Raw genomic sequence first — 70,352 nt, 5'->3', positions numbered from 1 at the left:
GCTCAATAGTTGTGACAAATGTACTATACTTTTTTTTTTTAATATTTATTTATTCATTTGGCTTGCACTGGGTCTTAGTTGCGGCATGTGGGATCTTTTTAGTTGCAGCATGTAGGATCTAGTTCTCTGACCAGGGATCAAACCTGGGCCCCCTGCACTGGGAGCATGGAGCCTTAGCCACTGGACCACTAGAAAAGTCCCACAAATGTACTATACTGATGTAAGATGTTAATAATAGAAGAAACCAGGTGGGGAATATATGGTAACTCTCAGTATTATCATTGCAACTTTTCTGTAAATCGAAAACTGTTCTAAAACAAAACATTTATCCCAGATTTCAGTACCACATTTTAAAATTAAAAATAATACAATAAAATGTTTAAAAATATGAGAGGAAAGGAATTTTAAGACATATTACTGTAGGTAATGAATTCTGTCATCTTTAATGCTCTTTGAAAAATGCAAATAAGGATCAGAATTAATTTTTTTTTTTTTAATGACATTTATTTATTTACGGCGGTGTTGGGTCTTCATTTCTGTGCGAGGGCTTTTTCCAGTTGCGGCAAGTGGGGGCCACTCTTCATCGCAGTGCGCGGGCCTCTCACTATCGCGGCCTCTCTTGTTGCGGAGCACAGGCTCCAGACGCGCAGGCTCAGTAATTGTGGCTCACGGGCCCAGTTGCTCCGCGGCATGTGGGATCTTCCCAGACCAGGGCTCGAACCCGTGTCCCCTGCATCGGCAGGCAGACTCTCAACCACTGCGCCACCAGGGAAGCCCCAGGATCAGAATTAATTTTAATTGCATTTTCCTTACTGAAATGTTTCTTTTAATGCAACACAGCTCCGAAGCTGGGCTTCCTGGGGCCTAGGATCTACTCAGGTTCCAATATTAACATCCTGAAATGTTGGAGAACACAAGAAGGATGACTTCCTCTTGGGAATGTTCTGGAAGTCTCGAATAGCCTGGAAGCCAGTTAACCATCAAGACAGAGTGTCAGGGCAGTTGACTGAATCCCCTTCCAGAAGTGACTTTCCAGTCCCCTGGCAGGCCCGGAACCCCTTAAAAGAGCTGCCACCCCAAAGAAGCTCTTGGCTGACTACATGCCTAATCTCTGATTAAATCCAGTTATGGAAACAGATGAAAAGAAGAGCCACACTTGGCTCACAGGAGCCTGGGCATTGGAATATCTGTGGAAAATATTGGGTCCCTTATCCACATACCCAGAGAGTTTGGGCATTTTCCAAATCCACATCAGTGCCAACAACTTCTTTATCTTTTCCTGGGGAGCAAGGAGCAGGCTGTACAAACCAGACGTAGCGGGCCAGAGACTGTCACCCTTAGAAAAGCCTGCCAGGAAGGTAGGCCCTTGGCTGGTGTCGGGAACTTGGATTTCGGGATCACTCCCACCATTCCCAGAATTGATAAGAGTGACCAACTATGCCTAAACTATTCGTACACACAGTGGGGGTCATGCTGAACACCTGTTTCCTTGTGAGAGGCTGGAATTTTGGTACGTGCTGGGCAGAAGTTGCCTACGTGACCAGCACCTTCAATAAAAACTTTGAGTCTCTAATGAGCTTCCCTGGTCAACAATATTTCACATGTGCTGTCACGACTTGTCGCTGGAGGAATCAAGTGCATCCTGTGTGACTCCACTAGGAGAGGACTCTTGGAAGCTTGGGCCTACTTTGCTCTGAACATCAGCCCCTGTGCCTTTCCCCTTTGTTATTTGGCTTTGTATCCTCCAGCTGTAATAAATTATAGCCATGAATACAGCTATATGCTGAATCCTGTGAATCCCCTGAACAAATCATTGAATCTGGGGGTGGTCTTGGGGACACCCTACACAAGCTATTCTTCTTTTGGGGGGATATCATTAGTTTATTATAAAAGAGAGACATGGAAATTATTTACATGATGAAATATCTCAGTGGAATGGGCAGCTTCACGTGATGCCATTTCAGTAGTGGTTTATTTCAGTCTACATACTTTCCAAGAACGTCACCATCTCTAAGTAAGAAATAATCCTTGTCTAGAACTGCTTTGGTGCCTTAGAGCCCAGTCCGGTAACTACTACTGTTGTTTGCAATACTTTTCCTTGAGATTTTTCTAGAAGCATAATGCCTCTTTTGGTTACAGTTTCCACTGCACTCTTTTCAACTAATACTTGGTCAAAGAGGGGGAAAAACTTTCTAAATGCCTGTCCTGCCGTGACTCTGGCCACCGCCACCGTAGTTTAGTTCATACTCTCCACAAGGCTACTCTTATCTATAACATTAGCATAAAGATTTTTCTTGGTCCAACCCTTATTAGGACAGGCACAGAGGAAGATATGGTTAGCTGCATTTGATCACTGAGAAAACAAGCCCAGAGAAGACTGGTTTAACAGCTAGGAGGGGCAGAGCTGGAATTAGAGCTCAAGTTTGTCTGTTCCACACCCAGCAGTCAATCTTATTGCCAAAGGTTGGGGTGCCACCCCTCTCTCCACCCTCTATTTCTCCCCCTTAACGCTGGAGAACCTGTCTGGCAGGTCTGACAGCGCTTGGGGGTGAAAGGGGAGGGAGGAAGGCGTCAGTTCCAGTCATCCCCCCACCTTCCCAGAGATAACCTCTCCACCCCTACCCTCTGTCCCACTCCATCCGAGCCTGGCCGCAGCCTTCTTTATCCTTCCCTCACAGTACCCACCACCATCTCCCTCAAATCCTTTGTTTTAGTACCTATTGGTCGTCATCTTCCTCCTCATTTATTTTCTGAATGCCTCCAGAATGTGCCAGAGACTAAGGTGACACCGATGGGCCTTGGCCACAGGGGGCTGTCCCTAACTTACTCTTAGAGGAAGTACTTAGAGTGCCCACCTTAGGTCCCCACACCCAGCAGAGCCACCCAAGCAGGGCAAGGAGAGGCAATGACTCGGAGGCTCTCATCCTGTTCCACCTCTGAGACTTCTCGCCTTTTTCTCTTTCCGCAAGTGTGGATCTCTAGGTCTGAAATCCCAGAAACAATAGATCTGGTCATGCATTCCCTCTCCTCTTTTCTGCTTTGCCACCTGTTGTAAGGTGGTCACAGGCAAGAACTCTGCTGTGCTTATGTCTGTACCCTCTCCCCAACCTTTATCCCATGTCACAGTCTGTTTTGCAGGTGCTAGCACACTGAGCAAAGGAAATCAAGTCTGACTGATTCTACATTCTTGCTAATTTAATGGAAAATGATTACCCAAGCCCAAATACCACATAAAATTATAACGTATTTTGGGCTAAATGTGTCTCTTTTAAGATTCAGCAAATGACCTTAGTGAAGTAGAAAAGACAGGATATCTGGGGTCTATGGATTTAACGTATTTTCTTATTTTTTCTGTCTACCATGTTTCTTCAAATCTAGAAATGCCATCAGTGATTAAACACATCATTTTATGTACCATGAAGACAGAAAACAACACTCCCGATTATAATTATAGGATGCATCCCAATTTCAGAGATTTAAAAATTTGGACTATTGGATGCAAAGAAATACAGCATTTTTAAAATTGTGAAATAAAAGTAATAGGAGAAAAAAATTGCTGAAGTCATCTATCTAAAGAAAACCACTGTTACTAACGTTTGAATACTTTTCAATATTGTTCTATATTTTTACAGTTAGGGACCTTATAGATAGTATATTTAATGCCTTTATGCACTAAATATACACATTTATAAATATTTGTAAATACATACATTTATGTACTATACATTTCTATATATTTGTATTTTTATTATACAGTCCACAGTGTTTGGGGTACACAGCCCCAAACCTTCCTTCACACCCTCCCCCCTTGCTCGTCCTTTGAGGAAACCACTGTCAGCAGCTGGGTATGCATCCCTCCCATCCTACAACATATATACGTACACATATACACACAGCAGCGTAGAGTTTTACACATAGATGGGATTCTAATGAGTTAGTACAAATATGTCCACCTCACTCTCCTTCATAGCTTTATAGCATTCTGTAATATGGAACGTACGATTGTTTTTTGTTTCTTCATTAACACTGGCTAATATTCACATTTTCTTTTCTTTTTACAGAAGATTTATCTTTTTAACTTTTTTTTTAAACATCTTTATTGGAGTATAATTGCTTTACAATGGTGTGTTAGTTTCTACTTAACATTTTTTTTGAATTTTACTTTATTTTTTTATACAGCAGGTTCTTATTAGTCATCCATTTTATACACATCAGTGTATACACGTCAATCCCAATCACCCAGTTCATCACACCACCACCACCACCCACCACTGCTTTCCCCCCTTGGTGTCCATATGTTTGTTCTCTACGTCTGTGTCTCAATTTCTGCCCTGCAAACTGGTTCATCTGTACCATTTTTCTAGGTTCCACATATATGCATTAATATGCGATATTTGTTTTTCTCTTTCTGACTTACTTCACTCTGTATGATAGTCTCTGGATTCATCCACGTCTCTACAAATGACCCAATTTCATTCCTTTTTATGGCTGAGTAATATTCCGTTGTATATATGTACCACTTCTTCTTTATCCATTCGTCTGTCGATGGGCATTTAGGTTGCTTCCATGTCCTGGTTATTGTAAATAATGCTGCAATGAACATTGGGGTGCATGTGTCTTTTTGAATTATGGTTTTCTCTGGGTATATACCCAGTAGTGGGATTGCTGGGTCATATGGTTATTCTATTTTTAGTTTTTTAAGGAACCTCCATACCGTTCTCCATAGTGGCTGTATCAATTTACATTCCCACCAACAGTGCAAGAGAGTTTCCTTTTCTCCACACCCTCTCCAGCATTTGTTGTTTGTAGATTTTCTGATGATGCCCATTCTAACTGGTGTGACATGATAACTCATTGTAGTTTTGATTTGCATTTCTTTAATAATTAGTGATGTTGGGCAGCTTTTCATGTGCTTCCTGGCCATCTGTATGTCCTCTTTGTAGAAATGTCTATTTAGGTCTTCTGCCCATTTATATATTTTGGAGATTAATCCTTTGTCCGTTGATTCATTTGCAAATATTTTCTCCCATTCTGAGGGTTGTCTTTTCATCTTGTTTACGGTTTCCTTTGCTGTGCAAAAGCTTTGAAGTTTCATTTTGTCCCATTTGTTTATTTTTGTTTTTATTTCCATTACTCTAGGAGGTGGATCAGAAAAGATCTTGCTGTGATTTATGTCAAAGAGTGTTCTTCCTATGTTTTCCTCTAAGAGTTTTATGGTGTCCGGTCTTACATTTAGGTCTCTAATCCATTTTGAGTTTATTTTTGTGTATGGTGTTAGGGAGTAATCTAATTTCATTCTTTTACATGCAGCTGTCCAGTTTTCCCAGCACCACTTATTGAAGAGACTGTCTTTTCTCCACTGTATATCCTTGCCTCCTTTGTCATAGATTAGTTGACCATAGGTGCATGGGTTTATCGCTGGGCTTTCTATCTCATTCCATTGATCTATATTTCTGTTTTTGTGCCAGTACCATATTGTCTCGATTACTGTAGCTTTGTAGTACAGACTGAAGTCAGGGAGTCTGATTCCTCCCGCTCCGTTTTTTTCCCTCAAGACTGCTTTGGCTATTTGGGGTCTTTTGTGTCTCCATACAAATTTTAAGATTTTTTGTTCTAGTTCTGTAAAAAATGCCACTGGTAATTTGATAAGGATTGCATTGAATCTGTAGATTGCTTTGGGTAGTGTAGTCATTTTCACAATATTGATTCTTCCAATCCAAGAACATGGTTATCTCTCCATCTGTTGGTATCATTTTTAATTTCTTTTAACAGTGTCTTATAGTTTTCTGCATATAGGTCTTTTGTCTCCCTAGGTAGGTTTATTCCTGGGTATTTTATTCTTTTTGTTGCAATGGTAAATGGGAGTGATTCCTTAATTTCTCTTTCAGATTTTTCATCATTAGTGTATAGGAATGTAAGAGATTTCTGTGCATTAATTTTGTATCCTGCAACTTTACCAAATTCATTGATTAGCTCTAGTAGTTTTCTGGTGGCATCTTTGGGATTCTCTATGTATAGTATCATGTCATCTGCAAACAGTGACAGTTTTACTTCTTCTTTTCCAGTTTGTATTCCTTTTATTTCTTACTTTTCTCTGATTGCTGTGTCTAGGACTTCCAAAACTATGCTGAATAATAGTGGCGAGAGTGGACATCCTTGTCTTATTCCTGATCTTAGAGGAAATGCTTTCAGGTTTTCACCATTGAGAATGATGTTTGCTGTGGGTTTGTCATATATGGCCTTTATTATGTTGAGGTAGGTTCCCTCTATGCCCACTTTCTGGAGAGTTTTTATCATAAATGGGTGTTGAATTTTGTCAAAAGCTTTTTCTGCATCTATTGAGATGATCATATGGTTTTTAGTCTTCAGTTTGTTAATATGGTGTATCACATTGATTGATTTGCGTATATTGAAGAATCCTTGCATCCCTGGGATAAATCCCACTTGATCATGGTGTATGATCCTTTTAATGTGTTGTTGGATTCTGTTTGCTAGTATTTTGTTAAGGATTTTTGCATCTATATTCATCAGTGATATTGGTCTGTAATTTTCTTTTTTTGTGGTATCTTTGTCCGGTTTTGGTATCAGGGTGATAGTGGCCTCATAGAATGAGTTTGGGAGTGTTCCTTCCTCTGCAATCTTTTGGAAGAGTGTGAGAAGGATGGGTGTTAGCTCTTCTCTAAATGTTTGATAGAATTCACCTGTGAAGCCATCTGATCCTGGACTTTTGTTTGTTGGAAGATTTTTGATCACAGTTTCAATTTCATTACTTGTGATTGGTCTGTTCATATTTTCTGTTTCTTCCTGGTTCAGTCTTGGGAGGTTATGCCTTTCTAAGAATTTGTCCATTTCCTCCAGGTTGTCCATTTTATTGGCATAGAGTTGCTTGTAGTAGTCTCTTAGGATGCTTTGTATTTCTGCGGTGTCTGTTGTAACTTCTCCTTTTTCATTTCTAATTGTATTTAATTAATTAATTTATTTATTTATTTATTTATTTATTTTTGGCTGTGTTGGGTCTTCGTATCTGTGCGAGGGCTTTCTCTAGTTGCGGCAAGTGGGGGCCACTCTTCATCGCGGTGCGTGGGACTCTCACTATCGCGGCCTCTTGTTGCGGAGCACAGGCTCCAGACGTGCAGGCTCAGTAATTGTGGCTCACGGGCCCAGTTGCTCTGCGCCATGTGGGATTTTCCCAGACCAGGGCTCGAACCCGTGTCCCCTGCATTGGCAGGCAGATTCTCAACCACTGCGCCACCATCGAAGTCCCTCTAATTTTATTGATTTGCGTTCTCTCCCTCTTTTTCTCGATGAGTCTGGCTAATGGTTTATCAATTTTCTTTACCTTCTCAAAGAACAAGCTTTTAGTTGTATTGATCTATGCAATTGTTTTACTTGTTTCTATTTCATTTATTTCTGCTCTGATCTTTATGATTTTTTTCCTTCTGCTAACTTTGGGTTTTGTGTGTTCTTCTCTCTCTAGTTCCTTTAGGTGTAAGGTTAGATTGTTTATTTGAGATTTTTCTTGTTTCTTGAGGTAGGCTTATATTGCTATAAACTTCCCTCTTACAACTGCTTTTGCTGCAACCCATAGGTTTTGGATTGTTGTGTTTTCATTGTCATTTGTCTCTAGGTGTTTTTTTTTTTTTTTTTTTTTTTGGCTGTGTTGGGTCTTCGTTTCTGTGCGAGGGCCCTCTCCAGTTGCGGCAAGCGGGGGCCACTCCTCATCGTGGTGTGTGGGCCTCTCACCATCGCGGCCTCTCCTGTTGCGGAGCACAGGCTCCAGATGCGCAGGCTCAGCAATTGTGGCACACGGGCCTAGCTGCTCCACGGCATGTGGGATCCTCCCAGACCAAGGCTCAAACCTATGTCCCCCGCATTGGCAGGCAGACTCTCAACCACTGTGCCACCAGGGAAGCCCTCTAGGTATTTTTTGATTTCCTCTTTGATTTCTTCAGTGATCTCTTGGTTATTTAGTAACGTATTGTTTAGCCTCCATATATTTGTGTTTTTTACGGTTTTTTCCCTGTAATTGATTTCTAGTCTCATAGCATTGTGACTGGAAAAGATGCTTGATATGATTTCAATTTTCTTAAATTTACTGAGGCTTGATTTGTGACCCAAGATGTGATCTATCCTGGAGAATGTTCATGTGCACTTGAGAAGAAAGTGTAATCTGCTGTTTTTGGATGGAATGTCCTATAAATATCAATTAAATCTATCTGGTCTATTGTGTCATTTAAAGCTTGTGTTTCCTTTTTAATTTTCTGTCTGGATGATCTGTCCATTGGTGTAAGTGAGGTGTTAAAGTCCCCCACTGTTATTGTTGATTTCCTCTTTTATAGCTGTTAGCAGTTATCTTATGTATTGAGGTGCTCCCATGTTGGGTGCATATATATTTATAATTGTTATATCTTCTTCTTGGATTGATCCCTTGATCATTATGTAGTGTCCTTCCTTGTCTCTTGTAACATTCTTTATTTTAAAGTCTATTTTATCTGATATGGGTACAGCTACTCCAGCTTTCTTTTGATTTCCATTTGCATGGAATATCTTTTTCCATCCCCTCTCTTTCAGTCTGTATGTGTCCCTAGGTCTGAGGTGGGTCCCTTGTAGACAGCATGTATGTGGGTCTTGTTTTTGTATCCATTCAGCAAGCCTGTGTCTTGTGGTTGGAGCATTTAATCCATTCACGTTTAAGGTAATTATCGATATGTATGTTCCTATTACCATTTTCTTAATTGTTTTGGGTTTGTTTCTGTAGGTCCTTTTCTTCTCTTGTGTTTCCCACTTAGAGAAGTTCCTTTAGCATTTGTTGTAGAGCTGGTTTGGTGGTGTTGAATTTTCTTAGCTTTTGTTTGTCTGTAAAGCTTTTGATTTCTCCATCGAATCTAAATGAGATCCTTGCCGGGTAGAGTAATCTTGGTTTTAGTTTCTTCCCTTTCATCACTTTAAGTATATCATGCCACTCCCTTCTGGCTTGAAGAGTTTCTGCTGAGAAACCAGCTGTTAACCTTATGGGAGTTCCCTTGTATGTTATTTGTCATTTTTCCCTTGCTGCTTTCAATAATTTTTCTTTGTCTTTAATTTTTGCCAATTTGATTACTATGTGTCTCGGTGTGTTTCTCCTTGGGTTTATCCTGTATGGGACTCTCTGCGCTTCGTGGACTTGGGTGGCTATTTCCTTTCCCATGTTAGGGAAGTTTTCAACTATAATCTCTTCAAATATTTTCTCGGGTCCTTTCTCTCTCTCTTTCCCTTCTGGGACCCCTATAATGCGAATGTTGTTGCGTTTAATGTTGTCCCAGAGGTCTCTTAGGCTGTCTTCATTTCTTTTCATTCTTTTTTCTTTATTCTCTTCCGCAGCAGTGAATTCCACCATTCTGTCTTCCAGGTCAATTATCCATTCTTCTGCCTCAGTTATTCTGCTATTGTTTCCTTCTAGTGTATTTTTCATTTCAGTTATTGTGTTGTTCATCTCTGTTTGTTTGTTCTTTAATTCTTCTAGGCCTTTGTTAAACATTTCTTGCATCTTCTCGATCTTTGCCTCCATTCTTTTGCCGAGGTCCTGGATCATCTTCACTATTATTATTCTGAATTCTTTTTTCTGGAAGGTTTCCTATCTCCATTTCATTTAGTTGTTTTTCTTGGGTTTTATCTTGTTCCTTCATCTGGTACATAGCCCTCTGCCTTTTCATCTTGTCTATCTTTCTGTGAATATGGTTTTTGTTCCACAGGTTGCCGGATTGTAGTTCTTCTCACATTTTCACTATTACTAGTAGCACTGTATGAAGATCCTTGCACATGCATATTTGTGTCCATGTGTAGTATGTCCTAAAAGTAAATTGCTGGGTATGCACTTTTCCATTTTGATAGATACTGCCAAACTGCCTTTTAAAAAGGCTTCATTAACATTTTTTCTTTAAATACATAAAACCCATATTAAACAAAATGGTATTTCCTAGTTAAATCAGTATGAACTACCGCAAACTCTATAAGCAATTATGTTCATGTTGCTTTTATCTTTCGTATGAAATTCTAGAGCATCCAGCTACCTTATTAAGGGTTTCTTTCCAATTGTCCCAGATGCCCAGCAAACAAATCCAGGGAGTTTGTGAAGTAGTTCTGGGCATTCCACATGTGACTGAGGTTCTCACAGCCCCACAGATCACTGTTGAAAGACTAAGCCTGCAGCATCCGCTACAGTACTGGACCCTGTGATGTTCCTCAGGGCATGGATCCTTGTGCTGATTTTTGTGGGGGACCCTGAATCTCTGAGGAACTCTTGCTCTGGCTCCTCAGGGGAACCAGTTGCCTCAGGAACAGCAGGTTATGTAGGGCTGGTTTCAGGGTCCATCACTCCATGCACACAGACCCCGTGTTACTTTCTGTCCTTGGAGGTGTTGGGATCCCTTCAGGTGTCTGGCACATTTCCTCTTAAACTCCCAAACACAAAAGGAGGTGACTATATGTCTTAATCCCAGATGAGGGAACAATTGCCCATCCAAGGAAGACTATGTAGGTGAACTCAATGGCTCCACCCCTTTACTGCAGAGATAATGACTCAAAGGTAATTTTCTCAAGCTTCTCTGTTATAAGAGAACAGGGGGAAAGCCCCACAGAGATATAACATCCAGCAGAGCACTCCATATGCATCTAAAACTAATTGCCTAAGAGTAGCTATATTAGTTTGCTAGGGCTGCCATAACAGAGTACCACAGACTGGGTGGCTTAAACAACAGAAATTTAATTTTTCACCATTCTGGAGGCTAGAAGTCCAGGAAAAAGGTGTCAGCAGGTTTGGTTTCACCTGAGGCCTCTCTCCTTGGCTTGCACAGCAGCTTCTCTGGTCCTCGCGTGGTTTTTTCTCTGTGTGAGCTCACCCCTGGTATCTTCTTGTGTGTCCAAATTTCCTCTTAAAAGGACACAGGTCAGGGGCTTCCCTGGTGGCGCAGTGGTTGAGAATCTGCCTGCCAATGCAGGGGACACGGGTTCGAGCCCTGGTCTGGGAAGATCCCACATGCCGCGGAGCAACTGTGCCCGTGAGCCACAACTGCTGAGCCTGCGCGTCTGGAGCCTGTGCTCCGCAACAAGAGAGGCCGCGATAGTGAGAGGCCCGCGCACCGCGATGAAAAGTGGCTCCCGCTTGCCACAACTAGAGAAAGCCCTCGCACAGAAACGAAGACCCAACACAGCCAAAAATAAAAAATAAAATAAATAAATAAATTTTTAAAAAAAATTTAAAAAAAGACACAGGTCAGATTGGATTAGAACCCACACTAACAGCCTCATTTTAACTTAATCACTTCTTTAAAGGTCCTATCTCCAAATAAGTCACATTCCAAGGTAATGGGGGTTAGGACCATACTATATAACAATGGCTTATTTCAGCTCATATCAGTAGCTGCTATATGTGATTTTATATAGTTATCCTAGTTGATTGGGTGGCAGTGGCCTTCTCTAAAAGCAGGTACTTAAGGCGCAGATTGATGCAGGCTGATGTATTGTTGAGGCTGTTAAAGGGAATCCACAAGAGGATCTGTTTTCCTTGTAAACACTTTTTCTGTAGAACCCCACTAGACATTTCAAAGACCAATGATACAGGAGTGCAAATGTCTGCTTGGCTTACAAACTGATTCCGACTCTGCATCCCACTCCTCAGCCCCCAATACTTGCATATTTTCTGTGGGAACTAGAAACATTAACAACTATTTACTACAATAGTGAGCACAAGGAATCCAAAAGTGCATGCCCTCCAGGAATTCAGTCTAATGGGAGAAACAGAAGAGCCATATACACACCTAAGTATACACCAATCCTAGCTCTCCGGCCGAATACTATTAGGCTTTGGAAGAGAGACAATGTAGTTTTGCCTGGGTTTAGGGAAGAAATCATACTTGAGACTTGATGATGAAGAATTTCTCAAGGTAAAGAGCAGGTAGAATGAGGAGACGTGTTTAAAATATAGCAGCACTGTAATGATACAGTAAAAAGCAGGAAACAAACTTAATGTCCATCAACAGACAATGGAAATAATCATATTTTCACGTGCAAAATATCACTCAACAGTTAAAATTACTGAACCAGAGCTATAAATATTAACTTGGATAAATCATAACGCTGAGCAAAAAAAAAGAAAGAAAAAAGAAAAGCACTTTACAAACGAATACAAACAGCACGCCATAGCATGGGAGGCTGTGTAGCACAGTGACCCGGTGTGTGGCTAGAATCCCACGGCCTGGTGTCACATCCTGGCACTGCCACTTGTTATCCTGAGCAAGTTGCATCTCCTTTCAGCTTTCTCACCTGTAAATTGGGGATCATAATAGGACTTACAGGCAGGGGTACTGTGAGAATTCATGAAAGTAATACAAGTAAAGCACGGGGAACAATGCCTGCCACCCAATAAATGTTAACTATTGTTCCAATGGTATAAAGTTTTAGAAGGAGTATAATACTTTGTTGAGTGATACATACACATATACCAAAGTTTAAAAACATACGGGAAAACAACAATTAACAAATTTAGAATAGTGGTTACCTCTGTAGGACAGGGAAGTTTAAGAGTTTAGGGAAGAGAAGGAGAGTGCTTCAACTACATTTATAATACTTTATTTCTTTTTACTTTATTATTATTTTTTTTGGCTGCTTCTTGAGGCATGTGGGATCTTAGTTCCCCGGGATCCAACCTACTGCCCCTGAAGTGGAAGCACGGGGTCTTAACTACTGGATTGCCAGGGACGTCCTTGTAATACTTTATTTCTTAAGCTGGGTGGTAACCATATGTTTTTCTTAGATTGGTATGTGTGTATGAAATATGTCATATTAAAAAAAAATTTTTTTTAAAGATCGCATGAGATGAGGGTGGGATTGTATTCCTACAGACTCCAAAGATCTTTCCCTGATTAGTTTTGTGTGATTTGGGTTTGGAGGCACAGAGAATCCAGAAGAAAAGATCCTGCAGCCACCCAAACTGTCTGGTTCCTTCCCATCATTCAGATCTTGGTTCAAATATCCCTTCCTGAGGGAAGCCTTCTTAACACCCATTTCAGATCAGCGCGCCCCTATCCACTCTCTAACAAACGGCACTATTTTATTGAATAGGCTTATCCCTCTGGGCTGTTTTAGTAAGTTCCCCATTGGAATGCTCTGTCTTGGTCAATACTATATTTCTAAAGCCATTTTATTTTTATTTTTTAAATTAATTAATTTATTTATGGCTGCGTTGGGTCTTCGTTGCTGCGCACGGGCTTTCTGTAGTTGCGGCGAGCGGCGCCTACTCTTCGTTGCGGTGCGCGGGCTTCTCATTGCGGTGGCTTCTCGTTGCGGAGCATGGGCTTTAGGCGCGCGGGCTTCAGTAGTTGTGGCATGCGGACTCAGTAGTTGTGGCTCGTGGCCTCCAGAGCGCAGGCTCAGTAGTTGTGGCGCACATGCTTAGTTGCTCCGCGGCATGTGGGATCTTCCTGGATCAGGACTGGAACCTATGTCCCCTGCATTGACAGGCGGACTCTTAACCACTGCACCACCAGGGAAGTCCTAAAGCCATTTTAAATCCTCAGTTATTTTTTTTGTTTTGGATGGCTGGATGAATAAGGGACTGAATGAATGGAGTCCATTCCTTCATCCTCAGGACGCCTCTTTTGAGCCAGACTGGAGGGCAGAGGTAGAATGAGGAAAGCCTGAAGAGAAGAGCGAAGATTGGAGTGGGCTGAGGAGGGGGCGGAATGAAGATCTGGAGTAGAGAAATGCGGGCGATCTCTGAGGGTGAGGAGCCTGGGGTGAAGGTGAATGGAGGGGCAGACCCCCGGCAGAGCGGGGCGGAGGCGGGGGCCTCCAAGGCGGGGGCGGGGCCTGGAGGGAGGGCAGCGGGGCGGGGGCCTGCGGGCGGGGGCCTGCGGGTGGGCGGGCCCCGAGGAGAGGCGGAGCTTATGAGCAGAGAGCTGGGAGCGGCGCTCTGCGGCGGCGGCGGCGGCGGAAGATGGCTGCACCTGAGGCTGCGGACCCTCTGCTGATGCTTGGAGTCGGGCTGATCGGTGAGGAGGAAGGCGCCCTGCTCCGCAGGCCCGCACCCAGTTCTGTCTCCGCCTGGCGCCGGGACGGCCCCTGCTCCCGCGGTCCCTGGCACCGCCCGCGGTGGGGAGGGCGCGGCCCCCTCCATGTTGGGCCTGGGCTAGGGGCTGCGGGGCCCGGCCTCCTCGGCGCAGGGGCCCGGCCTGCCGCCCTGGGCCCGTGCGCCCGCGGCCTTGTGTGGGGCCTGCCGTGCCGGGAGGCGGGGCCGGGTACCCTGGAAGCCTCCTAGGCTCTGGGAGGGAGCTCCTCCTGGACGCCCCGGGCTGCAGAGGAGCCCGGACGTGGAGGGTGACCGAGCCGCGTAGGCGAGTCGCCGGTCATGCAGAGAGGAGCTTGCAGGCCGCGCGTTTGTGAGGCTGCAGGGCCGGGGTCCCTGCGAACGAGGGGGAGCCACGCGTGACTGCCAGCCCGGCGCCCGGCTGGCCCCGATCATGTGATCGAGCGATTCCAGACGCGGTGGCCAACTCCCAGCCCGCGGTGCTGCACGTTATGCATGGATTATTTCCCGTTTGACTCTCACCTCGGCTCCAGGGGATCTGGGTAATGTTTGATGCCCACTTTACGCAGCAGGTGGAGGCCCAGGGTGTCATTTGTGCAAGAACGCACATTAGGAAGTGGCAGACCCAGGATGGGGGACCCTTGCAGTCTAGCCCCAGAACCCCAACTCATACCAGTGGAGAACTGCATCCTAAGACAGAGGTCGTGCATATAACACAGGTGTCTACATAATCACAGTGGGTGGAATCCCAGTTCGTTTTGAGGAATTAATGGATGGGGAAGTGCATTGGGATCTTTGGGCAGTCTGGAGTGTGTGCCGGAACCTTGTGCAGGGTTTTTGAAGCAACCATTCATCCGACAGCGACAGTGAGCACGGGGTTGCTTGAATGAACTTCTGTCGGTTCCCTGAGTGCCATTGTCCTTTGAAAAAGTATTCTTCTGAGATTTTTATATACCCCTAAACCCTAGTACCCAAGCACATTGCTTGGATCTAGCAAAACTGGCGGAAATGCGGCGAAATGTTGCTGATTATTTTCACTGTCTTAAAGGAGTGCGTTTACCTGGGAACGGCTTCCTGTGCTCATCTCTAATGTGATTTTTTAAAACTGTTTCAAAGCAAAACCTAAGTACCTCAGGCATCTTAGTCCTTCTTGAAGGTACCTCGGAATTAAGGCTGAATTAAACTCTGACTTTATCTGGTAACAGCAAAGAAAAAGATGGCTTATCGTATTTTCAATTCAGTTTTTTAAAATTTTTCATGTCGACATGAATTTAAAAGGGATTTGCTTAAAAATAAGGGGTGCGGGGGGAAGGGGCGCTCCTTCCCCTTATGAACCAAGGAGTGCCAGGTGTTGATAACTGCTGAAGCTGCGTGATGGAGGCTCATTTATCATTCTCTCTACTTTTTTTATGCTTGCTGTTTTCCATAATAAAAGGGTTTGTTTTTAAGTCTGTAGATCAAAAACTGGATTTTTACTGCTGTATGTTCAGTTACTGTTTCTCTAAAGTTTAGGCTATTTTTGCCTGGAGTTATTATTAGCAAATTGTTCCTATTTTGTTACTGAAGTGTTGACTTTGATGGTGAAACTAAATGTATGACCGTTTAACCATTATTATTAAAATTTTAAATATAGAATACGTACTATCAGTACATAGCATATGACAGAGATTTCACCATTTTCTTAATTTCCAGTTTTCAACAAACCCATCCATTCTATGTATTTATTAAAGATCCATCCAACTAGATTAAAAGGTAAAGTGTGGGAGGAGATAGGGAAGACCCCTAGCAAACCTCTAAGGCTACATTTTCATTCATGATTTGTTAGAAAAGCTTTTTACTCAGGTGGCCTAAAATTGAAGATCAGGAGAGCTAGCTAATGTAACCAGGAGAGGTAGGTGAGAACTGGGGGGGTCTCACGTGCTCTGGGTTGCTTTGTAAAATGGGGTGTTAAAACTGATTCCACGAAGTGCTTCTGAGTAACCAATCAATTCACTTCCTTGCTGCTGTTTGACATTCTCACAGTGACCATCTTTCCACCGTAGAAAAGGACACAAATGGAGAAGTTCTGTGGGTGTGGTGTTATCCTTCCACGACAGCTACTTTAAGGAACCTACTGCTGAGAAAATGCTGCCTTACAGAGGAAAACAAACTTCTCCATCCCTTTGTCTTTGGTCAGTACAGAAGAACATGGTTTTATATCACAACAGTTGAAGTTCCAGATTCTTCCGTTTTGAAAAAGGTATGACTGTATGAGGGTCAAAAAGCAAAAAATATTTTAAGTGATGTAAGATTCCAGTAACCCTTAGCTTTAGACTTCATCATTCACAATACGGTTTGGAAAAATATTAAATATATGACTTTAATTGGGAATGTTCTCTTTCACATTTCACTCTCATTCATTATATTTATTGGTGTATATTATTTGACTGACCTGTGGTTGGTATAGCGAAGCCTTTCCCAGGTTATACTTGGATGGAGTAGAAATGTAGAAGTATTTTCAAAGCCTGGATTCTGATTAAAAGTGAGAAGAAGTAATTTTCCATAATTAAAAACTATTTTAAAGGATATAATTATCCTAGTTAAGAAAACCTTTTCATTTGTTTATGGATGATAAGGATATGTTAAGAATAGAAAGGATAATTAAGGAAATTCATGTGTTCTGTAGACTTTGTGTGTGTGTGTCATTTCATATGAACACCATCAAGGTGACAGACTAAAAACCAGTAAGTATGTGGTCGTTGTGGACTTTCCTAGTCCCACACAACCAGTGGCTTTTTCAGAGGAAAGAATATTGGAAAGAAGTGGCTGAGCTCCTGGTCGGTTTCTGGGTGGGGACTTCTTTTACAATTTCAGGGCTGATTTTATAGTCAATCACCAGACAGTATGAAGCATGTCCAGTTTAAATGTAAGGAATTACGTTGAAAATAACAGGAAGGCAACAATTTAGAAACTGTAAGAGGTTTAAGATAAAACAGAGATTAATAATTAGAAAATGTAAATTGCAGAAAGATACCCATTAATGGGAATAATAGGTATATGATTATCAGAAATTTATATGTATAATAATAGAGGCATATAAGTAAATGAAGGTTATTATAACAGTGCCCTTTAGCCTATATAGCATTTTACAGAGAATTGACTATTTTGGGAACTGTATGATTTTTACTGTATGAATTTTACTGAAACGTATTTTTGTTGTTTTCCATCCTTCTATTTCATTAGTGAAAAACAGTCACTATGTGGTAGGTCTGATATAGCATTCTTAGTTCTGCTTTGATGAGGGTGGGGGGCTTAAATAAAAAGTCACATTTCTGATATTTTTGAAATATTTTTATGTTTTTGAGGAAAAAACTCTAACTCTAAAAAATTAAATATATATGTATATATAATTTTTTTTATGTGTGTATATTTACATAAAAGTATAAAGAGGCAAGTGAGGACTTGGTACATTTTGGTCTTTTCTTTTTGATGCTGGTATGTCTTATACAAGAGGCTTGTTAGGATATAGTAATAAAGATTAATTCTATTAAAGTGTCTTTAAAGAGTGTACTTTTTTTTGTTTGTTTTGGACAGGTGACTCATTTTTCTGTTGTTCTGACCGCCAAAGATTTTAATCCAGAGAAATATGCCGCCTTCACTAGGATATTGTGTAGGTCTGTATGAAAACTGTATTAAATGCTAATATACAAAAATGAAGATCTTACTCAATAGTAATACAGCAGATTTCTACACTGAGGAAGCATATTTCAGCCTTCTGTTTCCCCAGCTTAATCTTTACTGGCCCTTCGGACACTGTTTTATAAAGAGGAACTCTGTCTTCTGCTTCCATGGTACTGCTCTTATTAGGGAAAATGGTAGAGGGGAGGAGAAGAGGCAGTTTGCACAACGATTGTAATTTCTGGGTACTTTGAGTCACTTGCCACTTTTGGTCTGCTACTTCTACTCATTTCCAATCTGGAACTTTCCTTAGGATGGAAGTGGTAAGCTGGTTCATTTGTGTCAAGGTCTGTGTGTGTGAGTCATTTGGGGAAAGTCAGTGGGCATTTTGAATTATGCTACAGCACAGGAAAATATTTCTTAGCTGGAATGCTGAGGAGCTGAGAAACTGATTTTTTGGTTAATCGTTAAACTGAAGGATAGACTCCTTCAGTTTCATCCCAGCTGTTGAAAAAATTTAACTAAAATATACAGTCTGCTTTTTTGCCTTGATAAGTATATCTGGTGGAATTAATGAAATCCGTCTTATATGTTAGGGATATTGGCTTTTTCTTTAATCAAGGCTTTTTCAGGGTTTGGGGTTTTGGTTTTTTTCTAATATCGTTACTAGATAGAATTATAATTCTCAGTGTTATGTATTACTCTCAGCCCTCAAGTTTATGCCCAGTAAGTAGGTTTTTTTTAGGGGGGGTGGATAAGGGGAGTTGTTTCTGTTTTTCTCACTATAAGCCTGATAAATGGTTGCCTTTTTGCCATTTCTGTGTATGACCACGTGCACATGCACGCATGCGCGCGTGCACAGCGCAAGAATACAATCTCATCACCTAAGTGTTTCGGTTAGGTTGTATTTTGACAAAATGAAGTTTTAGTGTTTTTGCAGTCAGCTGTGATAAGATAAGGCTTCTTGCTTTCAGTGAGATAAATTCCAGGTGTACGGCTCACTGTGGAATATAAACAGTTTTCTGCAAATGCGGCACTGACACAAAGGGAGATTATTATTGTTAGAAGGGGCTCTATCCAGAAGCCGTGAACTAAAAACACTGCAAAGGTGTTTTTGAGCAACCGTTGGACTCCCATTTCATTTGATTGAGTCAGGGTTAGGTTACTCAACTGAATTCACTGGGAAATGTTCTGGGGCCCAGAAGGCGAGGTTGCTTTAGACCCCACTTCCTGCCCAGGAGGAAGCCCAGAGGGTTTCTCCGCTTGTGCAGTGCTGTGGCATTGTCACATTCTGGATTCTCTTCTCTGTCGTCGCAGTTACAAGAGAAATGAGGGCTCAAGCTATCGCCAGCCACCTGCTCTGCCCCCACCCCTTACAGCACTTGAGTGCTTGCCCTAGCGCCTGTCCACGCTCACGTGCTCGTGTGCACACACACTCACTCTCCCCGTGTGCACACGTGCCTGTTCACGCACACAGAGACAAGCACTTTATTTTTCACTTTCACTTTATTTTCTATTTTACTTCTATTGATGTATAGTTGACTTACGATGCTGTATTAGTTAGACACACACTTTTTGGTGGTGGTGAAGTGCTCCCTCCCATTTCTGGTGAGAGGTGCCCTCCACAGCACGCTGCTCACCGTGGCCACGGAAGCGCGCCTGGAGGGGTTCATTCCCTCTGTGGGATCTGGGTCCAGAGCTATGACCCCTTTCTATAATTTTAAATTTAAAAATTTTTTAAATAAATTTTATTTTATTTAAAAAAATTTAATAATTTTAATGGTGTTTTTTGGTTTCCTGCTTTGTTTTGGTGGTGGTTATGTAAGCACGTCGTAAAAAGAAATGCAAATAATACCGAAGAGTATACAGTGAAACCTAAGTCCCTTCCTTCCCCTATTCCCCACCTCTAGTTCTACCTACCGACTCCCCACCCCAAGGCAGCTCCTGGACTTCCCTTCTCTATATCTTACTGGAGATATTTTCTTCATCTACAAGCATGTATATGGGGTTGACTGTTCTATATATATGATAGTGTACCATATTCATTGTTCTTTGCCTTTTTTCCCCAATTTATGCATTGAAATGATTTAAAAACACTGATGATTGACAAAATTTAGTAAGCAGTTAAATCACATGCTTTTTTCACTTAGTCTACAGTAAATATAGTTTTCAAGTGATCTTTCTTAAACAATTATTTTATTTTCGTCCCAATTTTCTATCCCTTCGGCTACTAAAATGCCCAAGTAGACCCAGTCCTGCTTCTCCAGAAGAATTTACATTTACTTACTTACAGGAAGATATTTCAGGGGAAGGGGCTGATTTCACATGTGAGCTATAAATGTAGCCAGTTTCCTGTCAGCATTTTCTGGAAGTTTTAACTTGATGAATGTGTCTAGTGTGCATTTATCACCGGAAACTTAAAGGAGTTTGATTTCTTAATTATCTAAATACAGCTACCTCTGAGAACTCTGATAATAAATATAGGTTCTACACCTAATTACTGCTTTCTTTGTGAACAATGCATAAAACTCCTTTCTTGTCAGAGGATATCCAGCAATAAAACAGTTGTTATGACTAACAAAAACAGTTGTGAATGTAAGACATAAAAAGAGATAAGGATACAATATCCTTGAGAACAGCAGGGCCTCAGAAAGTCCACAGTTCATTCTCCTGCCTAAGTGGACCACAGCAGGCCTCCCCAGATGTAACAAGAGAGCCGACTTCACAGAACTGTTGAAGGTTGTTCAAGTGGTTGTTTTGTTTTTCTAGTACATTTTCTAATTAAATTTATAGAAGTAACCACATCATGAAAAGATTCAGGCATTCAGAGGTGTATTAGCAAGTTGGCTTAGATTCTTTAGAATATACCTGTGCCTGGCCTTGGTGCGTTTCTCCAGGTGGTTCATGCTAACTAGTAGCACGCTTGCTTTTTGTCCTTTCTCACAGAATGTACCTGAAACATGGGAGCCCAGTTAAGATGATGGAGAGTTACATCGCGGTTCTCACAAAGGGGATGTGCCAGAGTGAAGAAAATGGCTCTTTTCTTAGCAAGGATTTTGATGCCCGAAAGGCATACCTTGCAGGCTCCATCAAAGGTAAAAAATAAATAAAAAGAAGAAGCAAAAAAGAAACAAAAACCCATCCCAGATGAGTCCATCCCAACAGCAACAAAATCCCCAAGCCAAGGACAATCTGTCATTAGACTCTTATTTCATCTTTCCATATATTTTCATCTACATTATATTTGTTTCCTATGCAGGAGGGTAGTTCAACTTCTACATTTCCTTATGTAGTTAGAACTCTGTCAGGAAAGCAGACTTCTGTGGTGTTTCTTTCCATATGATTCCAGCTGTTAATATAGAAATGTTCTTTCACCAGTGAGCTAAAGTTCACGGGTCAAGGTCTCCACTGACTTCCATCATTTTCCTTTCCTTAGATCTTAGCAGTGACCTGTTCCACCTGGGGCGCTCAAGTCCCTGCCCCAGAGTTCCCATTCTAACTCCCCATCACTCTCTCCTCGCTGGAAAGTCCAGCCTAGGGCTAAACCGAGACATCAGGTCCTTAAGAGGGAAGAGAGGGGAACTCCAAGGGCGATGCTGGCCTTTGTTCTCATCCTCCCACAGCACCTGTCTGCACTCTTTTTTTTTTTTTTTTGACTGTGTTGGATCTTCATTGCTGCGCGCGGGCTTTTCTCTAGTTGCGGCGAGCGGGGGTTACTCTTTGTTGCGGTGCGCAGGCTTCTCGTTGCGGTGGCTTCTCTTGTTGTGGAGCATGGCCTCTGGGCACGCGGGCTTCAGTAGTTGTGGCTCGCGGGCTCTAGAGCACAGGCTCAGTAGTTGTGGCGCACGGGCTTAGCTGCTCCGCGGCATGTAGGATCTTCCCAGATCAGGGATCGAACCTGTGTCCCCTGAATTGGCAGGCAGATTCTTATCCACTGCGCCACCAGGGAAGCCCTGTCTTCACTCTTGATCCTACTGTTTTGTATGGTTTCTAAGCATCCCTGTTGAGGTGTTAGGTGTTTGTCCAACTGTCTCACAAGGACTTATGCAATGATGTGTATGTGGGTTTGGGGGGGGTCAGTGAACATTTTTTAAAATTTAAGTTTGCACGACACCGAGGATGGTGGTTCCCTTCATATAATTCCACTTTCTTGTGAGTCTGGCTTCATCTGTGCATCCAGCATGCCGTCCCTTGCGGGAGCAGGTGTAGCTACGGTAACGCCCATCCTGGGGAGCAGGTGTATGGATTGATATGCCCATCCACCAAATAAGGTGCTTCTGTACTTATAACATTTACCTAAATTTATTCTCTGTGTTGAAAATAATTTTGCATTCATACAAGAATAATTTCCAATAAAAACTTGATTTCCTTATATAATGTTTAAGCAGTAACATAATTTTTTTTGTTTTAAGACATTGTATCTCAGTTTGGAATGGAAACTGTTATCTTACACACAGCACTGATGCTAAAGAAAAGAATTGTCATCTATCACCCCAAAATAGAAGCTGTCCAGGAGTTTACCAGGTATGGTCTCTTATCATTAAAAAGTGTAAACTTTGTTGGCAGCCACTTTGGGGCCCTCTGTGTCACTGTGTGCCCTGTTCCTTTGCACATTGGTATAAACAGGCTGCGTTAGGTTGGGAGTGAAATATCATTTTGCTGTAATGTTTTAGTTTAGATTTAGTAGTTCAAGGTTACTGAATTTGAACAGATTCTTCTTTAAATTTTGAAATATGAATATTTTGGAGCGGGGAGTTTGCAAACTTTCCCTTGCCAGAGAGTAAATATCTTAGGCTTGTAGCCATACGCTCTCTGTCCCGACTACTTAACTGCCACAGGTTGCATAAAAGCGGCCGTGGACAATACATACGTAAATGAATGAACTCGGCTATGTTCCAGTAAAATCTTATGTGCAAAGATGGGCAGCCGACCCATGGGCCATAGTTGCCTGACCCCTGTTTTAGGTAAGTTGTTTCTTCCATTCAATTTTATTACAGACTGTATTATTTATATAATAAATATAGTTTGTTTTGTTTTCTTTGCCAAATCTAACTTGTTCTTAGATTCTTCTATAAAAGCAGGGGAACTAGTACTTATGCTGTTTACTGTATGCCAGGCATTGTATAAGTCACCTTAAATTATTAAATTTACTCATGACAAGAACCCTGGGAGGAAGTGTTACTGCCCTGTTTATAGATGAGAAGATGGAGGCTAAGGGTTAGATACTGAGAAGAAGAAAGGCTTGCTAGTCAGAAGGACGTGGGTTAAAGTCCTGGGAGGCAACTTCTTAGCTGTGTGACCACAGAAAGTGTACGTAATGTTTCTACGCCTCAGTTTCTTTACCTGTAAAATGAAGATGATAATACCTGCCTCGTAAGCTTGGTTTCAGGATTGGAAATAATTTGTGTAGCGTGCTCAGCATGTACCTTGTCCATAGTGTGCACTCTAGAGACGATCATTGTTATTATGATCATGATTGCCTTAGATATTAGGTAACAGGACCAGAATTTTTACCTGGCTCTGACTCCCAAACCCTGTATTTTTCCACCCAATTACCCTTTTCCTCTCCATTTATGCTTCTGAAACTGGAGTGTCCACAGCTTCTGAGATATGTAGCAGGCCACCAGGGGGTTCACAAAACCACAGATAAATTCAGCACATACTTCTTCTTCCTGAATGAAGTAGCTGTTTTATTGGAAGTTTCTTTAAGAAAACTTACTTCTGTATAAACACAAAGTAGTTTGCAAGTTTGGCTGGAATTTTAAATATGATATGCGAGACTTCAAAAAAATTTCTTGTTTGCAGGGCCCACTTTGGATTTTACCCTCAGACTCCCTCCATGGCAGTCTGCAGAGCGGGCGTTGGGAGGAACACTTTAGAAGCATCCTTCCTTGCCACCATGGAGATCTTTTGAAACTTTACCTTGAGCTTTTTGTAGCCAATCTGACCCAACAGTCGGTGTTTAAAACATTGCATTACTTTACTTTGAAGCCTGGAGGAGGTGTTGGCATGTTTAGGGTTTGTTCTCCCTCTGCATTTGGTAGCCAGTTTCCTCCCCCAGAAGAAGAGGGAAGAGGATGGGCTGAGTCTCAGGTGTGGGCTGGCAGCCATCTGTGTTCTCACCTTGACCCCAGGACTCTGCCTGCCCTGGTGTGGCATCGACAGGACTGGACCATACTTCACTCCTACGTGCACCTGGATGCCGATGAGCTGGAAGCCCTGCAGATGTGCCCAGGTAGACAGCAGGCTCCCAGGGGATGAGGAGCTCAGCTTTACCAGGGTTGTTTATTTTGGGGGATTTTTTTTTTTTTTTTAAGTGCATTCCTAAGGGGCATACTGATCATTTATTTTTTTTGGTAAATGCTACCGTTTCTTTTCCCTTAAAAAGTTTTTTTAATTAAAAAAAAAAAAATTGTGCACCTGAAACCAACACAACATTCTTTTTTTTTTTTTTTTTTTTTTTTAAATTAAATTTATTTATTTAATTTTGGCTGCGTTGGGTCTTCGTTGCTGCGCGTGGGCTTTCTCTAGTTGCGGCAAGCGAGGGCTACTCTTTGTTGCAGTGCGTGGGCTTCTCATTGCTGTGGCTTCTCTTGTTGCAGAGCACGGGCTCTAGGCGCAACACAACATTCTAAATCAACTATACTCCAATAAAAATTATAAAGTACCAAAAAAAATTGTGGTAAAATGCACATCACATAAAAGTTACCCTCTTTTTTTTTTTTTGGCCATGCCTCATGGCTTATGGGATCTCAGTTTCCCGACCAGGGATCGAACCCACGTCCCCTGCATTGGAAGGCGGATTCTTAACCACTGGACCACCAGGGAAGTCCCTAGAAATCTTAATTTTAATGTGTTGGGATTTTGTAGGCTTTTATGATTTTATTTTTTATATTTTGTTTAAGAAAAGTTCTATCCCAACAGTAGAAAGGTATTCTCCTATATACGCTAGTAAACTTTTTTATAGTTTTTTCATTCCCATTTAAGTCTTTAATCTACCTGGAATTACTACTTGTTGTAGGGTGTGAGTTTGGGATCTGGTTCCATTTTTTTCCATTTGGATAGCAACTTGGCTCAGGAACACTTATAGAATAGTGTCCCCTCTCCAGGAATCTGCAGTATCATTTCATTTCATTTCATTGATTGATTGATTGATTTATGGCTGTGTTGGGTCTTTGTTGCTGCGCATGGGCTTTCTCTAGTTGCGGCGAGTGGGGGCTGCTCTTCGTTGTGGTGCGCGGGCTTCTCATTGCGGTGGCTTCTCTTGTTGCGGAGCACGGGCTCTAGAGCGCAGGCTCAGTAGTTGTGGCGCACGGGCTTAGTTGCTCCGCAGCATGAGGGATCTTCCTGGACCAGGGCTCAAACCCGTGTCCCCTGCATTGGCAGGCAGATCCTTAACCACTGCACCACCAGGGAAGCACCAGCATCCCCCATCTTAGGGGCTTTTTTTGTCACTTCATTAACATAAACTCTGGTGTGGTTGAAAGGGGGCTTGTTATAAATAATAAAAGACCCTCCTTTACCCTTTAACACTCTGGAACTATTTCAGGAACTGGGGACAAAATCCAGGTATTATAACAAAAGGTGCTCCTTTAACTCTTACCACTTAGGAAATTACATGTGTTGTAGGAGCTCTGGCCAGGAGCCTGGATAACCAAATATACATTTCTTATTATATCACAATATTACAGCCCCTTTATTTCCCAAATGATGGAAGAATTATGGTGTGTATTAGTCAAGGAAGCGAGTCATCACGCAATAAACATTCGTTAAGCACCTAGTATATGCTGAGGTCTTGGCAAGTTGCCGCATTATATAAGACAAGACGCTTTTCCTCAATGACTTTATGATCCAATTGGCAAGAAGAAATTGAAACTGAGCGGGGCCCTATGGGCCTCCCAGGCACGGAGGCCTTTTTGTCCCCCATTTTTTGCAGACAAGACTCCAGCCTCCATGACCTTCCCAGAGTTCCGAAGGGCAGATTCGAACAGTCGCAGATCAAGGCAGGAGCAGCGCGGTCACCACGTCTAACTGCAGGAGACTACAGATATCTTCTGGGAAGATCCAAATTGGCTTCGGCCATTTTCAGCTTCCCCCCCGCCTCTGGAGTCCGTCCCCAGCAAGGGTCCTTCTGCCCAGTGTCATTCAAGCCCACAGAATGAGTTTTCGTTTCGGAAGCAAAGGAAAGCTTCACCCTTTGATCAAAGAAGGGAGAGGTCGCAGCCGGTGCATCCACGCTCGCCCCCGCAAGCCGTGGTCGGGGCTGTTTTATAGGGATCTCGTTTTGTGGGTGGGACAGCAGAGCTGTCGCGAGTTGCCTGCAGAGCTCACGCTCCAGGTGGCAGTGCCGGGCGCAGTCTCTCTGCCCACGACCCACCGCTGCCATCTTGAGCTCCAGGTTTTTGATTTTGTTGCTGCTGTTTTTTTTTTTTAATATATAAATTTATTTATTTATTTATTATTTATTTTTTGACTGCGTTGGGTCTTCGTTGCTGCGCGCGGGCTTTCTCTAGTTGCGGCGAGCGGGGGCTACTCTTCGTTGCGGTGTGCGGGCTTCTCACTGCGGTGGCTTCTCTTGTTGCAGAGCACAGGCTCTAGGCGTGCTGGCTTCAGTAGTTGTGGCATGCGGGCTCAGTAGTTGTGGCTCACGGGCTTAGTTGCTCCACGGCATGTAGGATTTTCCTGGACGAGGGCTTGAACCTGTGTTCCCTGCATTGGCAGGTAGATTCTTAACCACTGCGCCACCAGGAAAGTCTGCTGCTGTTGTTTGTTAAATGTTGTCACTTGGTGAAGTAAAATTGGTCCTCAAAAAAAAGAAAAAAAATTTTTTTTTTTTTTTTAATCATACTGCTCTGTGAAATCTAAAGTCTGGGAACCATTGTCTTAACACCAGTTCCAAAAGTCTGCTAATTCTTGAGTTGCCCTGATTCCTTTACCATTTATTGTATCAGATCTGAAATTGGTGAAGATGATGCTGTTTCCACCATGCTATCCCTGAGGAACCCGAGTGTTTGGCTATGACTTTCCTGTTGACAGAGACCTAGGGGGGACAGTGGTCAAGAGAATCCTTGCTGCCTGCTGCCTCCTCTGTCATTCTTGACCCAAATAGCAATGACTGAAAAGCAGATGCTTTGCTTCAGCGTTCCTCCTTGACACTGAAACCTAGTTTTGGAACATTTTGAGTTGCTTGAGTTTCTTCAGGCAATTGGCGAAAATGTCATCTTAATAAATGCCACGGGATATAGCTAAAATGCCCTGGATAAATAAAGCAGAGAAGAAAAGCAGCTGATGAGCTTTTAGACTCACTCCTTTTTTGGTATGTTCACAATGTGATTTCTTCCTACTCTAGTAACGTTGGTCCTCTCTGTAATGCAGGTTACGTCGCTGGATTTGTAGACTTGGAGGTGAGCAATAGATCAGACCTGTATGATGTGTTTGTGAATCTGGCAGATAGTGAGATTACCATTGCCCCGCTTGCAAAAGGTTAGTTCTCTGTTCTGTTCTGTTGTCGACACAAGATGTAAGCCAAGCAGTTGTATTTTTTAGGCTGATTCTCCCTTTTGAAGGCCTGCTTCACCTGTTGTGCTGGAGGGATTTTTCTGTTTCTAGAACACAGCATTCATTTTAATAGACCTAATAACGCTTTCAGGGATACATCTGAGTGCTTACGCTGTACGGTATATGTTAATAAGATAAATGGTCTGTTTATCTTGTTTCTTCAGTTTCATATTCAAGCAAGGTGTATTTGTTATCTATTGCTGCATAAGAGATTACTTCTAAACTTAGTGATTTAAAATAGCAAATACTTATCTCACAGTTTTGGTGGGCAGGAATTTATGAGTGACTTAGCTAGGAGGTTCTGATTCAGGGTCTCTCGTGAGGTTTTAATCAAGATATTGCCAGGGCTGCAGTCAAATGAAGGCTCAACTGGGGCTAGAGAATCCATTTCCAAGCTAACTCACATGGCTGTTGACAGGAGGCCTCACCACATGGGCCTTTCCATAGGGCAGCTTGAGTGTTCTCACCACGCATCTGCTGGTCTCCCCAACAGTGAGTAATTCAAGAGAGGGGGGGACCACAGTGCCTTCTGTGACCTAGTCTGGGAAGTCATACATGATCACTTCCTCCATATTCTATTTGTTAAAGCAAGTCATTAGGGAGAAGAATTAGACTCCACCTTATAAAGGAAGGAGTATCAAAGAGCGGGCAGACATTTGTCACTACACGAGGGTTGAATATGACTCCCGTGTGGAAAATCTTTTTGAAGGATGTCTCAGTAAGCACCAGGGAATGAGAGTATTATTGGGGCTAATGACCAAGAAAGGGTGTTCTAGTGTCATAGGGTCATCTCTGGCAACTGTAAATTATCCTAAATTACAGCTGCATGAAGTAGAAAAGATTGGGTTAAATATGTTTTGAGCCTAGGACACTATGAGGTATTGGTTTTAGACAGGAATTACATACAGATAACAGCTTTTGTAGCGTCATTTATCTTTCTCCTAAAAGTGGGAGCAGCTGAATGCCAGCCAATTAGGGATTTTTGTTAGCTAGGTTCTGATTATGTGAGGTTTTATCTAGCAACCTCAAATTAATAGAACCAGAACTTGTTTTCACTTTGAAATTACAAATATAATAAATATTCATGGTGGAAAATTCAAAGTATAGTATCAGGTCTTTAGGGGATATTGCCTTTTGTAAAGCCAGAGTGATAGAAAACTAGCTGTGGCCAGGGCCACTGAAACTGCTGAAGCGTTAGGACCGGAAGGTGTGGCAACTCCCTGCTGCCCTCTGCTGCTCTGAGTCTATAAAACGGCTCATTCCAGTGGAGTTCGTCCCTCAGAGTATCAACAGAAATTTCTGTTAACCTTCTGGCTGCAGAAAATAGCAGTGTATATAATTAATGTAACTTGGGTTGTTGCCTTAGCTCGTTTCCAAGGGCCTTTACACAGTGAATGTTGAGCTGCTTCTGCAGAACTGACAGGAAGTGCTGCTTTCACAACATCCCTGCCAGAAAGATAAACATGAATTCTCAACTGCGAAGACCTGGACAGGAAAGTCAGGCTGTTGGCTTACAGTCACAACCTATAGGCAGTCAGATTTCATTAGGTTTTGTCTAGAAAGAAAAATAAAAATTCTTATCAGAATTTTGGTTTTGTGATGGTGTATTTTTATTTTGGACATGAAGTATATAAATCATGATCATGCCTTATCTCCTATTGTGTCATCATATTTGTGTGTAGTAAGAAGATGGAAATGGGGGGGTTGTCAGTTGCTTTTTGAAAATTCCCTCTGTGTGGTCGTTCAAGTTTTCAGATAGATGATTACTCTTAATTATGTAAACATCTAAATACTCACACAACATATTCTTCTTGATCTCACCAGAGGCCATGACAATGGGCAAACTACATAAAGAAATCGGTCAGTTAATTGTCCAGTCGGCAGAAGATCCAGAGAAATCAGACAGTCAGGTTATACAGGTAATGCCTTCATCTTCCCACTGACTGAGTCTCGAAACGGCATCGCTGGGCAGCGGCTGGTTATCTGCTGTTCACGGGCACAGAGTGAAGTGACTGGAGAGGCCGGTGGGCAGCTGCTGAGATGAGGTCTGCAGGATGGCCCTGGCGAAGATGAGCCAATCAGTTACCAGGCTCCAGGGAGAGAAGGACAGAGGGCGTTGGTGCCAAAGCCAAGCGTTTATAGTGAAAGATGTGATTGCCAAGTGGTGAGAGGGGCCATAGGGTTTGGCGGGGACCTGCCAGCAGCACTGTCCTTTCTCTTCAGTGCTATGGCCGGGAGGAGTGGGCAGGTTTTGTCCCGAGAATCCAAACACTGAGACTGTCTTACCGGACAGATGGTCATTGCCCACCCATTGCCCTGTCAACATTAGAGGGAAAACAATGTTGGTGAAATGTGTAAATTTGAGTTTTGTATTACTGTGTTTTTCATGGACTAAAAGTGATACACAGATGACTCAGTATAATGTATGATGAAGGGTGCCTGCCATGTTGTATGGGTTCAAAATATTTGAATAAGTTAATGATGTCAGCAAACCAGGGGAAAGACATGACTTTAATGCGAGCTCTGCTGAGTCCTCAGCCACCCAAGGGGAATGTCAGTCAGTGAAGGGGAATAAAGCCCTTGCGGCAGGTGCTGGGTCACTCATCCCAAGCAGGAGGGGACTTTGGGGAGAGATCTGTTCTAAAAACAATAGCAGTTCCTCAAAAAGTTACACATAGCGTTAACATAGATTTGGTAATTCTACTTCTGGGTATATATCAAAAACTGCAAGCAGGAACTCAAATAGATATTTGTGCACGCATGTCCCACAGCAGCATTATTCACAATGGCCAAAAGGTGAAGACAACCCAGATGTCCATCAGCGGATGAATGGATGAACAAAATGTAGTATATACATGTGGTGGAATATTACTCAGCCTTAGAATGAAGTTCTGACACGTGCTACCACATGTATGAACCTTGAAAACATGTTAAGTGAAATAAGCCAGTCACAAAAGGACAAATATCGTGATTCCATTCATATGAAGTACCTAGAATAGACAAATTCGTAGAGTCAGAAAGCACTGTGGTCATTGCCAAGGGCTGGGGAGAGGCCGGTGGGGAGTTACTTTTTAATGGGTACGGAGTTTTGGTTTGGGATGATGAAGAAGTTCTAGGAATGGATAGTGGCGATGGTTGCACAATACTGTGAATGCACTTAAAACGCCACTGAGTTGCACACTTTAAAAATGGTTAGCCACCACCCCCCCCCACCGACCCCACCATCACCACTGCTCAAAATTAACCATGACATGGGTTTTTTGTTGTTTTAAATGTTTCATCTTTTATAATTTATAAAGTTAGTCTGATAAACTTAAGAATAGCAGGAAGAATTCTGGAGCACTCAAATTTTTTGATACTAACATACTGTGTATTTTCCTGTTCTATTAAAGGATATTTCCCTAAAAACAAAAGAAATCTTCACCAACCTGGCTCCATTTTCAGAAGTTTCGGATGATGGAGAAAAGCGAGTGCTCAATTATGAGGCACTAAAGCAAAGACGATTTCCACCAGCAACAGAAAACTTCCTCTACCATCTAGCAGCCGCGGAACAAATGCTGAAAATCTGATGGTGGGACAGAATGTATCACTGATAACTGATCTAAAGCCCTAGCACCATGATTATCCATTAACTGTGTAAAATACTGGAAATAACAAAGAAAATGTTATATTTTTAATGATTTATTTGAAAGCATTGCAATTTGACCTGAAAAAGCACTGAAACACATATGAAAACACTTCCGATTTCCTCCTATCTGATTAATTTCATGCCTACTCTCAATGTTTACAAAGTGCTGTAACCACCTATATATATAACATTATAAAACAGCCTGATGTCCTGGAGTAAGAGCAGAACAGCTCTGTCAAGTCCTCCTGCAAATCACAGCAAATCTGAAAGCCTTCATTATTATAAGTTCCAGTTTGTCTCAGTGTGTAACCACAAACTAATGGTTTATTTTCAGAAAGCTGCCTGAAATTTTGCTTTGTATTCTTCTAGGAAGAACTTTAATTCCTCATGAGGAACTCTACTTTCTGAGCCAAACTACTAAGTTTTCTGCAGAACCATCTAGAAGATCATTCAAAAGACCCTGCAGTTGCACTTTCTTGTAAAAGAAATTTTTTTTCCTTAGCCTTTGAACATTTTGCCTATAGTATGAGGGTTCTGCATAGATTTTATACTTGAGTAGACAACTTAATAATCCATATTTATACTGTTGCAGAGGCAATAAGCATTTGGCAAACTTAAGCCATTAGTACTCTTTAATTAACCCAGTTGCTAGCAGTATTCTTTTGAAAAAGATGCCAGTCCTTATGTAGTAGAGTAAAAGAAGAAAGCCCATTTGGAATATAAATGTCTCTATGGCTGAAACAGCAGCCTTATGTAATTGGTGAGAGAGTGTGAGAATTACCTTCTTGTAAAGGCCAAAACCAGAGAATGTCTTCAAACAACATCAGTAAAAATAATGTGGCCACGTATGAAGGTAACCGTTCTTTGTTTAGTTAGGTAACTTTTTCATAATTGGAGACCTAAAAATTGCAAAATAAGCATGGGGGTCTAAATTATGTTCTTCTTATATGTATTCATATTAGTTATGAAAGGTTATTTTTCACTCAGTACTGTTGCCCTTAGAAATCTTACCCAGAAAAATGTTTGCAAAAAAGCTTGTCTTTATTGGATCTTTCATTTATTCCTGGTGTTAGACATTTGTTAAGGAAAAAATTTTTTAAATAGCCCCTCCTTGGGTGGGGGCAGGGGAGGATTTGAAATGAGATGATGTTTACTGAGGCAAACAATTGAAAATTAAATCTGCACTTTATGAGAATGAATACTAACATCTCTTTTGCCCTCGTTTTTTTGTATTACTCTATTAGCTAATGGTCAAAGTTGTTAAAATGACAAATTTATGATACAGAAATAAAATGAAATATTTTGATACTCAACAGTTTTAGGCATATGAAAAATTGTGCCCTCTTTCTCTAATTCTCCCCACCCCAAACAAACAAAAGAAAAAACCCTTTTTTGTCAACTGCAAACCCACCGGGGAATTATCCAAAGACCGATCTGAAAGTGAGGCAGTCTGGCCCCTTCCACCACTGGCTCAGCCCTTCTCTCTCTGCCCGGCCCTCCTCCACCCCCCACTTCCTGGAGCTGACTGTGAGGTCCATGTGCCTTCTCTGAAAAGATGCTCTCACATTACTACTCAGTTATCTGTCAGTGGCTGAACCTCCACTTGGAGCCGTTACACATTTTGTTAAGTTTGTTTAGTATAAGCCTGTGGCTACGTGGAGCTGACTGATTGATAGATCACTTTTACTGATTTTGTCCTTTTAGGCTGTTGTGAAACATCTTTTACCCAATTTGGAGATAACCGTCATTGTGGCCTAGGGAAAACGGAAAGCCACAGGTGCATTCTTAGATGACCTGGGGCAGGGTGTGTTGGAAACAGCCCTCCATCCAGTACGCATACGTTTGGGTACCTACTCTACGCCGTGGACTGCGTATCCTGGGGCTTCCTTGGTGCCCAAGACAACAGTTCCTGCTCTCAAGGTGCACAGTCTGTGGGCACGTAGGTTCAGCAAACAGGGGATTGCATGCGGTGTGGCAAGTGCTAGGCATGATACGAGCGCTATGGGAGCACACTGGAAGGGCACCTAATTCAGTACTGTGAATCCTGGAAGGCTTCCTGGAGAAGAGTGATTGACATCCAAGTCGGACCTGAAGCACAGGGAGGAGTTAGCCCAGAACAGAGGGAACAGCCGGTGGGAAGGCCAGAGAAGAGAGACCACAGCACATCTGAGGAACTGGATGTCAGTCCAGAGTGAGGAGAGGGAGTGGCAAGAGATGAATAAGGTAAAGGCTCCTGCCTGCCACGGCGAGGAATTTGGACTTGATCCTGATGTGCTGGGAAGCCATTTAAGGCTTTTAAGCAGGTGTGCTTTAGAAGAGCGGGCTGGAGATGGACTGACGAGCGACACCAGCAGGGGATATGCTGTTGGGCTGGGCAGTGGATGCGGAGGGGTGAGTTCTAGAGACTTAGTAGACTCAGCCCAATGGTGCTGAATGGGGTAGGGCGATGGGGGAGTAAGGCTGAGGCCAGTGATCCTGTCTGACGAAACTGGTACGCGGTGGTGCCATTTCCCGAGGTTGGGAGGGAAAGATGGTCTCAAGTGGACATCCAGATGGCAAAGCGCAGGGGGCCGCTGGACGTGGGCCTGTTGGGCAGGGGAGAGCAAGCCCCACGACAGGCCTGCACAGGGGGCAGTGGCAGTATGAGCAGCATCTGGGGGGGCACAGATGACAGCAGTCTCAGCAGTGGAGGGCGGGGTGGAAACAGTGAGGGTAGAAAACTCTTTGAAAAAGTCTGGCTACAAAGGGAGGGTTTTGCTTTTTTCATGAAGCAGGTGACTCAAGCAGTTGAAATGCTACTGAGAAGGAACAGAGGGGGGGAGGCTGGAGCCAGAGGAGCAGTGGAGGCTGCAGAGCAAAGGCCCTGAAGAAACAGGAAGGGTCGGGCTCAAGCCCAGGACACAGCTGACTTTGCACGGAGGAGGGGAGGCCGGGCGTGTGTGGAGGTAGGTCAGCAGGTTTGGTGCCAGGAGGCCAATAGCCTTGGCTTTCACAGTGGAGGAGGAGACAGGGTCACCTGCCAGTGAGGAGAAAGAAGGAGCTGGGCAGCAGCTGGCAAAGATTTTAAGCAGCTGTCCAACAGGAGTAAGCTGAGAAGGGAAACAGGATTGCTTTGGGGGTTGGAGGCCTTCATTGGCTCCCCACATATACACCTCGAGATGGGCCATCAGTTTAATACCTGTGCCTTGGGCACATGGGCATTGGTGGACCTTTCTCCTTTGTTTTCCAATACTCAACTTTAGAAAAGTTTATTAGTTCACAGTATCCTTTCACAGGCTGACGAATAGAAAACTGAATCTTATATCACACATGCATCCCCTCAGCAACCCCGTGTGGTGGGTTAGACAGGACAGCCCCCGTTTCTCTCCTTCCACCCAAGTTTGTTTAACCCTAGGCACGGTCAGCCTCAAAACAGTCTTGGCATGTGTAATCGGAAGCCATCCTGTTGGCGCAGACACCTCTGGGGGTTCCAGGACACTTCTGGCAGGGCTGTCCAAACTGAAACCTTGGAGGAAGGTTTTCACGCAGGTACCAAACAAATTCACCTAAAACTCACCCCTACACCCCTCTGTTATAGAAGAGTTCTGTTTCTTCTGTTGCAGATTGAATTTCCTTTTCAAGCTCACTGCACTGTATCTAAAACACAAAGTTAAATTCTTAATATTCACATTAAGACGTTTTCTTGCCTTAGAAGCCAAGTTTAAAAATAAAACAACACAATTTCAGAAAGCATCTATTTCACATAACCTTTTCAGTGATGTCTAATCTATAACAAAAAGACATTAACCTAACTTCTTAAAAACTTTCTTATGGAAAATTTCAAATATAAACAAATGCTGTGGCCCATGTAATGTCCAAGGAGGTGCCCTGGGCAGGGGCCTGGCAGAATCCCTCCTTAGCCTTGGGCTCTCTCTGCAAACCACCCTAGGCAGGACAGGACCACCATTCAGCTACGTCATGCCCACCTTGGACCAACAAGGTATTTTAAAAGTCCAGCAAATGCCAAGACTTGCTTGGTGGGGTTTGGGGACAGGGGGGTGACAGCAACAAGCATTTGAAATGTGCAGCCAAGAAATGCTAGAAATCGATATCTACTACATCAGTAATGTCCTTGATACCAGCAACAAGGCTTTGCAGAGGTACTATGATCATCATCTGTCTTTAATAGAAACTAAGCCTCAGAGCGTTTAAGCAGATTGACCAGGGTCATGGAAGAGCTGGGAATCTGAGTGCAGGCAGTCCGCCGCACTATAGGTCATAATACACCCTGGTCTACAGAACAGCAGCCGCTAGCTGCACGTGAGCACGTAAGATTAAATTAAACTAGATTAAAAACTCAGTTCTTCAGTCACACTAGCCACGTTTCAAGTGCTCAACAGCCGGCTACACACATTGTGATTAAGCAGCTACATGTGATAAGCGACTACACACATTGGACAACACAGATATAAAACATTTCCCTCACTGCGGGAAGTTCCATTGGGTGGGGTGTCGCTACAGTATATTATGAGGTATTTAAAATATCTCAAAGGTTTATTTTTTAACGTCCCAGAAAAATGCTTCAGATATACAGTTAAGAAAAACAGAATCCAAAACTGTACAAGTGACCTGGGAGATGGGATTATGCATAAATAATGTTACTTTGTTGTATACTTTTGTAAATTTCGCAGATTTTTTTCGGAGAATAATTTATTTCACTCTGATAAGGAGGGGAAGAAAGAGTTACACATAGATTTTTAGAGGCAGTCGAAGGGGGACACTTACCCGCCCAATCTGTGGGAATATACTAAAAGAAACTGGCACCATCAGTCCCATGACAAGAATAGTACAAGAAAGCTTTAGGGTCCACAGTGACCATGGACACTGCAGGAAAAACTGGGTCCTGTAAGAGACAAGGTACCAGGGCTTTTTTTAGAGGCCGGCCCTCTGCTCGAATGGTGTCCAACTGTCTTGCCAGCAGCTGCAGGCCCGGACTTGGTTCCCACTTGCCCCACAAACAGGCGATACTAGCAGCTGCACCCACAGAGCGCTCACTACGCGTCAGGCCCGGGTCAAGTACTTCACACGCATTTGCTCATTAGATCCTCCCATGACCCTATGAGGTTTGTATTATCATCATCCCCTTCACACGAACAAGAGGCTGCAGCCACAGACCGTGTAAGTCCCTTGTCAAAAATCTCCAAATTCTTAAAAAGTGAGAGGTCAGATTCTAGAGCCTGTGCTCTCCCCTGGGCTACACTGACACGGATGTGACATTCTGACCATGACCTTTGAGAGTGTGGGAAGAAGGTGCAAGAAGCCCAGCCTGGGAGTCAGAGACCTGGGGTCCTGGGGTCCGGCTGGGGCTCGGCCACTGACAGACTGTGTGCTCCTGGGCAAGTCACTTTCCCCTTCTGAGCCTTGAGTTTTTTCAGATGCAAAATGAAAGGGTTGAGTCGGAAGAGCCACGGTGGTCACTCCAGCTTGGACACCGTCATGGCTGTGGGATGACATGAGGTCCTTCCGGGCACCCAAGGCCCACTGGGAAATGAGGGCCATCTCTCCTCACCAGGCAGCGGGTGCCATTGTGCAGGCCTCAGGGGACGAACCGCAGGACCCCAGCTTTTCCAGAAGCCCCCACTCTGAGGCCAGCCAGAGAGGTTCAGGAAGACCCCGACCCAACAGAAGTCCCCACACCCACCTAGCTGGATCGACCACGGGAAGTAACAGTTGGCTCTGCCCAGGACACTGCTACTTCCTGAAATGTGCTCCTCGTGTGGTCCTAGCAGGGACTTCCTAGCTCACCACCTGGACAGAGCAGACTGGTTCAGCACCAGGCAGGTGACCCCTCTTGGGCCAACAGAATCCTTCCTTGGGAGTTTGTGAACTGAGTGGAAGACATTCCCTGCCCCCAAACCCCCAGGGTTTGCTGTGTTTTTCTCTCTCATCAGGACACTGCAAGGATATGAGCTGGGAGGTGGCTGCAGTCACGTCCCTCAACATGAAGAAGCCAGTGTGTGGTGGGAGAGAAGGAAGACAACACCCACGAAGGAGAAGAGAGGACCGTCCTGCACCAGAGCTTCTGATCAGCTGCCACAGGCAACGTACCCCGACCGTACCCAATATCTAAACCAACACATCTCCCTTCTGCCCTAAGCTACTCACTGCAAGTGGGGCCTCTCATACTGGCTGATCCCAGGCTCTCCTCCTAACAGGCCATGTCTCGCTTCTCAAAAGGGATGGCAGTCTACTGATTCTGGGCCACTGAAGCTAATTTAACACATGCTTGGAATGAAGGGGGAAAAAGAGGCTTGAGCAATATTCATAGCATATCAGAGCTGGGAGAACCCGCAAGTCATCCACACTCATCAAGCAAGGAATCGAGCCTCAGCAGGTGCCGGGACATGCCCAAGGAGCAGACGTAACTGAGGACAGGGCCTGGGCGAGATTCCAGGTTTGTTGGAATTTGCACATCGGGATTTGCACATCTGCCCTAAATCAATCCTACTGTCTTAACTGTGATGAAGCGTGTTTAGAAGGAAGATAACCTGAAGCAACTTATTCCCACCTCTCCAACCAGGTTCAGTATTTGACAAGTTTTATACAATTTTGATTGTTAAAATGTTTATTCCTACCCGGGGAGATGAGCGTACCTCTTACCTTTTAAAAAAGTATGAGAAGACTTCAGGGATAAAAGCTGAGGTCCCAAACAGCACAACTCTGGATGTTGCCGTGTCTTTAATGGCCTAGTGGGAATGAAAAGCAAGCAGCTTCGCACGTGGAGTGAGACAGTTTCCAGGCATCTCGCAACTCATGACAGAGGCTGGCAAACAGCAGCTCTCCCTTCTCTCTTAGAAAAACAATGCACGTGCAAAGAAGTGAAGGCAGCGCCTGACGTGCGCACGTACAGAGGATGCCTGGGGTTGGTGCCAGAGGAACCGGAGATGGGATTTACCTCCCTGACTCCACAGTGATCTCCATCACTCCCACCAACCACCCCAACTAAAATACCAGGCCAAGCAAAGGCAGCTTACAGGCAAATCCCTACTTAGAAGCAGATGGCAGTCCGTTTGATGGAAATGCTGGACTTGCCACTGAGGACCCTTCCAGACCAGGACTCTGCCACTGGCCTTCCTCTCCCGAACAGGCCCCCCCCAGTTATTCCCACCCCTTCCAGTGGAGGAAGCCCGGCTCCGAGTGCACTGGTGTGGCATCACACCCACGTGCAACATGAATATGTCTTCCTGTATGCACCCATCTTTTGCTTGTGTAATTAACAATGTGCTATAAAATTTTATTTTGTGTAAACACGTATGTATATTTCCTACCATGTTGTCATCTTTTCTAGAATATACGTTACTCTCTATATTGAACATTTAAACATATGATTGTATGGGTTATATGCACAAAATCATGCGTACTCAAGAGCAATGTCAGAGACTTTCAAGGGAAATTTTTGACTATAGATGACACTTGCGTGCGAACTGCAGAACCCAAGCCCTGGACAAGACGCAGCTCCACACACAGCACCGCTCAGCGCAAGATGGACAGGCACGCTCCCCACCGCCCCCTCCCCTGAACTCTGTTCTGTGCACTTCTGTCCTCCCATGACCCCATGACCCCATGACCCTGTGACCCTGGGCTATAGCCCGCTGTCTGGGCTCCTCTGCTGTACCCAGCGTGCCTGTTCTCTGCTTAGGACACTAATGCTCAGCTCATCCGATCCTCTGCGGGAATGTCCTTCCCCCACGAGGACACAGGGCACCAAGAAAGGTGGCTTTTAAAATAAACTTTCAGGAATACAAGATAAAGTTGTTCGACTCCAGGAGGAGAAAAGGGGCTGCGGAGCAAGCTGTGTGTCGAGGCGAGGCCAGCCTCCCTCCAACTGTCTCGTGTGGAAGAGAAGACATTCCAAACCAGACACCGGTCATGAGGAGACACTGCAAGACGCGTGACAGCTTGCAACGGAGTAGCTGACAAGGCCAGGCCAAGGAAAAGAGCACGGACTAGGCTCCTGAAATCTGATCAAAGGTGCCCCATTACAATCAGATATTGCTGGTTACGCAGTTTCTGAAACTTTAGCCAAAGAAAATAAACCTTCTGGTGACAGGGAAGTGATAAAAGAATGCTTACGCACGGTCGCAGACACTTTATTCTTAAGAGAAAGATAAACATTTAAAAAAGAGCAGACCATCAAACATATCTTTTACCCTAAATTGGCCTTCATGCAAAAAAGGAAGTTTCTCTCGATGAGCTGGGCTAGGTAAGTGGGTAGCTAGCAGGGCCCGAGGCTGCCTCCCCGCCCACAGTCCCTGGAGAGGAGGGACGCTGACTGGTGAGGGTGTGGGTCTCCAGAGCCCAGCACAGCGCCCAGCAGGGAGGAGGTGCTGAGGAACAACTTGTGGATTAAACATTTGCTGTCACTCTTCTCTCCAGCTTTGTGAACAGTTCACAACAATACCTATGCCCTGCACTTAAATTTGAGTTGAAGAGAAATGCAAAGAAATTTCCACACGAAGAGTCGTACATAAATGGTCAGAGCGGCATCACATGTAATAGGCAAAAACTGGACACAATCCAAATATCTATTGCCTGGGGAGTAGACAAGCAAAACGTGGTACAGCCATACAATGGAACACTGCTCAGCAATAAAAAGCCACACACTATTGATGCCTTAAAAGTTGGACGGACCTCAAAAGTCAAAGAATCCAGACACAAAAATATTGTATGATTCACTTGTATGAAACTTCTAGAAAAGGTAAAACTATGATGATAGAAAGCAGATCAGGGGACTTCCCTGGTGTCACAGTGGTTAAGAATCTGCCTGCCAATGCAGGGGACACAGGTTCGAGCCCTGGTCCTGGAAGATCCCACATGCCATGCAGCAACTAAGCCCGTGCGCCACAACTACTGAGCCTGCACTCTAGAGCCCGTGAGCCACAACTACTGAAGCCCGCGTGCCTAGAGCCTGTGCTCCGCAACAAGAGAAGCCGCCGCAATGAGAAGCCCACGCACCACAACGAAGAGTAGCCCCCGCTCGCTGCAACTAGAGAAAGCCCGCATGCAGCAACGAAGACCCAACGCAGCCAAAAATAAATAAATAAATAAATTTAAAAGCAGATCAGTGTTTTCCTGGGGTTGGGGGTGGGAGGGGGAGTGACTGTACATGGGCACATGAAAAATTTTTAGGGTGATGAAAATGTTCTAAAATTGGACTGTGGTGATGGTTGCACAACTGTTTGAATTTACTAAAATTCATGAAACTGTACTCTTACAATGAATTTTATACTATGTAAATTCCTCCTCAATAAAGCTGTTTAAAGATGTCTCTTTAGGGTGATTCTTCTTTTGTTTTGAATTTTACTTTATTTATTTTTTATACAGCAGGTTCTTATTAGTTATCTATTTTATACATATTAGTGTATACATGTCAGTCCCAATCTCCCAATTCATCCCACCACTACCCTACCACCACCACTTTCCCCCCTTGGTGTCCATACGTTTGTGCTCTACATCTGTGTCTCTATTTCTGCCCTGCAAACCGGTTCATCTGTACCATTTTTCTAGATTCCACATATATGCGTTAACATACAATATTTGTTTTTCTCTTTCTGGCTTACTCTGTATGACAGTCTCCAACTCCATCCACATCTCTACAAATGACCCAATTTCATTCCTTTTTATGGCTGAGTAATATTCCACTGTATATATGTACCACATCTTCTTTATCCATTCGTCTCTTGATGGACATTTAGGTTGCTTCCATGTCCTGGCTATTGTAAATAGTGCTGCAATCAACACTGGGGTGCATGTGTCTTTTTGAATTATGGTTTTCTCTGGGTATATGCCCAGTAGTGGGATTGCTGGATCATATGGTAATTTTATTTTTAGTTTTTTAAGGAACCTCCATACTGTTCTCCATAGTGGCTGTATCAATTTACATTCCCACCAACAGTGCAAGAGGGTTCCCTTTTCTCCACACCCTCCCCAGCATTTGTTGTTTGTAGCCTGTAACTGATTTCTAATCTCATAGCATTGTGGCCGGAAAAGATGCTTGATATGATTTCAATTTTCTTAAATTTACCTAGGCTTGATTTGTGACCCAAGATGTGATCTATCCTGGAGAATGTTCCATGTGCACTTGAGAAGAAAGTGTAATCTGCTGTTTTTGGATGGAATGTCCTATAAATATCAATTAAATCTATCTGGTCTATTGTGTCATTTAAAGCTTGTGTTTCCTCATTAATTTTCTGTCTGAATGATCTGTCCATTGGTGTAAGTGAGGTGTTAAAGTCCCCCACTATTATTTTGTTACTGTCGATTTCCTCTTTTATAGCTGTTAGCAGTTGCCTTATGTATTGAGGTGCTCCTATGTTGGGTGCATATATAATTGTTATATCTTCTTCTTGGATTGATCCCTTGATCATTATGTAGTGTCCTTCCTTGTCTCTTGTAACATTCTTTATTTTAAATTCTATTTTATCTTATATGAGTACTGCTACTCCAGCTTTCTTTTGATTTCCATTTGCATGGAATATCTTTTTCCATCCCCTCACTTTCAGTCTGTATGTGTCCCTAGGTCTGAAGTGGGTCTCTTGTAGACAGCATATATATGGGTCTTTTTTTTGTATCCATTCAGCGAGCCTGTGTCTTTTGGTTGGAGCACTTAATCCATTCATATTTAAGGTAATTATCGATACGTATGTTCCTATTACCATTTTCTTAATTGTTATGGGTTTGTTTTTGTAGGTCCTTTTCTTCTCTTGTGTTTCCCACTTAGAGAATTTCCTTTAGCATTTGTTGTAGAGCTGGTTTGGTGGTGCTGAATTCTCTTAGCTTTTGCTTGTCCGTAAAGCTTTTGATTTCTTCGTCGAGTCTGAATGAGGTCCTTGCCGGGTAGCGTAATCTTGGTTGTAGGTTCTTCCCTTTCATCACTTTCAATATGTTGTGCCACTTCCTTCTGGCTTGTAGAGTTTCTGCTGAGAAATCAGCTGTTAACTTTATGGGAGTTCCCCTGTATGTTATTTGTCATTTTTCCCTTGTTGCTTTCAATAATTTTTCATTGTCTTTAATTTTTGTCAATTTGATTACTATGTGTCTCGGTGTTTTTCCTTGGGTTTCTCCTGCCTGGGAATCTCTGAGCTTCCTGGACTTGAGTGGCTATTTCCTTTCCCACGTTAGGGAAGTTTTCAACTATAATCTCTTCAAATATTTTCTCGGGTCCTTTCTCTCTCTCTTCTCCTTCTGGGACCCCTATCATGCGAATGTTGTTGTGTTTAATGTTGTCCCAGAGGTCTCTTAGGCTGTCTTCATTTCTTTTCATTCTTTTTTCTTTATTCTGTTCTGCAGCAGTGAATTCCACCATTCTGTCTTCCAGGTCACTTATCCATTCTCTGCCTCAGTTATTCTGCTATTGATTCCTTCTAGTGTATTTTTCATTTCAGTTATTGTATTGTTCACCTCTGCTTGTTTGTTCTCTAATTCTTCTAGGTGTTTGTTCTTTAATTCTTCTAGGTCTTTGTTAAACATTTCTTGCATCTTCTCGATCTTTGCCTCCATTCTTTTTCTGAGGTCCTGGATCATCCTCATTATCATTATTCTGAATTCGTTTTCTGGAAGGTTGCCTATCTCCACTTCGTTTAGTTGTTTTTCTGGGGTTTTGTCTTGCTCCTTCATCTGGTACCAAGTCCTCTGCCTTTTCATTTTGTCTATCTTTCTGTGAATGTTGTTTTCCTTCCACAGGCTGCAGAACTGTAGTTCTTCTTGCTTCTGCTGTCTGCCCTCTGGTGGACCGTTTAGGGTGGATTCTTAAACATAGAACCTTCATTTCCAAAACAAGGTATTTTATTTCTGGCAGCAATTTCTCTCCCGTTACTTGCAATTATGATGTCCCTGTTGTAATTCATTTAGAAAGGTGGCCACTATTTCCAGACCTGCTATTAGATGGGCTGGTGGGAATACTGTAGCATGTATCCAGTGGTTTACAATTCAGCTTTGTAAATCGGTGACAGGATTTAGAGTAACACGTTTCATGAGCCAAATAATGATGTATTTACCGATCGACTGAGAGGCCATCTTATCTGACCGCCTCTCCCACCAGCATTCTGGGCAGAAGGAGGTCAAGCTGGCTCAGGAAGCCCCCTTGAACGCAGACACTGTGAGAAGCCCAGCTACTCCCTTTGCTTTGTGAGCAACTGCCTCACGTTACAGTTCTTCAGCTAAAGTCACTTCACAGAGATCAAAAAAGATCTCACTTCCTGAAAGGTTTTTTTTTTTTTTTAAGTCTATACCCAAAATGAAACCATAGACTACTGCAGGTTCTTTGAGCTGAATGCAGACAGAAGCTACTGTGTTGGACTGAGCAAAAGAATAAACTATTTAACAATAAGAAGTCTTAGAAATGGAGGCCTTTTAGAGGAGTTTTAGGTCAGAGCATTGGATTTCCTCAGGCCATTCTTGACAGCAGACTGGTCCTTAAAGATGAAGACTCTAAGAAAATCCACTGGGAGGTGGACGTGGAGGGCTTCTCTTAAACCCAGATACAGTGTCCACTGACTTCCCCGAGTACAGAGCAGGCTGGGAGGGCAGATGCTGAGCTTGGAGGACAAGATCTCACCTTCAGACAGGGGCCAAACGTTTGGCGGACGTCCATCTGTGACCCATCTTAGGGGTCAGTTTGGCTGGGATGTAGTTCCCAGGTATTTAATCAAACACAACCGAGGTGTCGCTGTGGGGGTGTTTTGTAGATGTGATTAACATCTACAATCAGTTGACTTTAGGTAAAGGAGGTTGATTACCCTCCATAGGGTGGATAGACCTCATCCAATCAGTTGGAAAGCCTTCAGAGCAAAATCTGAGGTTTCCCAAAGAAGAAATTCTGCCTCAAGACCACAGCATCAGCTCCTGACTTTCCAGCTTTCAGGCCTGCCCTACACATTCCCAGTGCAAAAAGTGCACAAGCCAATTATTTAAAATAAATGTCTTAATATATATATAGATAAGTGATAGATAGGCAGATATCCTATTGGTTCTGTTTCTCTGGAGAACCCAGACTAATGCATCACCTTTTAAACATCAGGGTGGGGCTTCCTCAGTGGCGCAGTGGTTAAGAATCTGCCTGCCAACGCAGGGGACACGGGTTTGAGCCCTGGTCCGGGAAGATCCCACATGCTGCAGAGCAACTAAGCCTGTATGCCACAACTACTGAGCCTGAGCTCTGGAGCCTGCGAGCCACAACTACTGAGCCCTCGTGCCACAGCTACTGAGGCCCACGCACATAGAGCCCGTGCTCCACAACAAGAGAAGCCACCACAATGAGAAGCCCGCGCACCACAGAGAAAAGCAGCCCCCGCTCACCACAACTAGAGAAAGTCTGCGCGCAGCAACAAAGACCCAATGCAGCCAAAAATAAAAAATAAATAAAATAAATAAATTTGTAAAAAGGAAAAGATCTTACTGCAGAGAACAGATTAAAAAATTTTTTAAATTAAAAAAATAAACATCAGGGTACAAAATGTAAACTCTCTCTCTCAGCCTCATAAGAAAAGACAGATAAGAAAAGGTTGAAGGGAGACATGAATTTGTTACCAGCTCTCAAACAGGCAATTCAATTCTTTGCCCAAAAGGCAAGCAGCTTACAGCTCCATCTTGTGAGTCCCCCTACCTTTGTCCCAGCTTTTCTGGAATAGCCTATGACACTGCCTTCCTTGTCCATGACCTCAATCCCTCGCAGGGGCTCCAAACTTCTCGATGCAACCACATTCAGTCCACTGAGTTGGGCTGTGGATGTAAAGAAGAAAACATACAACAGAGAGGTAAGTGTCAGTCCAATAAAGCAACATCTTTTCCAGTGTCACGCCTGTTTCTTTGATAGTTGCACTTCCTGATTCTCGGGTGGTACTGGGCCAACCAAGCTCTCCTCTGGGCTGTGGGGTAGGGTCAGAACTGCTGGGCTCTCAGTCTTGGATCCTGACCACAAACCAGCACCAGGTTCTGACACCCCTGACAGGATTTCCGGAGAAACCCTGGGGTCCTTGAAGTATGCCTACCTGCTTTGCTGAAGCTGGTTTTTTGGGGTTTTTTTAATGTTTCTTTGGCCGCGCCACGTGGAAGGTGGGATCTTAGTTCCCTGACCAGGGATCGAACCTGTGCCCCCTGCAGTGGAAGCGCAGTCTTAACCACTGGACCACCGGGGAAGTCCCTACTGAAGCTGGTTTGACGAAGTTTCCGTAACATAATTTCCCAAAGTTTACCACTGACATAATTCTGCTAACTCTTCAAGCTGCTATGATTCCCAAACCCAAATGTGGAGCGTGAACTAGTGAACTTGCAGGCTGGCAAACTTAAAACAGTTGGTTAATATCTCTGTCACTCCCTTGGAGTCAGACCACTGGGTTGGAATCCCCTAGACCACCACTTTCTCCCTGTGAAACCCCAGAAAAGTTCCCTAACCTCCCCTTGACTCAGTCTCCTCATCTGTAAATGGGAATAATAATATTACCTACCCCTAAGTTGTTGTCAAGATTAAACGAAATAATACATGGATAGGGCTTATACAGAGTCTTTCAAATGTAATTTGTGTTTCCAGGTTTGTGTTCACCCTTGGACAACTAAAGGGGTATCTACAGAGACAAGTGTCACTTCCCAAACCAAAGACCTAATTTGGGCCTGGGGGCACCGGCAAGATGCAAACAGCGGCCCTCATCAGCCACAGGGACTTGGGTATCCCTGAAGATGGAGGGAGGCTCCCTGCTTACCGAGAATGACGACAGGAATGACGTTTCTGCTCAAAATGCTATTCAGTGAAAATCTTACTTGGAGCAAACGAGGGAATAACTAGAAAATAAGAGAGAAAAATCATTACTGCATGGGACCAGCAGAGAGCTAGTGTCAACTTACTTCCTGTTACAGGTCAGACCCCTGCAAGTGCTCTCCGTGTATTTCTTGTTTTAATTCCTGCAACACTGACGTGTTCTCCCTGATCATCAGAGGAACTCTTGGAGACTTAAGAGAGGCTAAAGAACTTGTCCAGAGTCACTAAGCCATTAAGAATTTGAGCCAAGATGTGAACCCAGGCTTACCGGACTCTGAAATCTAAATCTTCTCCCATTTGTGTCCTGACATCTAAAGCAATACACAATTTGTGTAACATGTTTATAAACATGAATAAATTTTTTTTTTTTTTTTTGGCCGTGCCGCGCTACATGTGGGACCTTAGTTTCCTGACCAGGAATCGAACCCACAGCTCCTGCAGTGGAAGCACAGAGTCTTAACCACTGGACCGCCAGGGAAGTCCCCTGAATTAATTTGTTTTTAAAGATAACAGTACTGAGTCCATGCCTAGAAACCTGGAAAATAATCACACAATTTTGGGGTGATAGGATTACAGATGACTTTTATTTTCTTCTTTATGTCTTAATCACACTTTCTAAATTAAATTAGAAGGTAAAATTTTCATTCTGAGGAATAAAAAAGATTTGACAGATTTTTAAAATACATACTCCAAAAAAGGTGGAAGAAGCAATCACTCCTGCTCCTAGTAATATACTCTCATGGGGGCGACGATCCTAGGGAAAAACAAAAGTTCATATTTAGCAAATACCAGAGTTTTACCCAGGAAAGATAATTAAAACAAACACACAAAATCGCCAAAAGAAACAATATGAAATTGCATACCCTGTGGGCCTCATAATACTCACATAACTTGCATTTCCATTGACAATGTTGAAGACTGTACTGTAGGTGTAGAAGGAAACCTGCAGGAAGGCAGAGGCTAACGTGTCACATTTTGGTTTCAAGCACAAAAAAATTCAATAATTATGAAATAGAGTTGCTACCTGAGGTAAAATCATGGACTTTAGACTTTTTACTGGAAGCACTGACAGAAATACCTGTAAAGAAAATAAAGCAGATACAGACTACTATATATATTATAAAGTAAACAGATAAACAACAAGGACCTACTGTGTAGCACAGGGAACTAGATTCAATATCCTGTAATAACCTACAATGGAAAAGAATCTGAAAAAAGAATAGATATATATGTATAACTGAATCACTTTGCTGTAAACCTGAAACATTGTAAATCAACTATACTCCAATTAAAAAAATAAATAGAAAATAAAGCAGAGTTGTGAGTGTCTGGGGGGAGGGAGGGCTTGTGGAGCAAAGAACTTCCCCAGGGAGATGCAGACCTGAGACCCCAGGAGCAGGGAAAGTAGAGGAAGGTGAGATGCAGGGGGCTAGTGGGCAGTGGACAGGTGATGTTGGATGGGCACCCACGGGCACTGAGAGCCCCTGGGTGTTTCACAGTGGTCCCCATCTCCAGGCAATTGAGCAGGGCAGCTAAGAAGCAGCACCTACAGGGGCAGAGGGGTGCTGTCACTTGGTGAGAGCACCTCATGAGAGCCAAGGTGGACGGCCTCACTGGGGGCGATTCCGGTTTCCAGGGGAGGGCCTGAATGAAGGGGAGGGCTTGCGGAGAGAAGGTGACAGCCAGTGACATGGGCTTGTGCCAGGGAGCACGTCTTAACTCATCAATCTGCTCCATAGTGCTTTGCACACGCTAGGTGTTCAAAGAAAGGATTACCTTATGACACTGTGGACCCTCAAGAGGCCCTGTGCCTGGGGGGGGATACGTGGGAGTGGGGTGGGGAGTGGACAAGGGTCGGAGGTGCAGGGTCCTAACCATCTATCAGGCAGTCACGGGACAGAGGTCCAGAGCTGGAGGACACCAGCCACTGAGCTTAGGAGATGGGTGGACATCTTCCTAAACCCCCAGCTTCAGAGCGGTGAGCGGCAGCTTACTCACCATGGGCGCCGTGAAAGGCAGGAGAGCTGGCAAAAAAGACAAGAGGGTCAGTGACAGCAGAGCGGGTGGAAAACCAGCCACCTAAAAAGCTCTTCTCAGGCCGAATGAAGGCACGGATGCCAAAGGGTACTTTTTACATATGCTTTTTTGTTCCTAATAAAAATAATAGCTGTGCATGCGGCAGAACTTTAAATCAGCACAGCAGTTAGATCTGACCAGGCTCCTGCTCAGTGACGGTAAGTGGTCACTTGTTCCAAGTCCTTGTTCACCCTTCCACATGAATTCAATACATCTGTGACACTGTGACTTATAATAAGACATGTATACTTGCTCTTCCTCTCTGTTCCTGGCACACAGCCTAAAACCCTTGAAATGTCCTAGGTGAGAAGGGCGATAAAGGTGAAAGGAGTGTCTCTTATTCTTCATAACAAGCCCCTTTCAACCACACCTGAGATAATGTCAATGCAGTGACCTTGGGAAAGCACCTAAGGAAGGGGGCTGGTTGCCAGGGGGACCAACCACTTGACTAGAGGGAGGCAAGGTTTTCTAAAGGTTACAAACCACTCTGAAAATTAGAATCAACTCACCTGCAGGTCGAAAAGGACCAGGGATCAGCTTGCTATTGTCAGGATGCACTGTTGACTTCAGAAGGGTAAACACAAAGGTGAGTCTGATGTGTGGTTTTGTTATCTTAGGCTAAAAATTAGGACAGGGCTGAAACTTACGAGACTTCTCTTCCAAGCTTCTTGTACCTAAAAAGAGAAAAACCAAGCAATAGCTTTTAAAGGTGGCTTAGCAGCCAGAATATCTCCTCTACAGTCTCATTTCTGGTGCCACCTTTGCTCCACCTTTCAGAGACTGGAGGGCAAACTGTTCTCTACCACACGGACCGAACAAATCAAAACAAGTGAATCAAATGAATCAAACAAATGAACTGACAGGAAGCAAAGAGAAGATCCACATGAAAATGACCAAAACATTAAAAAGCCCGAAGTCTCTAACCTGGGAGAGTCCAACACCTAACTCGTCCCTCGGGTGAGTCCCCGAATGCCGCCAGCCTCCCCTGGCTCAGAGCAGAGTGGCCTGTGTGCAGACCACACCATTAGCCAAGTCACTTGTAACAGAGCCAGGCTGTGAGCTCAGAGGCCCCAACAAGTTCTTAGAAAAACCAAGTTAAATGTGTGAGCTTTCCGCAGGCTGCGTGGAGCGACTGATGTCTGCGGCCTCCGGAAAGCCCCGTACACTGCAAGGTAGATAACAAACACTTGGTTTGAGTCTTTGGGCAGGACTATCACCTCACTGCCTCTAGTAGGAAGTAGCTTCTGACTCTGGAGGCCTGCCTGCGTTCTGGAATTTGCCATGGGGCTCCAGGAATCAGCTACAGAGAATCCTCACAACAGATACTGCAACTGCAAATATCTGTTGCACAGGAGGAACCCTATACCTTTTCTTCTTAATACCAGCTCCTAACACTAGTAACTAATATTAATCTGGTTTACGAGAAGGACTCCTACCTACATTTAAAAAGCTAACCCAACTGGGCAGTGTTTACAATGGCAAAATCCCACCTGATTTCACACTATGCAAGTAAAATCACCTAAAGGCAACCCTACTCAGCCTTGAGCCAGGCACACCTGGGAACAAGAGCCATACCGTTTTGTCCTCCAAGTCACTTCTGGATGCATCTTCATGTGTTAACAATAGCTGCCTTGATTTTTCTATTTTTTCCTATAATCAGAGATAAGGAAATCAAGCAATGATCTCAACATTGTTCAGATTTATCCACAGATTTAAGCAGCACATGCTCACTCACACCTGATTTTAATTTTAAAGCAACGTGTAGCTAAGGCTCTGTACCCCCTGAGTTTCCATTAGATAGTCCTGTGTGTCATTCAGATTCAGACCACCCAGGTTCTTTTTTTTTTTTTTTTAATTTTTATTTATTTATTTTTTGGCCACACCTTGCGGTACGTGGGATCTTAGTTCCCCAACCAGGGACTGAACCCCCACCCCCTGCATTGGAAGCTTGGAGTCTTAACCACTGGACCACCAGGGAAGTCCCCCACCCTGCTTCTGAGACAGCTCCAGCGGCTTACCCCACTGTTGCTGCCACCTGCCCCATCCCCTCCACCAGTTCCTCTCCGACTGTCACCATCCTCCTGGCTACACAGGTCAGAAACCTGGAAGTCCCTTCTCTCTCTCTCATACCCACATCTAATCAGTTTAGTCTTATTTTCTCTCTTCTTTTTTACTTAATCTGAGAAAAAAAATTAAATAAGGAAATTTAAAAAATGATTACATACAATCCCCTCACCCAGAATTAACAACTGTGAACATTCAGTTATATTTGTTTCCAATTTTTTCCCCCAAAAGATCCATCACCCCCAGTCTCAATTTCCTCCCCATTCTATCAGAGGTAACCACTATTATGAATTCAAGGTATAAACTTCCAGCCCATTGTTTATATCTGTACATACATGAATACATGTATCCATAAAACAAATACGTAGTTTCGATTTTTTATGTTGTAATTTGCATAAATGCTGTACTATATGCATCTTGCGTTCTTTACAAAACATCATGGATACCATGTTTTTCCATTTAAGATCACACATATCATATGTTTCCACTTCATATCATAGGTTGATCACCAGATCATCATTTTTAACAGCTGATCAGTATTCCACTGCATGAATATACTACATTATACTTCTCTATTTCCCTACTGACGGGCATTCAGCTTGTTTCTTGTTTTTCTCTATTATAAACAAGACTATACGGAACACTTGAGCACAAGGACAGGAGCATCCCTGTGGATCTGGCCCCGAGGATCATTGCTGGTGACAGGGTCTCTCCTCCTCTCCATCCCTCAGCCACACCTGGTTCAAACTCTCATCTTTCACTCAGACCGCTGAGCCATCCATCCCCTGAACTGCTCACAGTCTGGTCCCTTCTGGTTACTCACCACATGGCTAGGTACAAACCCCCCTCGTCTGAATGACACACAAGGACCTTCAAGAAGTGCCTGGTTCACCTGAATTAAAATAAAAGCCCCAGTAGGATTTCCGTGGCAGTCCAGTGGATAAGACTCTGCGCTTCCACTGCAGGGGACACAGGTTCGATCCCTGGTCAGGGAACTAAGATCCCACATGCTGTGCAGCACGGCAGAAAAAACAAAAAACAAAAAACCCTAGTAACTGGGTGACCTGGCCCACCTGGCCCACCCTCCCCCATTTCGCTTACAGTCCGCTCTTCCTGACATTTCCTCCCTGGCCCTCCCTCCCTCCCTGCCTTCTCTAAACAACCTCCCCCAATTCCTTGCTATACCTTGCCCTTAGAACCCTAGGTCAAGGTCTGCAACTAGCTTTGCCAGTCTGTCCTCCATTACCAGGGAGGTTTGTTTGGATCCCCTTTGTTACTACCTGTTAAATAGATGTCTGCTTTTATGTACCACCCTTCCAATCCAACAAGCTCATTCGCAAGGAATAAAAACATGATAATATATATGGATTCTGTTATCTCAACTGCTTTCAAAAGGGACACACAGTCTTCACGTTTCAGAATAAAATGTGAAATTCACTATCTCTGAAAACAAGAAAATACTTACAACTGAAACGACCAAATTTGTAGGATCCAATAATTCTGTCCACTGAAGAAATCTTTGAATAAAAGACTTAAGAGGGGCAAGAGCACCAGAGAGGTTAATGGCAGCAGAAAAACCAAGATACACGATAATAATAACAGTTAACATTATTTTTGAGAAACTAATAGGGCCTTCTTCTTGCAGCATCTCCTGGAATCCTCACAACATCCCCATCTTACAGATGAGGAAACTGAGGCTTCCAAGGACTCATGAATGGATTCAAGGAAACCCAACCAGGAAATGACCCAATGGCCTGTGCTCTTAACCACTCCAATATCAAAGTGCTCTTGAGGGTTAAAAGCCCAGACTTTGGGGTCAAATGGGCCTATGTTGACACCCCATATATGACCTTGAAGCACTACCTAGAAAGGTCTCAGAATCTGTTTCTTCACCCTCCTGTGGTGGTTATAAGGCTTAACTCTAGTCATAACGAGTTAGACATAAAGACACCCCAGTGAAGGCTCAATAAAGGCAGTTCACATATGGAGAAAGCAGGCACGGTTTGCTCCCAAAAGTCCCCAAATTTTGCAGTGGTTTCAGCTTTGAGGTCTGGCTCTGCCAGGACACCTGGAGTACCCTGTCCTTCCTCAACATCCCCACCTAAGTGAACCAGGCTAGGCTCTACTTTAGGTAAAGGCTGAAAGAGAACACTCTATAACTGTGCTGTCCAATTAGCCACATGTGGCCAGGCTAAATTGAGAGTGCTGTATGTGTAAAAACATACACGGGATTTCGAAGACTTCCTACAGAAAAGGATGTTAAAAAAAAAAAAAAAAAAGGATGTAAAATATCTCATTCATAATTTTCTATATCGACTACATGTTGAAATATTAATATTTATATCTTTTGGGCTAAATGCAATATATTATTAAAATTTAAATTTTAAAAGCCATGTTTTTTAACGTGGATACTAGAAAATCTGGAATTACCTATGCGGCTCCCATCCTGTCCCTACTGGACAGCGCCGCCCAGCCCCACTCTGAGATGGGGCCCAGGTTACTTTCCGGCCATGGCGGCTTCCCGCCGCCCCGAGTCTCACTGTCCGGTGGCTGAGCCTACAGACTCAGGGAAGCTGGGCCCTCCTGGGAGGACCTGTTCCTCTCCAACCTGATGCTCAGCAACAGCTTAGGCAGCGGAAGGCAGACCCCTGAGTGGTGGGGAGTGACTCCTCAGTTCGTGCGGTCTGCAGGGGGATACTGTGCGACCCTCGCTAGCAAGACCTGCGGCAGAGGCCACGCACGGTAACAGCCATGGCCGTCGGCATCCGGCAAGCTTGGGTTTCCTTCGTCCCCTCCCGGGGTCTGAGATGGGAAGGCGGGTGCTGCGACCACGTGGCCTGCCCAAGGTCACCGCGGCCAGCTGCGACTCCACGCCGCGCGGCCCACGCCCTCCCCGTCCCCAGACGCGCCAGGCCCGGGCCGTACTTGGCGTTCGGTGATCCAGAAGCGCACGTTGGGCTCCATGCGGGCTGCGGCGCCGCTGCACCCTAGGAGCCGCCCGGCCCCCGCGCTTATTCCTCCTGCTGCTCCTCTTCCTGAGACCTACGAGGATCTGCCGGGAAAGGCCGCGACCGCCCGGCCCGGCGTGGAGGAGGAGCCGGGCGGCGAGCCCCGCCCCGGGCGCGCGCGTCCCCCATCCCCGCTCCCGGGGCCGCGCGCCCGCCGCTCCTCCGCATTACGCGCCCGCTGTTCCCGCGCCCGGGTCCCCGCACGCCCGCTGCTCGGCGTTACCACGCGCCAGCGCCCCGGGCCCCGCGCGCCCGCTGTTGCCGTGAGCCCACCTCTCCCACAGGTCAAGGCCTCCCACCCTTGCTCCGCCCTTTCGGGTAGCCTGGTCGCCTCCAGGCCTAGAGGGGTCACCTATGGAACCCCCAGATCACGGTACCTACCGCGAAGACCCGATCAGGTGGCGTGTGGCGCCTTCCACAGCCTCGCCCTGCGCTCCTGCAGCGTCCAACCCTCGCCCAGCACAGGCTTTTGGATATCACCCTCGAAAATCCCTTCAATTGCACCTAAAGTCCAGCGTACACGGGATCAGGGGTAGTCAGGACTCGCTACATAATTTGCGTGGCCCAGTGAAAAATGAAAACGTGGCGCCCCTTATTTAAAAAAGATTGCGAATTTTCAAAAGTCGACATCAGAGCATTAAAACAAGCCCCGGGGCCCCTCTAAGTTAAGTGTCGGGCCCTGCCGCCAGCCCGTGAAGCTGGCCCTGATGTCAGTGCACTATCTCTCTCTCTGCCCAAGGGTTTTTCCCCAGCGCCGGGGCAAATCCAGCTCCTTCTGTTGGATACCAGATCAGGTAGGGACCATTTGCAGAGAAAAACGTGCCTTCCTTCCGCCTTCCACCCCCTTCCCCAGCACTGGGGTGGGTGGGGGTTATGTGTGTTTGTGGAAGACGTGTGGATGTTCAGGGTGTTCAGGGGGCTCCTCAGGAGTCCTGGGTTGGGGACCCAGCACCATCCATTACTTGGTTGTGTGACCCTGGTCAAATCAATATCTCCAAATCTACCTTCTCATCTGTAAAATGATGACAGTAATTGTACCTATTTTGTTTTTGTTGTGGATCCAATGAGATAAAACATGTTAAAGCCCTAACAGTGCTGGCTCAGTCTGGGCCACTTACAGGCAGCTGGCCTTTGCCCTCCCTTGCTTTGCCTTCCCCTCTGGAAACATGAAACCAGCTTATTAGAGGCCCATGTGGCCTCTCAGCTCCCACTTTTGCTCAGCTCACTTGGCTCACTTTTCCATAGCCTTCAAGACTTCATTTCGTCCTCCAGGAAGACTTCCTTGATGCCCATAGCTGGGTAAGGTGCCCCCTCCTCACTGTTCCCCAGTGTTCTATGCCCCAGGAATGTATCTATTGTACCACAGTTTAGCACACCTGTATTATCCTGCTGGCTCTACCTGCAAGTATGTCACAGATCCAGCCCACCTGACCTGCTTCCCTCTCTGGACTGTCTAGCCTTAACAAAGGAGCCAGAGTGATCCTCTTAGAACAATTTGATGTAACTCTTCTCAAAAACATTCCTGACATTTCCCATCTCAGAATAGAATCCAAAGTCCTTAGCTGGCCCATAAAGCACCCTGGGCTCCCCATTACCATGCTTCTCCTTCACAGCTCTGGTCACATGGCCCTTCAATTCTTCACCCACCCGAAGTCCACCCTTGCCTCAGGGCCTTTGCACCTGCCATGCCCTTTGCCTAGAACCTTCTTATCCTCCTTACTCCCTCCCCTACATGTTTTATCTCATTTGATCATCAAAACCCTAAGATAGGTACAATTACAGTCCTCATTTTACAGATGAGAAAACAGACCTGGAGAGACTGACTCCCTGAAACCCTTTTAGAACACACCTGCAACACTCTGCTCTAGTCCCTTGCTCCACTTTATTGTCCTTCCAAACATCCTATATATATATTTTTTTGGCCGTGCCACAAGACATGTGGGATCTTAGTTCCCCCACCAGGGACTGAACCCGCGCCCTCTACAGTGGAAGCGTGGAGTCTTAACCACTGGACCGCCAGGGAAGTCCCCCTATGTATTTTTATTATGTTTATTCCCTCTACGATTTAAGTGCATAAAGGAAGGGGTGTGTCTTTTTTGTTCACTCTCTTGCCTCTAAAATAGTACCTAGCATATGGTAGGAACTCCAGGATTTATTAAAATTAATAAATGCTTCCATATTTTTTTTTTAATTTGCACTTTATTTATTTATTTACTTATTTATTTATTTTTGTGGCTGTGTTGGGTCTTCGTTGCTGCGTGCGGGCTTTCTCTAGTTGTGGCGAGTGGGGGCTACTCTTCATTGCGGTGCATGGGCTTCTCTTGGGGTGGCTTCTCTTTGTTGCGGAACACGGGCTCTAGGCACACGGGCTTCTGTAGTTGTAGCACGCAGGCTCAGTAGTTGTGGCGCATGGGCTTAATTGCTCCGCAGCATGTGGGATCTTCCTGGGCCAGGGCTCAAACCCATGTCCCCTGCATTGGCAGGTGGATTCTTAACCACTGTGCCACCAGGGAAGTCCCTCCATATTTCTTTTGCCTCCTAAACTGAGTTCCTTGGAAGTGGAGCCAGCATCTTATTCATCTTTGTAGCCACTGAGTTAAATGTTCAATAAATGTCTGTTGATATAATCAGAGAAGGAAAACTAGAGTCCCACAACATAAGCTGAACCAATAAATTAATGGTGTTAAAAATGCAAGTATTTTAAAATGTTTATTTTTTATTATATTTTTTACACTGAACACTTCAGGAAAGAAAATAATTACAATGATTCAAATGCATGAATGATTCAAATTCAAAATGCAATCCCTGGATTCAATAATTATCCTTTATAATTATGCCCAGTCAATATTAGAAATGTATGTAGGCACTAAGTCAGCTAACAAAATAAGTAAAATAACTATATAAAGTATAAATCTCAGGACTGGGGAACATACAAGATCAGTTAAGTCACTTGGCCACTGTCAGTGGTTTTTTAAAAAACATGATTCACATCTGCTTCAATCACATACACATTCATTGCAAGTGTTTGTTTGTTTGTTTTTTCTGGCCACACTGCATGGTATGTGGGATCTTGGTTCCCTGACCAGGGATCGAACCCGCGCACCCTGCATTGGAAGCACAGAGTCTTAACCACTGGACCACCAGGGAAGTCCTGCAAGTGTTAAATTAGACCATTGATGCTAACAACTTAAAACCATGATCTTAAAAGAAAATTCAGTTTAATACAAAGAAACTCAAGAAGAAAATTTCAGGACCCTTGATCAGAAGCTTTTGATGCCTGTCATACTACTCTGGTGTACACAAAGGTTCAAGTAAGGCTGATAAAGAAGAGTTGTTTCCTTTTCCCTTTGAAGACATGATCCAAGAAATAGGGGAACTGCACATTCTATAGCAACTAGCCATCCATCCATACACTGCCAATAAAGGACTCCTTACGTTAGTAACTAACCACATTTTAAAAGCCTTGGCCAATGTTACAAAAACAAAACGTTTAGAGTAATATTTATGAATACAAGCATAATTTTTTTTTGCCTTCTATAAATAATAATCTTTGAAATGCTAAAAGTGAGTTCCAGCTGTGGTTCTTTTCTGGCGTGGGAAGCTGCAGGTGCACATGGGATGGTCTACTGATTTACCTTCTCAAAGTATTCTTTGGAAGCAGTCGGATGGGGCTTGATCTGAAAATACAAAAACATTTCACTGGGTAAGTGACTTTATGATCTCAAAAGTGAGTTGAAAGCCCTCAATTTTTAATCTAAAGTTCTTTAACTTTTTAAAGATTGGTCTGTTTCCTTTAAAATACCTGGATGAAACTTACATTAACAGCCTGCCTGGTGCCTGGTCCCACCCTCACCTGCACCAGCTTCACCCATTTGCACACCATCTACACCCTTGCCCCCAAGGGTGGGCTTCTTTCGTGGATATTCCAGGCCAGCAGCCCTTGAGGCAGTGAGGACCTGGGACCCTCTGCTGGGGTCCCATTTCTTTTGGAAAAGAAACCTACTGTAGGAGAATCTGGTGTCCAGTTGGCTGGGCAGACTTCTCCATGGGTTTCTACAAACTGGAATGCCTTCACCAAGCGGAGGGTCTCTTCCACGCTTCGGCCCACTGGGAGATCATTGACGCTCAAATGCTTGATGACTCCGTTGGGGTCAATTATGAAGAGACCTCTGCATCAGAATTTATCATCATCAGTATTTCAACATTACCAGAGCTAGAAAGACTCTAACTTCTACCCCTTTTTGTCTTTAATTATCCTTGATAGAGCATTTATTAAACTCTATCATATGCTTAAAAATGGGGTTTTCCTTGCTGTACAAACAGCTTATCATCTCTTATTGATGACAGATGCTTTAACAAAGACAGGACTGGGCAAGGCCACCATGGAAAACAGGCAGTATGGTCACATTTACAAATGTGACCTATATGTCGCAGAATCTGTAAGTCACTGAACTACAGAGCGCAAAGACTTCTTATTAGTGATGTAGTAAGCATTCTTTGGGCTGCTGCATCAAATCTTGGCAAGAAACCATAGGCAACTGGGAAGGGACAGAGATGTATTTTATCTGTATTCAGTAAGTACTTATGAAATGAGTGAATTCTTGCGTAGAAGGGGGGGAAAATCCCATGGGAAAATTTACTGGCCTTGAGGCTATGCAGAGCAGAAATCTAAAGGAAAAACCAAGCCCATCACTTTTATTTATTTTGGTTACACTGAGGTACAGTTCGTACAGGAAAGACAGAATGAGTGCTTACTACTATTCCATTATTAATAGTTTTCAAAATAATGAATTGGTTCCCTGGAACTCTTCAAATTATCGATTTAAATATATTTGATGTGTTTCAGTCACTTATAGTTATTATTTTTATTGTCAGATTGTCCAAGCCCATCACTCTTTATCACTTGGCAGCAATGTAATGAGGTGACCCACCCTGGGGTCTGTGCTCATCTTCCATATGAGTGTTGGTGTTACTATGACATATGCAGATGTCATAAAACTCCTAGGTTTTTAACAGTCCATCTTTAAAAGGGTGTGGCATTCCAAGTGTTAATCACTTAGGAAAAAGGCAAGTTAGAGAAAACTCAGAAGATAAAAAGGTGGTTCTCCCTCCCTGGGCCTGGCCTTTGGGGGTCTAGGCTTTGAGGCTAAGGGGTCCTGGTGTATGCTCCTGCAGGGTGCAGCCAAGGTGGAGTCCGCCATTTAGATGCAGACACAGGGCTAGGATGATCAGGGCCCACAGACTCCAGAAAGAAAGCCTTATCTTACAAGTCAGACTCGACTCCTCTCCCTATGTCAATCCTAATAGAGAAACCAGTAGGGAGGTAACTGCAAAATTAGCACGACTCTACAGGGGAGGGGATCCTGGGAGGAAAATGCCAGCACTCTTCTCCTTCCCTTGCCAACTCTGTCAAAGCTAGGCTTTAGTTTATTAAAGGAAGACCGTAATCCCCTTGGAGTCAAAAAGGCCCAAGCTCCAAGGTGGCTCCCGGAGCTAAAATTTCAGGTGTAACCCAAGCAGGCCAGACGTCAGCTACAACAGCAGGCAGGTGAGAGGGTTCAAGCCAGCCCCCAGCAAAACTGTGAGGCACATCAAAGTGGGGTTCTCGCTTCCTTCCTGGAGGTAAAGTTTTGCCCAATCCCTCCTTCATTCAGCAGCCATCAAGACGCCAGTTCTAAGGCCTAAGTTCTCATCCCTCCCAGCAAGGTTGACAGGCTGGGACAGGTACTAGAACCTGTGCCAAAAACTCTGTAGCTGCCTCACCTTATTTAATCCTCACAACCAACCTGGGAGGTACATTCTCATTTTAGTTACAGGAAAAATGGGACTCAAAGAGGTTAAATATCTTGCTCAAAGTCATACAGCTATTAAGTAGCTGAGTTTAAACAAATTCAAACTCCGGTCTGGTTCCAGTGCTTGTACAAGATCCTAACCATTCCAGAAAACTGACTCCTACCCTTGCTGGCCTCCCCCCACCCCATCTCCAAACAGTCTGATGGCTTCAGCGCCAGGAGTGGCTCCCAGACAGTCAGGGAGAGTGGAGCAGTGTGACCATCAAGACATGATATCCTTCTTCAGAAACAGGCCCAGGGTGACGCAGGGGGCACACATGTCTCAGCCATTTCTGAAAGACTGCCAACCCTTGCAGGAGGCATCCATCAGTGCTTATTAAAAGACAAATTAAGGATTTGGGGTTCTAAAAATTCCCTACCAAGGTGTCTATAAATCCCCTATGAAGTAGGATGATGCTAAAACATGAAAACCAATTTTAAGTTCATAAGAAACGGATCTTACCGTAGTGCAAGGCCGGGACCTTCCAACAGCACACCGTAGTCTCGGGAAATCTGTTTAGTCAAATCTGACAAGAGTGTGATGTGCATGTGGCCCAAACCGCCATTCTAATAAAAATGCAAACAGGGCTGGTTGTTATACTGTGGCTCCCACAGCATCCTCAGCCAGGCAACACAGTGTCTGACCGACAGTGGCAACGGACGGCAGTAACTGAGCACCAACAATGGGCCGAGCGCTGCTCTAAGCTCTTTCTGTTGTCTCACTTCCTCCTCCAAGCATCCTGGAGTAGCTACTATCATCACCACCACTGTACAGATGAGGAAACTGAGACACACAAAGGTTAAGAAACTTGCTCCAGGTCACAGCTAGAAAGGGGCAGAGGCAGGATTTACACCCAGCTGATACTACAGACCTTTCTTTTTCTAATTCTTACAGTATCCTTTCAGTTGAAGATTAATTTCTGAAGCATAAAAATGGAACAGTTAAAAAAAAAAAAAAGAATACTTTGAATAATTTGATATTGATAGTCCAGCAGCATAGCTAGAAATTTTGATTCTCCCAAGCAAGTTTCTAGGCAAGAATACTGATCGTGCAGAGCAGTGAAATCAGAAAACTTAATCACTGTCCCACATGGCTCGCAGGGTCCCGGGGATCTACAGGGTACAGGTGAGAGGGGAGGCAATGGACCCCAGCTGTTCCCCTGCCCTGCAGAGTCTGTTCTCTGTTACTGTTTGTACTCTGGAAAATACAAGTGTAGTGGGGAGTAAATACATGCAATGTTAAAGGCGATATGGGTAGAGTTTAACAGAATTTGCCAGTAGGTTAGGCCTGACAAATAGCCCATTTCAGACTAGTCATGCTTTAACAACTTCTACGTTGGTCTTTAATGGGATCATTTGAGTTTTTAAGATCAAGTGCAGACACAGTGTGAATGATGTGTATACCTTCCTTGGTGTGTTTATCCAGGCCAGGTGGGTGAAGTGGGAATCCACTGACACTGCAACGACTTCACAGTTCACATCGTGAAATTCATTGGCTTTGTCACTGAAAGCAATAATTTCTGTAGGACACACAAAGGTGCTAGGGAAAAAGGGTAGAAATTCTCATCAGAGAGTTGAAAAACAAGGGTTTAAAATCTGAACGATAGGTGTCTAAAAACTAGTTCAGGGACTTCCCTGGTGGCACAGTGGTTAAGAATCCGCCTGCCAACGCAGGGGACACGAGTTCGAGCCCTGGGCCAGGAAGATCCCACACGCCACAGAGCAACTAAGCCCATGCGCCACAACTACTGAGCCTGCGCTCTAGAGCCCACGAGCCACAACTACTGAGTCTGCGTGCTGCAACTACTGAAGCCCGTGAGCCTAGAGCCCCTGCTCCACAACAAGAGAAGCCACCGCAGTGAGAAGCCCGCTCGCTGCAACCAGAGAAAGCCCGCACGCAGCAATGAAGATCCAACGCGGCCAAAAATAAAATAAATAAATAAATGATTAATTAAAAAAAAAAAAAAATAGTTCAATTTGCTTAAAGGTGAGAAAGGCAAAATGGTTAACCATCCTCACTGGACTCCTGGTCACAATGATACTCCAGTTTAAAAAAAAAAAAAAGATTTATCACCTTTCTATTTAAGAATCATATTAAAAACATGGGGGTAGGGGAGGCATATTCCAAGAATAAAGACAAAATTTTATCTAAATAGAGTAGCTTCAGGAGAAATTTCATTTTATCCTTACTTTTCTCATTTCCCCCCGAACCAGTGAAAACTTCCTCACAAACTGGCTTACAGGAACTACTACTCCAGAGTACATACATAAAACAGAGCCACATTAAACCCCTGCCCCATTAAAAGGAATGCCACTCCACCCCCTATATTTATCACTTGTAAATTAGCTACAGATGCAAACTGTATCAACAAGGCCATCAGTGAAAAAGGGTCAGCAGCAACCCTCCCAAGAGTAACTAGAGACAGGCAGTGTCAGCGGGGAGGCAGGGATCTCTGCTTGCTCCCAGAATGACATTAAAGCATCACAGAAAATACACTTACAAATCCAAAGGATAGAAGAAGAACACTAAATATTTCCCCTTAAAGTCATCAAGGCTTATTTCTTTGAACTCTCCATTGACAACAGCTGTACCCTTAAAATAGGGCGCGTGCTGGGTGACGGCAGGGGCATGGCATGAGGAACCTGAAAACAAAACATAACACACACATGTAGAGTTCATTTGTTAAGCCAAGCACTTATTTGATTTTATTTAATCCTCTCACAGTAATTAATTAATAGTATAATTAAAAGTTCAGTTCAATTGTACATCTTAGGTAATTTTTTCTCTTTTCATAGTTCTAGACTGTACACATATTCAAAGTGCTGTGGAAACTAAAAAGACAGGAGACAGTAGGGATGGAATGAACATAGAATTAAGGACAACATGAGCCTGGAGGTGGATTCTAAGTATGGTTCGGATTTTGCCAAGACCAGGGCTAATGGCACAAAAGAAAGAACAGGGCAGGTGTGGGGAACAGCCTGTGGCAGAGCCTGATCTAGAGAGCAGGTGTGCATGGAGGGAAGACGTGTGGGAGACAAAGCAAGGTTGGCGAAGGCCATGCTGCAAGGGCCCTTATATATCAGGCCAATGAATCTGTTCTTAAAAGAAGAGATACAGGATTCACCCGAGGCTTTCGCGTAGGAGGTGGATGATGCGTCAGCTGTTCTTAGGAAGATCGGTCTGCAGGGGAGAGTAAGAGGAGCAGGGAGGGGGGCGCCTGATGTTAGGAGGTGACTGCAAGCATCTAAGTGAGAGGTGTGGAGGGAAAGGGTACGGCAGAAGGAACAGAAAGAAAGGAAAGGATGTAAGAGCTGTGTCAGAATTGGAGAGGACGTGCTTCTACCTGGGAAGGCGGGACAAAGGAGGCCAAGTGTCAAGATGCTTGGCTTCAGAAACAGGAGGAGCTGCTGGGAGGGGCGTTTGGCACAGGTGACAAGGAAAGTTTTCAACCTGTGGCATCAAATCGCTACCAGAAATTTCTTAAAGCTCCGAGGAAGTAAAATTGTAAACTTTTTTAGAACATTTCACCCACAAACAAAGGGTTTGCTCAAGTATATCCCCCCAAACCATTACATGTTAAATACACTCTTTTTAAAAGGTGCGACAGATCTAAAGGAGGCATTTTCAAATATCTGAGGCTGTACTTAGCAAACCTCATATTCTAGAGAATGGAGTGTAAATCTCAAGAAATAGCTGTGCATCACTCAGATCATGGAGCAGTCCATTAGACCAGCCTAACACGGCCAAGTGGAGCCAGCCCACAAGTTTGAATCCAAAAGCCTTTACAGGAGCTGCACTGTCAGTCCCCAGTCAGCTCACACCCCTTCACACACAGCAGGCCCAGAGGCCTCTGAGTGTTCTCACCCCCCTTCCAAGTTCCTCAACACCGGGGATTAAAACCTCTGGAACCAACAAGGAAAGGTGACACAAGGGCAGATTGCCTCAGTGATTCTCAACCCTTGGCTGCACATCAGAATCACCTGGTGAGCTTTTAAAAAATACTGATGTTCTGGTCTCACCCCAGAGATTGACTCATTTTGTTTGGGGTGGGATTGGGGCAGTGGTATGTTTGCAAAAGCTCCCCAGGTGAGTCTAATATACCGCCAGGGTTCAGAGCCCCTGTTCAGAGATGACAAATGTTGCCATTTTCTGGTTCAAACCAAAGCCATAACAACACTTACTGGTGCTAAAGGCGAATTTTGCTTGAGCAGAACCAGACCACAATGCATTTGTCAAGCACGTTCTTCGAGAAGCAGCAGGCCTAAGGGCTGCAGAGGCAGAAATGCCCCAAGGAATGGCACTCACGTGTCGGACAAGCTAAAAAGAGAAACACTTTAAATTAGGAAGTATTCCCAGAATGGTGGCTGAATTCCTGCTGAGAGCGCATCAGGCCAGTAGTGGCCTCGGCTGTCCTTATTCCCGTGAACAAAAATACCAGACTCCAAACTCTAAGAGCATGGATTGAGTCTCCATGTTCTTAAAATTCCCTTCTGCTTCCTTATCCTTCAAGATTGTAAAGGGGGTTGGGGAGGAGGAAAGGGAGATGCTGGTCAAAGGGTACAAAGTTGCAGTTATGTAGGATAAGTCTTGAGATCTAATGTACAAGCATATTGACTATACTTAATAATACTGTATTGAAGCTGGCAATATGTTAAGAGTAGATTTCAGGTGTACTCATCACACACAAAAAAGTAACTATGTGAAAAGATATGTCAATTGGTTTGTAGTAATCATTTCATTATGTATATCAAATCATGATGCACACCTCAAATATATAATTTTTATTTTAAAATATATATAAATTAATGAATGGGGAAAAAAAAAAAACACTGCAAGGCAGAGGAGAATTATAAGAACATAAAGACTCCATGCTTTTAAGAGCAACCCAGAGGATTCAGAAACCGGGCAACCTGGCCAGGCCCTGTGTATTAAGCCCTTTACCAGCAGATCTGCTGAGCACGCTCTACTACGGTCAAGGTTGTCCCTAGAAAAGACAAGGGCCTTCCAGCTCCACAGAGAAGCAAACAAGTAGAGCAAAGTTCAGCCTCTGGGAAAGTTTGGACAGGGCTCAAGGGAAACGTTTGCTCAATTTCAGGGTCCAGCATGACTCAGGAAGAAGAAAGAGCCTGCGCTGAACCCCACCACGAGAAAGGGAGGGCGGGTAGCAAGAGGGTGCTAGGCTTTGCCTGGAGAAAACGGCAGGGACCGCCCTGGGCGGGGAGGAGAAAAGCGCCTTTTGCACGTAAGCACTTTGGTTACTTTGGCATTTTGGTTTTCATCCAGCATTTAAGTGGCTGCTCACGGAAACATCATTCTTTCTGTGTTAAGGTGAGGAAAGTTAACTGAGGTTCGGAAAGGAGAAGTCACTTGTCCAAGGTCACAGAGTCGTTTACAGAACAGGGACCAGGGGCCAGATCGCCTGCATCGAGAGCCAGATGCTTAGGTGGAGAGGGGACCGGGGACCCACGACCTGGAGCGAAAGGGATTTGGGGAGGGGACCACAAGAGGGTGGGGTGGGGGAAGGGCGGCTCTGCGCAGGCGCAGGGAGCCTTCCGTAGAGGAGGAGGCCTCTGCTCCGTTACCCTCCGATATCCTCCAAGAAGGGTGAAAGGCCCCAAGGCCGCAGGGGAGCGGGATCCCAACTGGGAAGCACGTTCTCGGAGCCACCACAGTGTCTCCGCGCCTGTGCCCCGCCGCCAGCCACTCACCGAAGTCCGGAGCAACCTTCCCGCCACGGCCGCCATCTTCAGGGTGCACAGCACCCACGGGGCAGACGGAGAAGCAGAGGAGGCGGGGTCTACAGGGAGAGCGGAACCAGGGGCGGGGTCTAGGTAGGCGGGGGCGGGGCCCGGCCGGAGCCGCGGCGGGGAAGAGCTGCATCCTCCTAGCCTTCTGGGGATCCTCCGCGTGTAAACGTTCCTGTGGTCGGGTCCCTTGACCCAGATTCATACGGGGCTAATTCCTGTTAAAGCTTCTAAGTAGCTGCATGCTTGGGAAAGCGACACTTTATTTCTATTTGTCGCCCCAACCTAAAAAGGTCTAATCCAGGTGGGAAGATAGATATTTCCATATTTGCTACTTTTTGTGAACCTGTGGATTACGGTTTCTGTAAAAGAATCCCTTTCCTATTTCAGCCAGAGGTGTAGACTTGTGGCTTCTGGATGAAATGGAATTAATTATTAATGCAGGGAATTCCCTGGCGGTCCAGTGGTTAAGACTCTGAGCTCCCAATGTAAGGGGCGCAGGTTGTGATCTCTGGTCGGAGAACTAACATCTAGCACGCTGCACGGCGTGGCCAAAAAAAAAAAAAAAAATTATTAATGCAATTTTAGTCCGTTAATAAGATGAGTGGGTCAGACACATCAAGGTTTGTGTTGTCCTCAAAACCTTTAGGATGATGCATGGGCTTTTTGGCTTCTTTTGCCAAAATTGGGAGAATTAGGACATATCTAAAATTTGTTTTCTGTTGATTAGTAAAGCCAAGTTCTCAGTGGTGAGCACGGTACTTTGAAGCAAATTCATCAAACATGATAAAAATCACACAGCGGCCCTACAGTAAGTGTGACAAAATGTAGATTCTAAGTGAGTATTTTTCAAACACCAGGCCTGTTACCTGAAAAACGAGGTTCTCCTCTTGGTGGGTGTGGAGCCAAAAGACACAACCCAGGCAAAGATCTGGAGGAGGAAGGATTTATTACTTGCAGCAAGTAAGGAGAACACCAGGGATCTTTCCCAAAGCAGTATCTCCTCAAACAGGAAAACTGGGGAAATTTTAAGCTAAGGGTACATGCATATTCATGAAGGGGCTTGGGTGGTAGAAAGAGTCCAAGCTTTTTTTTTTTTTAATTTATTTATTAATTTATTTATTTTTTATATTTATTTTTGGCTGTGTTGGGTCTTTGTTGCTGCACGCGTGCTTTTCTCTAGTTGAGGCGAGCAGGGGCTACTCGTCGTTGTGGTGCACAGGCTTCTCATTGCAGTGGCTTCTCTTGTTGCGGAGCATGGGCTCTAAGCATGCGGGCTTCAGTAGTTGTGGCACACGGGCTCAGTAGTTGTGGGCTCAGTAGTTGTGGCTTGCGGGCTTAGAGCTCAGGCTCTAGAGCGCAGGCTCAGTAGTTGAGACACATGGGCTTAGTTGCTCTGCAGCATGTGGGATCTTCCCCGACCAAGGATCAAACCTGTGTCTCCTGCATTGGCAGGTGGATTCTTAACCACTGCGCCACCAGGGAAGTCCCCAAGTCCAAGCTTTAGGTTCCAGTTGATCTGGTGGTTGAACGCTTCAGGCCAATCTTTTTTTTTTTTTTTTTTTTTTTTTTTTTAAATTTTTATTTATTTATTTATGGCTGTGTTAGGTCTTCGTTTCTGTGCGAGGGCTTTCTCTAGTTGTGGCAAGCGGGAGCCACTCTTCATCGCGGTGCGCGGGCCTCTCACTATCGCGGCTTCTCCCGTTGCGGAGCACAGGCTCCAGACGCGCAGGCTCAGTAATCATGGCTCACGGGCCCAGCCGCTCCGCGGCATGTGGGATCTTCCCAGACCAGGGCTCGAACCCGTGTCCCCTGCATTGGCAGGCGGATTCTCAACCACTGCGCCACCAGGGAAACCCTTCAGGCCAATCTTAAACATTGAAACAGACCTGGAAGTCTTTACAACTGATGTATTATCTTTGCTATAGTTTCTTCTCTTGCCTGATAAAGTAATTTGTTTCTGCATTCTTCTGTTCCCTTTAGATCATTAATTACTGAGACCTGTTCAAGGGCAAGTTCTGTGGCCAGGCTTAGATCACAAAATAGCTCAGGCCAAAAATGGCTTCTCTTAGGTCAAGAAAGCCATGCCTGGTTCTCTTTCTCCAGGGACCCCCCCACCTTATCTGCTTACAGGCCCAAGACAGCAGCCCAATTCCCAGATCTTTTGGCCATTGGAGAGGACATTTCACTGCTTATCACTTCTTTTCTAAACAGAAAGCTGAAGCAATTGCCTGTGGTTCAACAGCTTGCCTCAAGTCACACAGGGATTCATTGGCGAGGGGACAATTAGAACTGAGAACTCTTCATTGGACACATTGGTCTGCTGATCTCTGTCTGAAGCTTATCTCCCTTGTCTCCCTAAAAGGAATGAAATAACCTAGAATCTCAGGCCCAGAGGCCCAGAAGGAATTTCATACTAGAGCCTTTCAAGCCTGTTCAGAATTGCAAAAGTGAGTGGCCTTCAGCTAAATCTCAGGCTACAGCCAAGGACTTCCCCTGGGAGGATAAGCAGAGTCCTCCACTTGTTCATTCCAAGAAAAGATAATCTTAATTAGTATTGGTATTTGAGCACTGTTCTGCTAAGCCTTCCCTGACTACCTCCCCCATGGGTCTGGGTTAGAGAAACCTTGCAGGTCCCTAGAAAGCTTTTCTCATTCTCATGTCTCACGTTTTTCTCATTCTCATTGCTCTTGCCACATCACATTGGAATATTCTATAGTCTTCTCTAGATCTTAACCATACTGTGAACTTCATGAGGGTAGAGCTCATGTCTTACTCAGCTCTGTGGTCCCCATGGCTAGGCTAGAGCCTGGCTCATAGCAACTGCTCAGAAAAATTTGTCAAATGAATGAATAAGCAGTGGCTGACATGGTGGCCAAAACGTTCTTTCCACATTCATTCTGCAAAAGACATCTCTTTATTCAGTTTTCTCTAGCTGTCACAACAAGGACACAGATTGTTCCCCTGAGGGAAAAAGACAAACTGAACTTGTCCTCATTACCAAAAGGGTAGAAAATAACTGAAATTCTCGCTTTTGAGTTTGGGAGAAGAATTTTTGGAACTAGTCGAGGGAAAGGCAAATGAAAAGATATATGCTACTTTTTATGATGATTAGGAAAATACCTCCCTGGAACCACAAGTTAATATTCTGGTAACTAGGGCTACAATTAGAGATGGCAAACATTACTCTGGGTTTTGCTGTGTTCTTCCTCTTTCCACGGCAAAAAGCATTCATTTTTTTCCCCTTCTTTTCCCATTGACGAGGGCCCCTGGGCTCAGGGAAGGTGCAGTCTCGACACTGAGCCATGTCTGCTAGCAAAGGCCTCTCTTGAGAACATTATCCCCCGGATTCCCACTGCATGGCCTCGTGCTGCTCCACGGTGAGCTCCTCAAGGGCAGGCAGCGGAGTAGTGGGTGGAGTCGACTTGTCCTCAGTTCAAAACCCCATGGGGAATTCCCTGGCGGTCCAGTGGTTAGGACTCTGTGCTTTCATTGCCGAGGGTGTGGGTTCGATCCCTGGTCGGGGCACTAAGATCCTGCAAGCCACATGGTGTAGCAAAAAAAAACAAAAAAACCCCATGGACCCACAGATTGTTTCACCTTCCCAAGTCTGAGAGTCTCCATGCAGGAACCCGCACCTCACAGGCTTCTTGTGAAGCTTCTTGTGACGCTGGGTTGGGAGGGCCTGCCCACTGTAGGCCCCTGGTCATTTCGTGTTCACTCACAGGGCAGCTCCCTTCCTGCCACCCCGACACACCTTGGCTTCCTTCTGAGCCTTTCCCCTCCTGTCTTTATTGCCTATTCCCCGCCTATTCCCTCTCCCCCCACCTTTATTCAGTAGACCATATTTTTTAGAGCAGTTTCAGGTTCACAGCAAAATTTAGTGAAAGTACAGAAGACTTCCCGTTTACTCCCTGTCCCCACTCCTGCACAGCCTTTCCCATATCTACATCCCACACCAAGGTGGTGCATTTGTTACAATCCATGAACCTACATTGATAATGTCATTGTCACCCTTAGTTTACATTAGGGTCCACTCTGGTGTTGTACATCCTATGAGTCTGGACAAATGTGGTGACGTGTATCCACTACTATAGCATCATACAGAATAGTCCACTGCCCTAAAAATCCTCGGTGCTCCCCCAAGTCATCCCTCCCTCCCCATACCCTCGGCCACCCATCCCCTTTTTAGAGCTGTGTCTCCCGTCCAGCCTGCCAACATCTCCACTCAGATAGCTCTTACTCAGCCCAGACTTTCCAAACACAAGACCAAACTCTTGCTTTCTCTCCTCAAACCTATGCCTCACGGCACCCTCCCCACCATCCCAACCGACCAGCACCCAAAGGATACGCGGTCTTCTCTCCACCTCCACTGCCACCACCTCAGCCCAGGCCACCATCATTTCTCCCCTGGAATTTTCACAGCTTCTTAGGGCCTCTTGGTGATCAAAAAGGCTTAGGTCACTTCCATGATGTGAGGTCTATTTTAAAAGGGAAAGAAAACACAACACAAAGTCCACACAATTCTGTCCCATGTCTCTGTGTCCCTCAGGCCCTGCTACTTCTTTGGACTCCGGAGATTCCCAACTGCCCTTACTTGCATCTCTGTGTTGAGGCCTTTCAGAACTGGGGAAGGCCGGACCACCCATCCCTGTGGAAAGACAGAAATTTAGGAGAATTAACCCCTGCCCAGCAGCCCTCACAGTGGCCAGGTGGAGAGAGTTGGTGTAAAAATAGCCCAGCTCCCCTGCTCCTGGGTAGACAAGCTGAGGTGCGTTTCCCAGCGTTTCCACAGGGATTAAGCTGGTCACCCATGGAGGTTTCTTAACACACCTTTACTGGCTGCTTTCCTGTATGACTTCCCCACCTCTCCTGCACTTCCGGCACCTCCCAAACAAGCTCCTTGCACTGAATCCTAGTCTCAAGGTCTAGGAGAACCCAAACTCAGACACGGCACTACAAAAACTGTCATACAGAATGCTATCCACAGGCTGATTACAGGATTTAGGTAGAAATATTTATTCGTAATTCACTCCATGCTGGGAGAGCTGGTCTTGGGAACCAGGTTGTCAGGTAGAGGATGAATGCCACCCTTCTCAGTCCCGTCAGCCTCTCTGTAGTGGCCCGTAGAACTCTATTTGGAGACGTTGCAAAAGTACAGGCCCTGGGCCCACCCCTTTACCCCTGGTCTGCCTGCTTCCCCTCCCCCTCCCGTGATGGGCCCTGCAGCTTCCTACCTGGTCTCTCTGCTTTCACCGCCTCCTTCCAATCCATCCTCAGCAGCGGCCGTGGTTCTTCTTCAAACACCAGCCAGGCCATTTCATCTCCTGCATAAAACTCTTCAATGGCTTCCCGTTTCATTAGAGGAAAACCCCAATTCATAGAGGGCCCTAGACAGTCTGTGCCCCTGCTTCCGCCCAGACCACTCATCTGGGGCCCACCCCACCCCATTCCTGCTCCAGCCATGCTGGTTTACTCCTCCTTCCCCCAACGCCCAGCCCGCACCTTGGCACCTGCTGTGCTCTTTGACTGGACTGCTCTCCGCTCATGTCTGGCTCCCTCCTCCTCCTTATTTAGGTCATGGCTTAGCTGTGGTCCTCACCAAGAGGACGTCCCTAATGACCTTGTCTGTTATTACCTGCTTGGCCCGTGTTTGTTTCCTTTGATTGGACATTACAATTACTTTGTCTGTTTACTGGGTATTTGTTGGGTTCCCTCCCGAGATAAAAGCCCCAACAGGGCAAGGACCATGCCCATCTTGCTCACCGTTACATGCCCAGGCCCTAGCACCGTGCCTGGCACATGGCAGGCTCCTGGCAAATTTAGGTGAATCTGGTTGAAGATCTAGCTAAAAACTCACCATATGCAGCCACTTCTGATTACACGTCCCCCCATCCCAGCTGACATCTCCTTTCCCTGAATGCCTTTGACA

At 44.5% G+C, this 70,352-nt stretch overlaps 3 protein-coding genes across 8 annotated transcripts; 1 reads left to right on the top strand and 2 right to left on the bottom strand.

The window, feature by feature from the left end:
• The first annotated feature begins 13,925 nt into the window (after positions 1-13,925).
• On the top strand, positions 13,926-32,213 carry DENND10 (DENN domain containing 10). Of its 3 annotated transcripts, XM_059900620.1 has the most exons (9): positions 13,926-14,027; positions 16,105-16,301; positions 17,636-17,715; positions 20,666-20,814; positions 22,132-22,243; positions 23,854-23,954; positions 27,095-27,202; positions 29,102-29,196; positions 30,670-32,213. In XM_059900620.1, exons 1-9 carry the CDS (start codon positions 13,973-13,975, stop codon positions 30,844-30,846), a joined length of 1,074 nt encoding a protein of 357 aa, XP_059756603.1. In that variant the 5' UTR covers positions 13,926-13,972; the 3' UTR covers positions 30,847-32,213. The 3 variants fall into 3 exon arrangements, with proteins under 3 accessions (XP_059756603.1, XP_059756604.1, XP_059756605.1); XM_059900621.1 differs by lacking the exons at positions 27,095-27,202; positions 29,102-29,196; positions 30,670-32,213 and adding an exon at positions 25,622-26,153; XM_059900622.1 differs by lacking the exons at positions 13,926-14,027; positions 17,636-17,715 and having other exon boundaries at positions 16,214-16,301.
• On the bottom strand, positions 28,886-52,929 carry SFXN4 (sideroflexin 4). 4 transcript variants are annotated; one of them, XM_059900626.1, is made up of 14 exons: positions 52,762-52,929; positions 51,302-51,367; positions 49,348-49,422; positions 48,420-48,446; positions 48,282-48,336; positions 47,695-47,720; positions 46,721-46,774; positions 46,583-46,639; positions 46,385-46,450; positions 45,641-45,719; positions 44,548-44,663; positions 37,545-37,630; positions 34,462-34,541; positions 28,886-29,337 (listed from the first exon to the last, which is right to left on the bottom strand). In XM_059900626.1, exons 1-14 carry the CDS (start codon positions 52,798-52,800, stop codon positions 29,189-29,191), a joined length of 975 nt encoding a protein of 324 aa, XP_059756609.1. In that variant the 5' UTR covers positions 52,801-52,929; the 3' UTR covers positions 28,886-29,188. The 4 variants fall into 4 exon arrangements, with proteins under 4 accessions (XP_059756609.1, XP_059756608.1, XP_059756610.1 ...); XM_059900625.1 differs by lacking the exon at positions 52,762-52,929 and adding an exon at positions 35,670-35,787 and having other exon boundaries at positions 29,250-29,337; positions 51,302-51,949; XM_059900627.1 differs by lacking the exon at positions 28,886-29,337 and adding an exon at positions 35,670-35,787 and having other exon boundaries at positions 34,138-34,541.
• A 2,611-nt stretch (positions 52,930-55,540) lies between these two features.
• On the bottom strand, positions 55,541-64,470 carry PRDX3 (peroxiredoxin 3). The gene is made up of 7 exons (XM_059900628.1): positions 64,385-64,470; positions 62,858-62,993; positions 61,177-61,318; positions 60,080-60,215; positions 59,139-59,242; positions 56,848-57,013; positions 55,541-56,521 (listed from the first exon to the last, which is right to left on the bottom strand). Exons 1-7 carry the CDS (start codon positions 64,418-64,420, stop codon positions 56,468-56,470), a joined length of 774 nt encoding a protein of 257 aa, XP_059756611.1. The 5' UTR covers positions 64,421-64,470; the 3' UTR covers positions 55,541-56,467.
• Positions 64,471-70,352: the final 5,882 nt, after the last annotated feature.

This window comes from Balaenoptera ricei, chromosome 16, assembly GCF_028023285.1.
Source record: "Balaenoptera ricei isolate mBalRic1 chromosome 16, mBalRic1.hap2, whole genome shotgun sequence".
NCBI lineage: Eukaryota > Metazoa > Chordata > Mammalia > Artiodactyla > Balaenopteridae > Balaenoptera > Balaenoptera ricei.
Note: the sequence above shows the minus strand (reverse complement) of the source record. Positions and strands in the feature narration are given on the sequence as shown.

Bases quoted from the DNA above. Each gene is read 5' to 3' on its own strand.
- DENND10 (XM_059900620.1), top strand. From the start codon at position 13,973: ATGGCTGCACCTGAGGCTGCGGACCCTCTGCTGATGCTTGGAGTCGGG. The intron at 17,716-20,665 runs GTCTGTATGAAA...CCTTTCTCACAG, and splicing joins TTCACTAGGATATTGTGTAG to AATGTACCTGAAACATGGGA. The intron at 29,197-30,669 runs GTAATGCCTTCA...GTTCTATTAAAG, and splicing joins CAGACAGTCAGGTTATACAG to GATATTTCCCTAAAAACAAA.
- SFXN4 (XM_059900625.1), bottom strand. From the start codon at position 51,484: ATGCTGCAAGAAGAAGGCCCTATTAGTTTCTCAAAAATAATGTTAACT. The intron at 48,447-49,347 runs GTATGGCTCTTG...TTCTCTTTTTAG, and splicing joins GTGACTTGGAGGACAAAACG to GTACAAGAAGCTTGGAAGAG. The intron at 47,721-48,281 runs GTGAGTTGATTC...CTTTTTTGCCAG, and splicing joins TGGTCCTTTTCGACCTGCAG to CTCTCCTGCCTTTCACGGCG.
- PRDX3 (XM_059900628.1), bottom strand. From the start codon at position 64,420: ATGGCGGCCGTGGCGGGAAGGTTGCTCCGGACTTCG. The intron at 62,994-64,384 runs GTGAGTGGCTGG...TTCTCTTTTTAG, and splicing joins GAAGGTTGCTCCGGACTTCG to CTTGTCCGACACGTGAGTGC. The intron at 59,243-60,079 runs GTATACACATCA...CATTTTTATTAG, and splicing joins GGATAAACACACCAAGGAAG to AATGGCGGTTTGGGCCACAT.